The sequence below is a fragment of the Anser cygnoides genome, chromosome 3 (genome assembly GCF_040182565.1).
Source record: "Anser cygnoides isolate HZ-2024a breed goose chromosome 3, Taihu_goose_T2T_genome, whole genome shotgun sequence".
In the NCBI taxonomy this organism is placed as follows: domain Eukaryota; kingdom Metazoa; phylum Chordata; class Aves; order Anseriformes; family Anatidae; genus Anser; species Anser cygnoides.
In genome coordinates this window covers 65,915,698-65,987,786 of record NC_089875.1, presented here as the reverse complement: position 1 = coordinate 65,987,786, position 72,089 = coordinate 65,915,698, and the positions used below count along the sequence as shown (strand labels likewise).

Here is a 72,089-nt window from a genome sequence, read left to right as displayed (position 1 = left end):
TGGTGTGGTCTGGACAGCTGAGGTCTCACCAGAGGAAGAGGAGACAATAAACTCCTACCTTTGACAAATGCAATCTGAAGTTGCATTCCAGGTATATTGCACCTTTGCAATAACACTGTTTATCTATGACAGGTAAAAATAAATTGTTGTAGGTGAGAATTCAGAGACCCTCCTTTGTCTTGCTGGGAGATGTAAGGATCTTAGTGAATTCTTCTCAAATTGGGTTGTAATTTCGTAATATGTGTTGGTCACATTAATATTTTAGGACTTACCTTCAGTTGTGGTTCAGGAACTGAAGTGTACTGTGAAAATATTTTTGCCTGCAGGTGGGGTAAGATGGTAGAATGACAGAGATAGACTGGTAATACTTTCATGAAGTCAGTCAATGTTGTCTTACTTCTTTATATTCCTATAGCGTCCTACACACAACCACCATAAACATGCTGCCTGAATTTGTGGGGGTTTTGATTATTTTTCAGGTTCTCTCTGTCAGTATGGGTAACACAGTAAGGAAAGATACAATCTATCTGGCAGTTAAGGAAGGAATGGCATGCAGCTTGGACTCTACTTTTCAGACAATTCATATGGCAAAGAGTAAGAAATGGACACACACACACACACAAAAAAAAGGAATTTCTACAGAGAAAAGCTCCTCATACAAAGGTTTTTGTCCTCCAGTAGCTCACCAGGCTACTTTTACAGGGGACTTTTTAACAAGAGGTTTCTCTTTTGGAAAAATTCAGGCAATTGTATTCTACCACAGGGAGCAAGTTCAAGAAATAGCTATACTCAACAATCCTCAAGGAATATTTTTCAGAGCACCATCAGGCAGCCTTGTATTGACTACATGGCTGTCTCAGTGGGGCATTTTGTGCATTCAAAATGTAAGTGTAGGGATAATAGTGATAGACATTTTTAAGGCAAACTGTTTACCAGAAACAGCCTATGAGAAAAGCACATAATAGACAAGACTGTCCCTAGGGCAGTTGCTGTGGATTGAAAAAGACTCAGAAGGTTTTATTTTGTTTTGTTTTGTGTTTTTGTTAGTTCTGCTTCTTTACTACCCAGGATGAAACTGAGAGATCCAAACCTCAACTTGTAACTTTTGGACTTTTTGAGATAACACAGGACACCTTCTTCACCTTCAATGAAGGAGATATTTTTGCCAAGTACTTTCTTTCAGATCCTTGTAGTTATTACAGAATTTATCTTACCTATGGCTGTGCTGTTTTAGTTCAACTTGGGTGTTAGGTTCGCGGCTACCTAAATCTGGCAGAAAACAGCTCCGAAGAGGTTGGTAGACACAGGAGCAGAGAAAAAGGGCAATAGATTTTTGCACTCTCAGTGTGAAAACAGAAAGTATTTGACACACTGCCCTGGCATCTGTGTAGTGTCCATAGCTGCAGTTTTGTCCGGGGCATAATGTTTCCATGAATGTGAAAAAGAGGGAGGGAGGAAGAGAGGGAAAAGAGAAATATTCTAAGCAGAGCCTTCTACAGTCGGAAAGAGAAGCAGACATGCCATAAAGGCCTGTTTCAAAAGCAAATTATTAAAATCCACAGAATGCTCCCATTTACAGCAGTCGATGCTGGGCCATGTCCTGAGCACACTGATACAGGGATTTATTCATGAGTGACTTACAAAATCTCAAACATCATGAATTAACTAACCCTACCAATAAATCACCCAGATGGGAGAAGTGGGTATTTATCTGTTTTCTATGATTAGTTGTGTTGTGGATCTGCAGTAATTTCAGGTTTAACCTTACAGAATTGAAACTAGTAATAGTTTAGTCCTTGTCACTAGTGATAAGGGAGGTGGGGCGTGAGTCTTCTTCAATTCAGAACCTGGGCAAAGGCCATGTAAGAGAGAGACATTAAACAGGATTGACGGGGACAGTCTGAAGGGTGTAAATTACAGAGTTCCATTTAAGCCCCTGCATGTTTGCTTTTAATTTTAAACACTTTCTGTTTAGAAAACATGAAGGTTGAGAGACTAGAGGAAAGACACTCAAAGGAGGGATGTAAATTTTTTTCCTCTGCTAAAGTTTCTCTGGAAAAAAAAAATCCTGCAGTAACATGAGGTGAGTCTTCATTTTCAATTTCCTACATTTTCCTTACATTTCCTACATCTTAGTCTTTTATATTAGTATATATTATGATGTTTACCATAAAATAACATATTAGTAGAAAAGTTGCCTCCTGATGTTCTACTAAAGATGCTGGTGTATCTGGTAAGAACCCAATAACCAAAACTCAGCTTCTTTTTCTAGAACCTCACATGTACACTGTTTTATCAGACATACACATTTGCATGTAGAATGGCAAAGATGGGGTACAACTGACTTTCAATGCTACATTCAGATTTTCTTTTGCACTCATGAAATTCGCACAGAGGAAACATTGGTCTTCAGATTGGTGGATTAGACAATTTTGCTTTGGCCATATATTACACTTACCAAGATTTAAGGTAATGTTACTGTGAGCTATTTAACGCCAAGTGATTTACAGTAAATGAAGGGACTACTGAGTTTTCATGCATTTTTAAAATTAAGTTCTTAGCCTTTTCAGTACAGAGAAAGACAATGAACATATAAATTATTCCCCCAGGGAGAGGCATAAACAAAGAAATGGGAATAGAGCATTAATTACAATGGTAATATTAAAAGATAATTAGCATTTGTAAATCAAGGGTGAGGTTTCATGACTGGCTTAGTTCAGTCTATTAACAAACCTGTGCCAAAGCCATGGTCCCTCCTTCACTACCTCCTGTTATGTGTTTCCCAACCTGCCTTTACTGCCAACAGGGATCACACACTAACTTGGATCAGTTAGGTAAGCAAAAAGAAAGTGAGAATAAAAAATATCTTTACTAAACCTCCTCCCTACGTAATGATTTTTGAGAGTGAAGGAAAATCTGCAGAGTTTAAAGAAAAGCATGAAGAGGGAGAAAAATGTTGAACCATTCAGGTAAACTACTTTGGCTGATATAAATCTAACACTGATAGATTCAAGCATATTTGTATCAACTGAAGCTGATAAAAAAAAATAAACAGCTGTTGTTGTCAAATGACTCCTGCAGCTAACTTCCAGTAAGCACTTCCTTTATCAGAGCAGTAATTTCACATGCTTCTACACATGGTGATGTGTTTTAACATCTTTCTTTACCTAACATCACTGCTTTTCCAAACTGATTGAGAAAGCAGCTTTGGATTATTTGACAGTGAAATGAATCTAAGTATAGTAATCTCAGCATGAGTCATCTAGCCTAATACCTAAGTTATTCACCTAGATCCCCAGGTAGTCCTGGTAGAAACCATCATATGAAGGCAGTAGATCCGGGTTTGGAGCAAACAAAAAGATGTGGTTCTTCATGCTACATAGTTGTATAGCAATGTCCTTACTAAGGTTTTAGTCATCCATTTATGGGTTGTGTAGAAGGAAGACCAATAATAGGTACATTTACTCTCAAGTAGTACTGACATTTCTGTGGCTACTTCTATATCCCACATTGATAAAATGTCAAGAAGGCACTATCCAAGATGTACATCTAATTTTTAGATTTGTTTTACACAAATAAAGTAGGTGAGGTGAAGCCCTTGTCTTTTGTCTGTAAGATGCAGAGATCTGCTTTTTTTTTTTTTTTTAATTGGTGATTCTCTCTTGAAAAATAAGTTAATCCTTCTTCCATTTCCAAGCAGTTCACAGGGTCACAGGATCTTGGACTGTTCTTCCTATCTATTTTCCTCATGTTTTCTTGTTAGGCTTTGGGAGATTTTTTTTGCATTGTTTTTGTTTTCTCAGGAGAGTAATTTTCTGTTTCCAAATTTTCCACTTCCAATTGACAAATATTATTTCAACCAGTATTTATTTTTTTATACACAAGCCAGTCTGATGCTCTTGGTTTTCTAGTGGCTAAGCCCTAAGGATTCTAACAGCATGGTTCAAAAGATGTACTTATTTAAATGTGTTCTCCCTCTCCATGAAGTAGAGGGTGTGAGTGTGTGTATATACACCTGCATGCATCTGCAGAAGATTTCTTCTTCAGCTCTTGCAGCAGCAACATGTAAATGCATAATTGTGTTTGAAAACTGGCAAGATTCTAGATTGTGAGGTGACTGAAGTTTTCTCACAGAATCACAGAATGTCTGGAAGGGACCGCTGGAAGTCATCTTGTCCAATCCCTTGCTCAAGAAGGGCCACCTAGAGCAGGTTGCCCAGGACCATTATCTCTGCTATATTTAAAAAAATCATTTATATTCAAAATTCTGCATATTAAAGTCACTTTTTTCTACAGGTTGTCAGAACAGGAAACACCAGCTACTTGAAAGCAATGTCAGAGTCAGGACATGTATTTTTTTTTATGATAGATTTGTCAACAAGTCATAAAATCTAATTTCTAATCCCAATAGACTATATCATGGAAAAGCACTGATTAGCTAACTATATACACATGTGTAGGCAGATGACTGTCAATGAGGGAATGTACTTTAAAGAACACTGCAGGTACATCATGAAGAATATGACATGACTACAGAGGTGAACAAATGTACAGGGGGTCTTAAATCATTAAAAAGAACTCCAACTTCACATAATGGTTCAGGTGTTTTTTGTTCATTCATTTCTTGTGTGTGTGCATGTGTGTTTATTTCATTAGTGCTGGAGGGAATATTTTTGAAAACTGAAGACTGTAACTCCTTGATAAGAGCATACACTCTCCAGACAAAGTGAAAATGTATAAAGCTTGAGGTGTTTCTTTCCCTAGACCTAAACTCCTCCATATCTCTTCTGTTGCTAAGAATGTCAGAATTCTAGCACAGAGACATTAATAGTATACGGTAAATAGGTAAAGTCAGTAAAAGCCTATGCATACGGTTAGTTGACGTCAGCAACAGTTCTCATGCTCAAAGCATGTGCAAATAATGTGTATAGGACTGTGCAGACATCTGGTAGAGAGAAAATTTTTTACTTACATCCAGTACTGAGACAGACAGTAAGATTGCTGTCTTCAGAGCTATAAAAAAGAACTCATATGGTTATGCTGAACATGTGGTTGCTCAAGGAAGATGTTTCTCAAAGACTGCCAGGACAGGGAAAACACAACCAGGATTTCTTTCGTATTTCCATGTTTAGTGGTTCACAATAGTGGAATTCAGGGCCTGCTATCTATTATAATGGAAGGAGAATGTAAGTCATGGCATCATCTGGTTTAAAGACCCATAGCTGTTGTTCTTTTCCATCTAGGATCAGACAAAGCGGCATGAGGCTCCACATAATTAAGAGCAACCATCCCACAGCGGCAAGGAAAGCAGAAGAGATTTCATTGGGAAGCAGGACTGAGTACAGTACTTTAGAGACATGATTGTAAACAGAAGAAGCAAACCAGAGAACGTTTAACAGGAAAATAGTACCCTGACCCTCTCTGGATTAAACGCTATCAATCAAGTTTAAATTTAGCTTCTACATGGTCCCAGATGAGAAGAAGGCAGTCAGGGCAAGGAAAGCTTAACGCCTGAGAATATTTGTATTGCATGGCAAAGAAAACAAGCCTAAAGTCAACAAAGGGCAGCCTGTAAAAACAAATAGGCCTGATGAGAACGGTGCTGCCACCAGAAAGCTCATTAGCAGCCAGAAGCAGAAGAACTGTCTCTCCGCTGTTTTGTTGCCGACTGCCCCCAGCCCAGTGCTACCACAGTGCTTCTGACTCAGCTGCTGCCTCCCTCCTAGTGTATCCCCTGAGCACTTGCCAGTACCCACACAATGCACGCCCTCAGCATGAAAAGTGTTTCCCCAGGGTGGGCTGGGCTGGGCTATAGTGGGAGGCAGGAGTGGAAAAAGTGCAGAAAATATCTAAGCTTTTTTTTCCAAATAATACTAATGTATGTACATTAATATGTACACATAGTAATTGTCTTTATCTTTTCTAAGATAAACCAGCAGAGGGAAAATCTGGGTGTAAAACGATGAGAATAAACACTGCCATGCCCACCAAAAGCACATGGGATTTCAGAAATCATGTGAATTCCAAAACCAATGTCCCATCTGTCATCACCTATTCACTGCAGGGGGAGTCACAGCTGCAGGGCAATGAGACGCTCCATTTCCTCCCGGTGCATGGGAAAACACAGTCACGCATTTGGACAGGGCTGAGATATTTGGTGAGCAGTAAGGAACAAAACACATATTTTTTAGCCTTGAGAGACAAAACATAATTTTCACAAATCTGCATTTAGATTTAGATGTCACCTGAAAATGAGCAGTTTGATGATGTCAGAGTCCATTTATACAGCAGTTTAAGATTTTGCACCTGTGGTTCTCATGCTGGTCACAAAGCTCCATGTCAGAGACCAAGTTCATCTTACCATGTGGTGGAGTGTTATGACTCCCAGGCTACAAAGTCATACCTACAAAGGTTATAAAGGACATCCTACACTGTTTGTTTTTTTTTTGCAGATCCCATTCTGCCCTTTTGTATTCTCTGTTCAGACCACCAAACTGCTGGACAAATGGACAAAAAGACAAAATTTCCTAGGAAGTTCCTCAAATGTACCACCTTTGACCTACCCATCTCTACTGTACTACTTTACTCCTTTCCTCCTCCAAGCCCACTCCCTTACATTAAGCAGTTAACACCTGGGAAGTGTCCAAGTGCCTTAACCACTGGTATATACAAGTACATAAACTCATGACCACACAGAATCTGTTTATTTTTATGAACTTTGTGGTTTTGCCTGTATTAGTAGAAACCAATGTTAGGAAATACATTGCCCAGGTCATATGCATTGACCTAGTCACCACCTATTCCCTAATAAAGAAACTCACTTGATTGTGTTTAATCTGGAATAGGTGACAGAGAGAGACCCTGTGCAGGTGGGAAAATGCTGGTTCAGATATGTCACTTCTAAAATCAGTAGCAAAATTCCAGTCAATTCAGCAGAGAAAATCCAGCTCCGATGCTGAGTTTTCAATTCCCTGCTCGCTACCTATTCTCTCAGGGATCAATGGCAAGATGAAGCTCAAGATAAAGCTTTGGTACTTAAGCACCTGTATGCATATAACACACCAATACACAGCTTTGAGTTGGCTTCATTTTCTTCTGTCATTTATTTGTCTACTTTGATGCATACAAAGCAGAAAGAATATCCATCTAAACTGGAGGACTTATCCACCATATAGACAAATTTACAAATATATTCGAAGACACAGTATAAGAAAAAAAGCAACTAAGACTTGAATCTGACCTCTTGGAAAACACAATTTAAGTGAAATAGTAAGAACTTAGATCACTCTTGTGTATGTTTTCATTTTATGGAAGACGTGAGCTACAGCAGTATAACTAAAATCCTGCAGGTAAGGTGTCTAGCATTTCTGACAATAAAAAAGAAAGTTTAAAAATAAAGAATTTGCAATGATACTGATAAATTTATCACTTTAGGACTTTGATTTCATAAAAGAGCAATCCTGAACTGTTTTTCTTAAGGGTAACATTTACTCTACAGATTCTACATTTAAACAACATTCATCCTGACTCCATTCACATTCCTTTGGGTTTTTGATATTGCTTTCTGTGGCAATAGAAGATATAACAGAATTACATTTTCTTCTGCAAATGGAATGAAGAAAGAAAAAAAAAACAACAGGGACAGGTACCTATTGTGTTGCGTATGTAGATGACTTGGATAGTTTTTGATGACTTTGAATGAGACGACTTGAAAAGAAGAAGAAAATATATACAGTATTTATTCATTCATAAATATATATATATTCTTCAGTGCTTTACAATATTTGCATGCTTTTGCTTCAGGTTTGTAACAGCAGTTCTCTGAAAATGAATCTGAGGCTCTTCCTCTAAAAATATTCAGATAATAAGAAAAAAAAAAAAAAGATGAAGGTAACAGGGAATAAAGGTTGAAGTTCCCTATATTGCCATGAAGAATGTGGGAAAATCAGACAGTACTAGACTGGCACTTTACTTTCTGTGGGTATTTAAAATAAAATCTCCTTTGAAATCCTATGAGAAACATCCTTGTCCTACTATGTCAAATGGAAAGAATGCTGGTAAAAGTCTTCAAAAGGTCACTCTCGTAGTAAAATGTCCACAGGTAAAAAACATTAGGTGTGTCCATACTCTCCTTCCCAGCTTGGCACCATGATAGCAGACCAGTGTTTTCCTTCCAAATAGGTGTTTTCCTGACTTGGCAAATGCAAAGATGAAGAGGAGGAAAGGAAAAGAAACAAAATTATAGGTTGAGGTTATTTCAGGCTCCACACATGCTCATCCTTGATTGCTCAATGGTGGCTGTGAGCAAACAGCTGGCTCACCTCAGACCTAGTGGCATACACCATGACAAATGCCAAAAAGCACTTCTAGCTTTTCAGGGCTTTAACCAACTCCTATGCCATCCCAGTTTGGTGGCAGCTGTTGTATGACATGGCTGGTGGAGGTACCACTTCCCATGGCCTTGGTTTGGAGACTGCCTTCTGCAGTCTTGAATGGGAATGGAGGAGAAAAAGGACAAAAATGGTTGAAAATCATGGATTTTCAGGATCATGGAAAGTCAGGATCTCGTGCTGTTTTACTGGAATTAAGTAGCCTTCAGACAGCCCTGCAAGTTTGGAGGTATGTTTGAAGGGGTGCAGGGTGGGCATACACTGCTGAGACGGTGCAGGGTGGGCATACACTGCCAAGGGGTGCCCCAGGCCAGCCTCAGGAGCAGTGCTGGTGGCCCTGACCTCCCTCTCCATCCTCCTCCCCGTGGGTCCGACGGCCACCCCAGGCAGCCTGACCGCGCCACAGAGCTGGGAGGCTCCAGGAGCGTTTCTTGCATTAGATCCTTGTCACAGGTCAGTTAACTCCCCCAAGCTGTGCTTCCCCTAAAAATACCCTCGTCTCATGGCTTCTGTAGTCACATAACTGCATGTCTCTGTTACTCCTTCCCCAGAGGAATGAGGTATGTTGAGCTGCTGGCAGTTACACTGTATTTAAAGACATTTTTATTTTCTGAATCATATTCAGAATGATGCTTGTTTTAATTATATTTTATGCAGAGTGCTGTCAGATGCATGCATGAAAGCCCATCCATAAATAAACATGTCTTTAAAAGTCCTTATTTATTTTCTTTGAGTCAATCCCTGCTCCTTTCCCGAGGTGCACAAAAGTCGAGATACACTCTCTGAAGCCTGACCACAAAACCCAGACACCACACGACGCAGAACAGCCTCTCCACCCGTCAAACAGCCTGCTCGCTGCTGCCGCGAGGCCTCGGCGGTGCCACCACGACGGGGGACATCCGCTCTGGGGCCTCAGCAGCAGGCACGAGGGGCAGGGTGCAGACCTCAGCCCCGGTCCCGGCGGAGGCCCCGCTCCGAGGCGCTCTGGGAACGTCACCTGCTGCCATGCCGAGGCCAGGGCCAGGGCAGGGGTGGCGGGGTTGGCCTGGCGAGGGGGGATCAAACAGAAACGCCAGGCGTAGGCCTGCCTGTAACAGGCCCCCTTTGAGGTCGATAAAAAAAGCGATTCATTTTCAGCTCCCGGTCTGGCCCCGTGGCCGAGGCGAGTCTGAGAACAGGCCTGTGAACGGCCCTGGCTGGAGGCTGGCCAGCGGAGGCTGCCCCGCCGGCTTTCACAGGACCTTTCGCTGCCGCTGGCGACCCGCGGGCAGCTTGGAGCGCGGCTCGCACCCGGCGGCCTTCGTGGCCCTCCTCCTCCTCCTCCTCCTGCCCCGCAGCCTGTGCCCCCGCAGCCTGTGCCCCCGCAGCCGCGCCGCTGCCAAGCCAGCTGTCTTCTGACAGGAGAAAATAATCCAGGATCAAGGACGGGAAACTGGATCTGCGTACTCAGGCAAGATGGGAAACATGTTTTGCAGCAACCCGCTCTGCCGATGTGCTCCCACTGTCAAGAAGCGGCAGAAAGGAAACAAAAACAGGTACATGTGTAGAGAAGAAAAAGAAAAGTCTCCAAGTGCATTTTTTGTGACATCAGTGTGACCTTGTGGTCCGCTTTCACAGCAGCATTCCCTCACAGCACACACCCAGCTGCCCAGAAAACACTCGGGCACTGAGGAGCGTACGAACAAAATGAAAAACTACCCACAAGAGCCAGGGATCTGCAGCCATGAGCTTCTTGCTCGCACCACTCGCACACCCATGTTTCAATACCCTGCTGCCCCTGAACGATTCCTCACGCTGCTGCTGCAGCCTGCTGCTGCGCCTGGAAGTGTTCTGAGTGACAGAATGTGTTGTGTAGAAGAAGAAAATGGCCTTTGATACGTTTCTCAGGAAGAAGCAATTAAAGAAAAGCAACCCACAAGCCGCCTGAGCCGGCCGGCCCATTAAAAAGCCAGCTACCAGTCAGTCCTGACTGGAGCGATAGCCAAGTGCTGGGAATGAGTGGAACCATCTGGTCCCGCTGCCCTCCACCCCCATCACCCTCCAGGGGGATTTTTAACAGAGATGTGCTCACTGCCACAGTGCTATTTCCCTAGCAACAGCATCAAAGTATTTGTCAACATGTGAGCAACGTGAATGATGGTGCCTTGTCCGAAGGATCTGGATTGCGTGTGTGATTCTTGTTCACAAAAGCCGGTTTCACCACTCGCCTCACAAAGAGCCTGACTGGGAAACCAAGAGCTGGGAGGGAAACTTGCCTGATAGTCAAAAACATATTTTTCTTCTAATTGCATAGGAACTGCCTGGGCCTTTTGGAGCCAGTGGCATCTAAACTAATAAATAGTACAAGTCTAAAGCTGAGGAGAATTAACTACAATTTTCAGAAGTATCTTTTATTTTCAGGTAATAACGAATCTTCCAAGGAGGCGCTGGAAGCCCATTGCGCCCTGCCACCAGATTGTATCAGCCTTCTGAGGGCCTTTCTATTTCCTTAAACTTTTACTGAATTAGGTCTAAGGAAACTGCCTATATCTCCTCATTGTCCTGCTGTCACTAGGTTTAAATGGAAACCTATTCACTGAAATCCCTTTTTTCATCGGCCATTTTTTCCCAGATCAGATCAGATGTCAATACTGTCTTTAATAGAAAGGAGCAAGGTCATGCCTGAACAATGTTGTGTTCTTTTTATGAACAACACAGGTTTCCGCAGCTTACTTTCAACTCTCTCTTGTTCCCACCAAAACAATAAAAATAAAAATTCCTTAGTGCTATCCCTTACGATGCTTTCTCCCCTCCTTTTCCTGCTCTGGTTGATGTCAAAGTGCATATTTTCCCATGACCAACTCATCTTGATGCACATCGTTGTCAATTAACAGTGCAGTTTCTCTCCACAACATTTGAAAAATTGTGGCAGAACCGTTCATAAAAAAGGCACAAATACATGAAACATTTCCATTACCTGGCAGAAAAATGTCACAACACATGAACTTGGCAAGAACTCTTTGCTTCTGTGAGACAGAGCCCAATTCTTCCTCATTCAGTTAGAAAATCAATAGCAGACAGATCGAGAGAAATATAATGGATCTTGAGAGAAAATTGATCAACTAGGTTTCAAGAGAAAACCCTAAAAATCCTTATTCAGCTTCAATCTAATCCAAGTGGTGCCTAAATGTAGAGAAATATTATGTCCTAAAACTATGTACACCTGAAAGCTCTACCATGGGGAATGAACAAAAGTATCTTGCCTGTTGGACAGCCAATTTCTAATTTACATGAAAGCCTGCTTAAGACCCTGAGATGTGTCTTTCCTCTGTCGAGGTCCTCAGAGGTACTCAAACAAAAGCTTCTTCAAGCACCCTCAAAACTGTCTTGTGAACTGACTACCTACAAAAAAGCTCTGGTTTGGGGGTTTGTTTTGTTTTGCATCAATTCCTTTTAATAGCAATTTAGCAATTACATTACACAGCTAGAACATACAAGACCTGAGCTTGGCTTTTTCTCTTCTGAGCCCCACTCCCCCTGAGGCTGTGCTGACTGCCAGACCGTCATTTAAGGGGTGAGAGTATGTGTGTGTGTCTCTCTCTCTGGCTCTCCTGGGTTCATAGGGCAGGAAAAAAAAGCAACTGGGGAGCTCAGATAGCTGATGGGTCCTGCTCCAAGGACCGTGTTTTACATGATAGCTGTTCCATGGCAGAAAGCTTGCCCTCTGCCTGCTTCCCTCTAGTTGTAAGCGTAGAAGGGTTAGCGTGTTAACTTCAGGCTGTTCCCTGCTTTGGCTGCCACAGGGTGGGAGAGCGAGGTGTGACTCATAAGTGTCCTGCACCCTGGGCTCATGCTGTGTGTGTACAGTTCAGGGAGTCTGAGGTGCCACATAGGGTGCCACTTTGTCTTTGGGGGTAGAAAAACTGAAAGTCTGGGCATTATGATGCCTAGATTCTTATGTATGTAAGGCCAGCACACAGGTATTAAGACCTAACTCCAGTGACAGATTAACAGCTGGTGTGAGGAAGGGCAGCCACTGGCATCACCCAGTGTATCACTCCACGTAGCCTTCTCCCCACCACCCTCCAGCTTCATGCAGTCCTGTAGCTTCCACTGAAATCACTGAGAGACAGGATTTATGTGCCTAAATACCTCCTTTTCTGCAAATGTGCCAAAGTCTCTGTGGGTCCTCCAGTACCATGCCAGAAGTTTCTAGTGTCCTTGTAATTTATACTGTAAACTCCCTACGGTGGAGCAGAGGGCTGAGCTGGATGCAGAGAGAGACAGAGAGCAGAGACTGTCAGTAGTATTTCTTGGTAGTCATCAGAGCGCAACATGAGATGTTCCCCATACTGTCCACACTAACATCTGTATACAAGAAACAGAGAGAGTTGTGGCCACAGAGGGAGGCGTGTTTTATGTGGTGTACTTCTGTTTGGAGTCTGCTGTTCTGGATGACTTCAGTGCATTTTCGCAAGTAAACGATCTTCTCGTGTTTGTATTAAAATGTTAATTCATCTTTTTTAAGTTTTAAGCCACAGTTTTAAAGAAATATGAGAAAGACCTTGCCCCCTGCAGATGTGTATCAATCTACAAAAGATGTAATATGGTTTGCGATGCCAGTAGGGCTAGTATAGATTCTTTGATGCTTAAGTATGGGAATTTATGAAGCGCATTTAGTGTTCTCCCTTGTGGTCTGGTGCAAATAATGTCAAAAGGGTTGAAAATGGGTTTTGGATGTGATAAACACGGTACAAAAGGAGAATCAAGTCTTTAGGATCCCTAAATTATATGAACAGATTTCAAAAACAGGGAATTGCTACAGCCAGAAAATACCATAAAATGTTGAAGGAAATTGTAGAAGAAAAGCTGCATATGATGAAGTGACACGACTAGGTAGAATGAGACAAAAAGAGGAAGAGCAACACAAAATAATTCGATGGGTCCAATTTATTTAGACTGAAAAATAAAACAAAGGGATGGCAAAATATAAATTGCACAGTTTTAAAAATATTTTACCTCTTCACATGAGTAGGCAAGGTAGAAGTGATAGAGCAATTAAAAATTTTGCATCACTATCTTTTAACTGAAAAAAAAAATTAAGTAGATAAGTATACCTAAAAAAGAAACTATCTTAAAAATGTGGACATTTTGTAAAACAAAAATAAAGAAACAAAAAAGTACAAACTTTGCTATGGTTAGGATAAAAGCAACGTGAAAAAATCAAGATTTAAATACCTCTAGGACAAAAGTGACTATTTCAGAGAGAAAATATTTTATTTTCTTTACAAAATGAATAGAAAATATATTTTCATGGTTTTAACATTTTGACTATATATAAAGCTGATAGATATTTTCAAACTTCAAAAACAAAACACACTTGTACACAAGCGTCACCCTTCATGCTCCTTCAAAAAGTCCAAAGTCATGCCTTAAAAAAATTAAAAACACCTTTGAAAATAGGTGAATGTAGTGCAAAGTTGTCACTAGATTTTATTAGATCTTGCATTAAGTTCTAAGCTATACAAACGGAGGTGGCAATAATAAAAAAAAGCCATTCTGTCCTATTTGTCTACCTTGCTCTTTTTTTTGCTCTTTGCATTTGTCAGCAGTGTCTATAAACCGTGTACGTGTGCATTTCATGCTTTGTACAAATGCTTCTCCATAGATGAAGCGCAACCATAAATCATACTTTCGGACTAGTTGGCTTGTGCTTCAGAAGATTTTCTTCTGTGAGTCAAGCACTGCAAGATGAAAAACAGATGATTAAAGGTTAATATAAAATTTTATTCTGGGTGCAGAGGATGACCAGAGCTGAAACTAGCCCTGACTCACCCATGAGAAAGATAAAGTGAAGAAGGACAGTGCATACTCCCTCAGGGAAAAGACAGGGCGAAAATGAGGCACCTTTACTAGGAATGAAAATGCTACCAGAGAGGTATAAGTCAAACCAAGAAAGAAATGTGCTCACTCCATGCTTAAGATAATAATTTTTTGTGAGTACTCATGAACTACAGCTGCAGATCCTTCCCTGATCAGAAAAATACGTCTCTAACATCTCCATGCCCTCCTTTTCTGCCAGACCTTTAGCTTCTCTGTGTGCTATACTTTTTTGAATGAATCTCTTTTTGTAGGTGAAGGGCTCCATCACTGTGACATTGTTTCTGCTCTGTTTTTGTTGTATGAACTTATGTCTGAAACCACAAATCTTTGATTAACCTTTGACAAAAACATTTTTTTTTCCTTACCTGGATTTAGACAGTTTTCTGTCAAATGTTACCAGGACTGATCTTTGTAACAATCCTTAACCAAGGCATAGTTTTTCCCTGTTTCAGCTACTGTAATTAATGGTCTCCTAAAGCCATAGTAGATTTTAAAGTGCCCAGAAAACTGTGGTCAGACTGCACTATTTGCTAAGGGGTTTCAACTCTTCTCTTACTTACTTACTTGCTTACTGTCCTTCTGCCCACAGAGTTCAAATCAAATGCTAATTATTTTAATTCAGTTTTGGTTCACTCTGTATTCAACATTTGTCTTAAGTATAATCCAGTTCTCCTACCCCAAATTTGCCACTTTTTTATCATTCACATAGATCAACTTCTATGAAATACCTACAAACTAAAATTAGAAATGTGGCAAACTTTGAGATTTCTTCCCATAAAGCTTTCTCTGAATTTCCCTAGCTGAAGAAGCAGAAGAAGGTGCCTTTGAATCTTTGAAGAAAGATTTCCATTTTGAAAAGGAGGTTGCCAAAAATCTATCCTTTTCAGTTCTCCTGGATTTCTCTAAGTCTCAGGAGTAATAAAAATAAAAAATTAAAAAATCAGGTAAACGTATCGGTGTAAACTTAAGCAGCCCTGTCCTTGTTAACTCCTCCCCTGCTACTGGCACTTTACCTTGTAGAAGCATGGGAATTAGCTTTCAGTTCCACTCTTCCTTTTATTTTTACCCTCCCAAACTTCTTAAATATCAATATGCCTGGTTCATGGTTGTCCTGAAAAATGCTGTTCACCTTTACTACTTTCAGGAGAAAATGCTGTTTGGAAAACAACCACGTATTTCCGTTCTTCCAGGCTGCAGTAAATCTGTATACAATACGATGTGTCTTTCATTTTTTTGTATCTATCTTAACTCTATCCTTTGTACCCTACCTTCTGTCTGCTTGTACAATAATTGCCATCTCCACTTCTAAACCATGACATAATGAAGGCTGCTGTAATCAATTAAACCATGTTCTATTTAACTAGTAAACGGGGATATTTAAGAGATTGATTTCTGAGTCAATCAATACTTCTTAACAATGGACTCTTATATCTCCTAACGTTCATGAAATTATAGTGCTAAATCCTTATTCTTGGTTTCATTGCTCCAGCAGTCTTAAACACATCAACCATATGTGGTTGGAAAACTTTAAAATTAAACATCAGAAGACTAGGGGGAGGAAAGTTTCCTTTTGCCTCTCAAGAAAATGCATTGTTTAATTCATTCAAATATAAATGGAATGCTCATACTAAGCCACTGGGATGTTCCTAATTTCTTAAAGATGTTTCTTCATGTGATGAAGTATCATCTGACCCAATAAACCAACACTAGCCTGAGCTCGTAGGTTCACAAAAAATAAGCATTGCAGCATTGCCCAACAACCTTCCCACTTCCTTTCCTTTTGGTTTTCTGTATGAATGAACCCCTTTCAGGGGAAATGTTAGAATGATATTTTCAGATCTCCAGACAATATAGGATCAAACCACAGAATTAAAGTATTTTCTTTGTCTTAAGATAGCTTTCCTTTCTAAGTATTAAAAAATACTTGGATCAGATCAATTGTTTCCTTTGAATGCAAGTACAAATGGAATGAAGTGTTTAAACATTCAGTTTGCTGGTATTATTTTTAGAGACAAACAGTTTAATCCGATCACTTTTTAAGCTTCATGTTGATTAAAAGGCATATTCTAAAATTAATATTTAGAATATAAAGAGGGTCACAATGTGCTTGGAGATGAGGCAAAAAAGTCAGGTGAACTAATAAAGTAATGTCATTTTGTGTAGGCAGTACAATGCTGAATTCCTTTTTTTTTTAAAAAAAAAAAAAAAGTAACTAAAAAGTATGTTAGCTTAAATTTTCTGTAGAAAGTAGAATGTCCCCCAAGTGGTGAGATGAAAAAGTTAAAATATTTCTTACTGCACTCTACTGGCTGATTCTACTCCCTTATGGCTTCAGTCAGGGGTAACTGTGATTTCAAACAATAACGTTTACATTTAACTTAGCGGGACTTGACAAGCAGCGCTTTCCTAATGATGTGACTGAGTTTAATTGCTTTGCCGCTCCTGTTGTCGTGCAACCCTTGTGTTATTGACCACAGAAATAGGGAATGCTCGACTGAGTCTGGCAGCTTGTATAGCTGTATTTTCTATTGGAGAAAGGTGCATCACTGAGGAAAAAGCCCAGGAGAGACCAAAGGGATACATTTTAGAATTCTGGATTAATGAAAAAGATGCCCGTATAGCTCTGACTCTCAAAGTTGGATCCCTAATTTTTAATCTCATATACTTGTGTTTCAGTAAATTTTTGCCCAATTTAGTTAAATAACATGAAAACAAGCAGGCCTCCAAAATCCAGGCATGTTACATATCTAAATAGATATTTTTGATATCCAAACACTGAGGCCACCCTTCTAACTAATTTGTGCTACTCTATACTTTCAAAATAATCCATCCTACTGTCTACATCCAGTATATCTTTATGTTGACATCGAATTAATAATCACAATTAGCATATTGTTAGAAATGTATCTAAATGTAAAAAATGCTAGAGCTCATTATTTATTAATCATGACTAATATTTTTCTTATTAAAATAAACTGTTGGTGCCTAATTGTGGGCATGAGGAGCCTGGCCACAGCTTTGAAGCCTGGGCTTCAATCCACGCAGAAAGGACAAGAACCACCCCAGTGGAAGAGATGTTTGCTTTTGTTCTTACCTCAGCACTCTATACCCAAGAGTGAATAGGGCTCTCCATAAAGCAAGGGCTCCAGAACAGGGACATAACACCTCCTTTTGTGCCTTGGCAGACCTCAAAAAGTTCAATCATCACCATGCGGCCAAATCTCTCTCCTCCTACCATCCTTCGTCATGCAAGGTGAAAAGACAGCTTGAATGAGCAGAGACATGATGGCCAGAGTTGCTTTCCCTCAGGGAAATCCTTCTGTTATCTCCTGCTGCATCTCTGCTCATGCCTGGGTTGTTCTTTCCCTGGAAGCAGGAGAAGGTGGCCCATCATAAGGAGCTCCTCTTGGCCAGCTTCGAATTGTCTGAGGCCTGAATTGAGACCAAGTTACTTCCTCAGGAAAACATGGTGAAAAGTGGCATCACTACATGGGGATCTGGCAAAAAAAAATATATATATATAAATAAGGGATTCCTCTGCCAGACTTTTGCTAGGTTTGACTGGGTCTCATTCTGTCAGTTTTCTATTTTCACCAGGACCAAATGTAGCTATAAAAGTGGCAGAGGACTGAACAGCATTTAAAATAAGCCAATTTACAGCCCAAGCTTTTGCTGAGATTTTATATTCTGCCATTTACTGAAAATATCTCTGTGTGTGAGATCTTTCCCCTTAAGAACGTATATCCTTCCTGCTTGTTCAGACTCTGATCTTAATCTTGATTGTTTGATGTCATAATCTGTTGTATGGGAATGCAGAGAAATGCCTTCAAAAAACCTCCAGTGCTAATTGGGAGAAGGTGCCTTCTGGGGTTTTTCTGTATGCAATAGTTTCAGGAATTATTGGAAGAAAGCATATTAATCAATTTTGCAGATGACTTGCGGTGGGAAAAGATCATAAACCACTTAAAGGCTGGGAATAATGCAGAACACAGCTTTCATAAAACAAAGAAAGAATCTAACATCACTTGGAACACACTGGATATCCAGATCACTTCCCATAGCTATTCAACAAACATTTCTGAAAACATTTTGAAAACCAATATAGAAGTGAGAATGAGTCAGTGACAAAGAAAGAAATATATTCATGACTCAGTCTTTGGAAGCACTGGGAAGAAACAGAAGTGCTTCAGGATTCAATGTTATGCTCCTAAATTCCAGAAAAGACTATCCAAAATGAGTGTTGCTATGCTCTGTGATTATTTTCAAAAATAAAAATAAAAAGACAATAACAATCATATATCCTGTTCAATGCTATTTTATTACAAGTGCCATTTTCTTTATATGGTAGTGGCAATGAACATCTTTAGGGTACCTTTTAATTTCAAAACCCATAACAAGATTTACTGTCTTCACTTCCTAATTTTTCTTGTAATCTGTGAATCAATTTATATGTTATTAACATGATCTTGTCAGGATGCATAGAGTCAGAAGAATCTGGGATTAAGTAACAGCAGCAACAGGTCTGGTAACATATGCTTTGCGAAACAATTTCAGGCCTCCAGATACCACCATCTGAATGTTTTCCTACTACCTTTTATTTACAAAATATGAAATATTTCATATAACCTTTTTCTGACTTTTTATCATTTTATATCATCTTTTTTTTTTCTATGATAGCTCACATTTCATCAGTTCATAAAGAATCACAGCTTCTGTAATTGCTCTGATTTGACTAGAAAATAAAGCACATCTGCATTTTATGGTATACTTTAGACAAGTCTTTTGATTAGTGCTGCATTATCACCTGGGGAAATAAACACAAGGATGAGAATTAAGTGGTTTCGTCGTATTATGTGGTCCCTAATCAAGCCATTTTAAGATTCTGGTTTAGTTTCCTGGTATATAAAAAGAGAATTAAAAAATGTACCTGCCTTGCAGAGATATTATATGACAGTTAATTTATAGTGCACTATGAACATCTAAAGAAAAATATGTGATTGATGAGTGTTAACTTATTAGCCTATTTATGTCTCACATTCATTTTTATTTCTCTTCTCTAAACTCTCAGTGAAGTAATCTTTTTTTTCTAATACTGAAATAACCAAAGTCAGCTTCTTGCTTCAGTCTTGCAGGGCCCAGAAGATTATTGTCTGGGACTTTGCTGGTCTTTTTACGCACATTGTGTCATACTGGGCGTTCTTTCATCATTTTATTTTTATTAACAGTCAGAGAAAACCTTTGTTTTGTCATACTTATTGCCTTTTCTCAATATTTCTACTATCTCCAAATCATTTATTCACATTTCTTTTCTAACTTTTCATTTGCAATAGTTTTCTGAATATACTGTGTATGGGATCATCAAAAAAAAATAAGTCAATTCTAGCTTAAGCGTTTACAAGACTGAGAGAATTTTTTATTCCTATTGTGTAAGATGGTTCTCTTATAACTTAATTATGGTAAACAAGAAGGATCAGGCCAAATGAAGAAAGATGGAATGTTTTGTTTACTAATGAATTTCACACAGACATAGCAGTTTCTCTGCTGCTGGCTTAAAACAAGGCAGACGCAAGTGGTATGAACAACATTGTCGGCAGCAACATCATTTGCTTAACCTCAATGCATCAAAAAAAAAAAAAAGAGAAAATGTTTTTTGGAATGCAAATATTATTGTGAAATAGGAAAAAAGAAAGAGGAAAGGAAAAAATATAGGTTACACATGGCTTCTTTTAATGGAAATAGTATGATGTCGTTTCTCCCTTTCTTCATGGTTTGAAGTCAGCAATCCCCAGAGAGAAAAATTCTGAAGTTGTAATGAAAAGGGATCATTTCAGAACACATAACAGGCAGTTCCCTCTTCTTTTATGTTCTAGGGAGAGAGAATGTTTCCATTGTATGTGGGTTTTTGATATATGACTTTGAAAAGAATACTCAATCTTTCCATGAAAAGGTTGAATATTCTTCTCTTTGCTTAGTTCTCATTCCTGAATTACATTGAAATCCCACTCTCTGGTTATTCATAACTTGTTAAAGTTTCCCTGTGAGGCTCAAAATTGTAGCACTCAAGTCTAGCAAAGACATTTTTAAAATAAATACCAAGCTAAAATAAATATTGCATTGCAGAATAAACATCTGAGACACAGAGAAGGGAGACTACCCCATACTTCCCTTTTTTTACCCGCATGGTGAGAAAAGAAAAAAATATGCCAGTAAAAGGGTTTGCTGACATTAAACTGTGAGGCCATTTGTTGGTGCAAAGCATTTCAACCTCAAAGACTACTTGGAGGTTGAACTTGAGACATTCACACTATGCAGTAATTGCATTGTTTAACAATTAAACCTTAAGCAGTTCTGTTATTGAGTTACTCTTTCAAAGCCTGACTTGAAAACAAATCCAATTGCCTTATAACAGTCTCTAAAAGAAAACTGGAGCTTCAAGAAACCCGTGCAGTAGATCTTTCATTGTTATTCTTCCTGAGCTGCCAGTGCAGTTTAGAGTTCATCAGTGTGAAGAGTTCCTAAGAATGACCGAACTAAAAATAGATCTCAAATAGCTAAAAGGTGAAGCAAGCAGAGGTGTACGCTTAGAGAAGTGGAGCTATATTGATAACATTTGTGAGTATTAGCTGGATTTTTTAATCCTCTAATGATTAGGCTACTTAGAAATAAATTTTCTTGCTAAAACTTGAAGTCACACATGGCATTCCTCAGCTGCACAATCAGATGCTTGCTTAGCAAGGGCTCTGTTCTTCCATCCTGGAAAGACCAATGGTCTGTTTATCTTACCTGAAATTAGGTTCACAATCATTTACTTCACCTATACTTTCTTAGGCACCCTCAAATCCTTTGTAGAAGAGAAATAGAAAGGGCTTTCCAGTCATTTATTTTGTGTGCCATTTTTAGACTGTGGTGGCTCTCCCTGCAAATTTTTCTTGCTGCTGACAAGGAAAGAAAATTAGGTGATCAGCCCAAACATAGCTAGCTAGTATTTCTGTGCTAATTCATGGCAGAATTGTGTCCTATCAGATCTTGGACTTGGATTTTGAATACTCTTTACAAATTCTTCTCAAGCAATATTTAAATACTACAGGCCTCATAAAAAAAAATCTGTGTAGAGTGTGTACTCAGTGTTTCATGATAGGGAGATGCATTTCATTCAGAAAGAGCAGGGAGCACAGTGAGTCATTGCTGACAAAAGTTCCAGTACATGGAGGATGACTTTTATGAGCATGCTTCTGTTTTAATGGAGGATTTATTGACCTTAGTAGTTTTGTGAGATTTAAATTATCTTTTAAATCAAGTATGCAGGATTTAAAGTTTTAGCTGACATGCCCAGGCAATTTACAATTGCATTAATTGTTTCGGGATTTTCCAGCAATGTTTTGTGGTATTCATTTTCCATTGCTATAGTAAATAAGCCAGTGGCTGTTACTGAGACACCATACGTTCAACTCTCCCAGAAGGACTTTATTCAGAGTGACTTCCTAACTTTTCAATGCATGCTGAAGAACAATATTCACAGTAAGTAAACGGTTTTGTAAATTCCAACTTGAAAATGCAAACATCTACTGTCCCACACACTCTGTGAGAGCTACCACAATGACTCTTTCAGTGCAGGATTCAGCTCTCCTAACCCGGGACACAAAAAGCAAACACCTTGCTGAAGTAAGTCATCTACTCAACATGTATTTTCTGTGGAGAGACACAGGCAAGCCCTTCTTAAAGCAGGTGTTTGAGATAGGTGCACCGAATCACTTTCCTGAGGTGCCAGTGTCACTCCTTCACAAGGAGCAGAGTTAGCAGTCTCAGACAAGACATCTAACTTGAAGTGAAGTCAGATGAATCCCAACACAATGAAGCCCATAATTTATATTTTTTAAGGTGCAAAGTCCTTTAGAGGTTGCATGGAAGACGGTAAACTAGCATTAGGCTTTTCTGAGAAGAGCCCTTTCTAATAGAAAGAGAATGTTTCACAGATGGGTGAGTTTTTCCTTTCTCTTCATTTCCACCATGCAAACTTGAATAGTATATTTTTTTTGGTTCCCAAAATGTGTAGAAAAGTTGAGGAAAGATGGTATAGGCAAAAAGACAGTCTGAGCAAGGAGAGCAGCTCAGAGGTAAGTACCTGGGATTCAGATAGGACTTATATACTGCTGGGAAGTGAGGGTGACAGCAGGATGATAGCATTTCACAGCAGAGAGTGGGAACATCTGGGCTAGCAGAGTGACACTGAGTGACGGGGAGTGACAAGAACCATTCTGGGTGTAACTTGGGCTACCAGCTTAGAGGGCAGAGGTAGGACTTGTGTAGGACTACTGTTTCCCTATATCACTTTACACTTCAACCACAAACACTTGAAATTCATCAATACTACAGGTTTAGCTCATTCCCAGCCAGTAAAATGGGTTGTTTTGGCAAGACTCCACTTAGTCTCATACACTTCAGAGCTAGATTTGTACTTAACATAATGTATTTCCTTGCATGGTTTCTACAACCAATTCATTTTGGTCACTGTGGTTTGGGGATAGACTTGACCAAATTCAAATCTGTGTCACAGCCATTTTCATCACAGAGCAGTTAGAGATTACAGCATTTCCAAATGGCCCACATTCATGACTAAAGTCCAAAAGGCCCATACATGAAAATCTGCAGCAATCAAGTGGTTAAACAGCATTCAACAAAATCGTCTTGAATTTGGATAATGAAAATTTGAATCAACATGCTCTGGTAAGCAATAACCATACACTGAATGCCAGCTGAATATTTAAACTGAAAATGCAAAGCAGAGAAGCATAACAACTCGATTACAAACTTCCTTTCTATAAAGGAAATATTGTTTTAAGTGAGCTGTTCTAATGATCAAGTACACCACAGGAATGTGTCAGCAATTACAGCAATCAACACAGCACGATTTTTTCAACCTCACTTTATCTAGCATCTCCTAAACACTAAGGGGGGCTACGTCCTTTGGACCCAGGCTATATGCATGAAAAAATGCTGGAAGCCAACTTTAAATAATTAGACCCAAAGGAACACGTATACTCACTGTGCGATCTCCTGTGTCAAGCACTCTCAGGCTTGTGTAAGTTTCATGCAACTAGAGGACAGTGTAATCTGCTGAGGAAGACGTAGAGAGAACTGAAATAAATCATACTTTTTGAGATCAGACTTTGAGCTTGTGACTAGATAACAAGAACCCGGTCAGAACTTGTCAGCAGCACGGGCAAAAATTGATGTCTGCTGCTCCAAGCATGAAGGCTTGTGCTGGGCAGGGGCCTGATGGTTCCACCCATGGTCAGAGCTGGCATGGAGAGCTGCAGGAGGAGGCCACGAGGCCCAAGACAGCTACAGCCTCCAAGGGGTGGGAGGGATGAGGGCAGAAAAAGCCAGTGTTAGCTCAGCAGATACTCCAGCCCTGGGCACTTCTTTGAATTCATTTGTCTTCTTAACTACACAGACCAGTGTGATGGAAAGACTGCTGGCAGAATAATTTGAGAAGGGCTGGATGTTCTGCTGTGGGGCTGTGTGTGTCTCTAGGAACACTGGCACAGTACTGTCAGGCTTTGCTTTCACTAGAATTTTAGTTGTATTTTAAAAGCCAAGACTGTCCAATTAACAGATAAATCCAATCTTCCAGTTCCCAAAATCCACCCTTATGCTCCAGTATTAGCTAGAAGAGGTACTCAAATAGTAAATTAATGCATTATGTTTCACTGCGATCAAAATATCAATGAATTGCTGGAGAAGAAGGCAGCTGTGTAGCTAGGCCTCTTACAGTGGTGCCAAAGACAGACTTTACTATGTACCAGTAGAAAAGAAAGGCAAGCACAATTTATATGTATATATACACACATGGAATTGTGTACATCACATTAGCAATATACAACTGTACTCATTCAATTAGACTGAAAAGTTTAGATCTTTGCACCACCAAATGTCTATCTCACATAGAAAAGAATGAGGTTAAAGCACAAATACACACTGCAAATGATCGAAGAAAGAAGGTATTTTATATGCATGCTTACTGACTACAGCAAATCCAGACAGAGGAATACAAAGCTGGGAATCACAGTTCAGATCTGCAAGGGGTGCATCTGTTAGAGAAATATGACCATCGTGTAAGCTATGCAGAAGTTCAAAGCAGACAAGTCAGAGTATAAGCAGTTAGGTGACTCGGGCCCTCAAAGTATTAACTTGTAGGCTACAGTTCCAAGGATGCTAGACCCCTGATTTAGGCATCTAAAGAGACAGATAAATGCCAAACTCTATTTGAGGAACATTTGCACAGTCAGTAAAAAGAGTAGAAAGGAAAGGGGAAGAAAATATTTCCTAGGAACAAAATACTCTGTGGCACCCTGCTACCATGGTGTCCGGTAAATAGCACAGCTTTCTGCCGGGATGAATTCTGAGCACCTGCACACACTGGAGAAGCAAGCCCAGCAGGTCTAATACTATTTTTGGCCTAGAGTGAAGAGCATTTACCACTTTAGCTTTTGTAAACCCAGCTGGAGTGATAGAGAGCATCATTTCTATAAGTTTGGTGACTGCCATCTTCAGCAGCTGCTGAGCAGAAATTACCATCTTTAGCAATTATTTAGTGGGTTTATGGCACATTGTATTGGGAATTTGGAATGAATCACTTGTGACCTAATTAGAACTGGAAGCCAGTTTCAGTTGGGGGTTGTCATGCCATTCCCCATATCTATTCTACATAACCACTTAGGTATTTCCAAACCACATCTGTCTTCACAACTCAATGAAAGGGCTAGCAGTCCACTGACCATGCTTCTGAGTTATCACTTCACTGTAACACAACCTTATCAAAAGGCTGCCTAGGTATTGAAAGCCCGGGGCATTTTAAAATGATAATCAGGATACTTGAGCAACAGTAATCTTAGACTCTGAGTTAACTGAAAAGGTAACAAATTATTTACTCCCTCAAGGTAGGATACAAAAGAAAATGGATGAACTCCACCTAAGGCAACAAGAAAATCCTAGTACAAATGCTGTTATGTAAGTATGCTGCTGTTACTGGAGTCTCACATTTCATGCCTTTATGCAGCTTAACACTGTGCCTTACTTTTGACATGAGAGGATTTTAGCATGTGAACAGGCTTGCAGGTGAGAGAACAAACAGATGGCAGAAGGAGTAGGGATGCCGTTGTAACAACTCTGAACGGTGGCATTCCAGATTTTTACCACAACATTGCTGGAATGCTGGGAGACGTTCCAAATTACCTCACTAGCTCATCACGATTATTATTTTTTTTTTTTTAAGAAAGTCAGGGGAAATGACATTAGCCTGGGGCAGCAGGCAAACAAAGAAAGAGGGAAAGAGACAGAGATAGAGAAAGAAAGAAAGGTAAAGATGCCTCCAAAGAGTTTCTTTACTTTTCAAATGTTTCTCCAAAAGGTATCAAGATGTATTGAGCCCCAAGGCAACAGCCGAAAAGCTCATCTCAGTTGCACTTGGAGAAAGCAGGAATAATAGCAGAGGCTTCAGTCATGATTTACAATGATGTGAGTGAAAACTGAATCTGGCAAACCTCCATCTGCTTAATGAAAAACTTGCCGAGGAAAAAAACACTGAAAAAAAGACTGATAGAAGATTAGCAAGAACTAGCACGAAAGTGAATATTACAGCACTAGTATATCTATCATTGACCACCATCTGATTAGTAACAAATATTTTGTTTCCATTTTTTTTAATTGCACTATTTTCATTTCAACTTTACAAAGCTATGATTATTTGCCAGTTTCTTCTGGATGTCAGAGCACATCAAAATCTTGGACATGGACTTGAAGCCTTCCACTGTTATTCAAGGAAAGTATCCTTGCATGGTGGTGTGACAGAAAATATGAAGATAATAATAGGAAAAGCAGTCCCAAGGGAACACCAATAGCCACTTTGCTTCTCAGCTCCTCATAACTCTATCGGTGTCTACATCCAGCCCAGCATCTCACTTCTGAATTCTCCTTGAATGCAGAGAAAGCATGCAAGGAAATCAGTTATTTGATTATCTCCTCTTTTGTATCATTCCTTCTGAGGCTCGGGCTTCTGCTTGAAAATGCCAAGTAGCAACACTATACCCTCAAAGGCATAGAAATAAGAGCTGAAAACCCCTCCCTTACATCACTTAACATAGTCCCTGCCAAGAAGAATTGCTCCCTACAGTACATTCATAAGTGTTTCCTACTATCCAGCTCCAAATGACTGAAGTGATAGGGCTTCCGTTGTCTCCCTGGGGAGGTTTCACCACAGCCTATTCAAGTATGCTGTTAGGAGAGGGAGAGACAGTGATTTCATTGTGTACCACCTCTCAGGGTTCCTACAAAGGGGCTGGCTCCATGCTGCACCTGGAGCAATCTGAAGTATTCTGATGACGCAGTGGTGAAATTTCCTGTTCACTTGTCATCATGAACCTGATGGGCAACACTGCAGTGAGCCAGAGGACAAGTGAGCCAAATTCCTAGTCAGCTTGGCTGGAAACAGATTCCAAGCAAGGATATGGCCCTCAAGTGAAAACTTGCAACTCAATTTGGCTCCAACCTACATCCCTTGGAAGTCAGTGGACAAGGGAGAAAGGCTTTTAAGTAAGCTCTTTGGGACAGCGACTAGCAGACTGTGTGTTGTGTGGTGATTATCATGAGTAAAAATAGTAATAACAATAATAAAAATTTTCAGAAGTCAATCTATGCAGCTCTTTCAACAAATTAACATGATATATGAGTGGGGCTAGGGCCAGAAAATGCCTAACTCCCTGGTTATGAAAAAGATGGAATTAGTGGGGTATTAGTTGTTTTCAAAGGATTAATGAGTTACACATTTAGGGGAAAGAAAAAAAAAAAAGGCAATTCTTTAGTGGTTATAGAAGGCCTGATTTTGATCTAACTCTTCTCTGCTAGGGTAACTCCACTGAATCCTGTGGGGCTCTTCTTGACTGACAGCCATGCAGCGGAGCAATAGTACCTTCATGTGTAAGCCTTACGTCTTTGGTAGTGTACACAGTGTCTGTAGCAGAGCTTTCTCTGAAATAGTACAGATGTTAGTTGTATGCTGGCACCAGAAATTACCACAGTGGTACAAAATATTTGAAACCACTAACTGGATCATCTTTCCTCTGTGTGATTAAATACAGTCTAAAAATGTTCTTTTTGTAACTTTTTAAAGCTGTTGCTCTTCCCAGGCAGATAAAAAGAATCTTAGACTAACTGCGTGTGTGTGTGTGTGTGTGTTTGTGTTTAATCTAATAGTTTTGTTAGAGAAGCACCTTTAAGCATCACAGCACAGGGAAGCACACGTAACTGAGGGGTTATTTATTTGTACTTCTTCTGGGTATATCAACTTCCCAGAACCTGATAGTGGCTTCTAAAACATCTCTATATTTCCAAGGGCAAATTGTTTAGCATTTTTGAATGCTGCTTCCTAGTGTTGCTAGAACACTAGACTCGTACTAGCTGCAGTCTTCTGAGTTTTCAAGAAGAGTAAGATTTCCAGAAGAGCTTAACTATAGCGTAACGCTGTTTCCTGAGAGGTAAATGAAGAATTTCCCGCAGACTTCAACAGCAGTGGATGCAGGTAAACGCACAGTCTCACTCTCGATGACTTGTCCCCACTGCAATTAACTTCCAGCAAAGCCAACATCACTGCAAGCGTATTGGATGTTTCCAAACTCTTTTGCTCCTTTCATTTGTACATAGGATCTATAAATAAATTCAGGCATTTTGGTTTCAATAAGCTCTATTCATAATGACACTACCCTTAAATAGCAGGAATTCACTTTAGTAATACGATGAATTCTTTTCTGTGTCTTGTTTGCAAGCTGATTAAGTGCAATCACAGTGGCTTAGTTCAGAATTCTTACATTATGGAATACATTAAAAAAATAAAACAAAACACGGTCATCCGTGAAGGACTTCATAAAATGTCCAGGCTGTGAAAGGCAGTCGGCAATCTGTGCAAGTCACGTTCAAAACCTTTGTTTGACAGACTTTCCCAGAAGATTGGCGAAATGTTAAATAGAAATTGTACATGGAATTAGAAAGGGAACAAAATCAGCTGACTTAAGAAAGATCTGAACTCATAGTTCTTCCCACAGCCAACTGTATCATACTTTTTTTTTCCCAGAAACATTATGCCTGATAAAATCTCCCAGGCCCTGAATATTCACTGCTCAGTCATTTATTGTCCTTTTTAATAAACAGGTCAGGGGAGGTATTTGTGAACATAGCATATTTTTTTCTAAAGCCATCAGGCAGCCAATATTTTTCAGTACAATACCCTTCTTGTCTTGGGCATCTTTTCCATTCTGAACAAGGGCGTGAATGTTTCAAGATTAAAAAGACAAGAGACTTATTTATGTTTGTCCCTCTGTTTGTTGTACCATTTCTTTAAATACTCTTTCTTTCCATTCCACCACCCTTACCTTCACTAGCAGTTGCAGCTAGCCAGGCTTCTGAATGAACTATTACAGCTTTATTACAGAATATTAGACCCTGTGAGACCTGCCGCAGTAATAAGGTGACCTTAATGAACAGTTTTCTGCTTGCCTTTCTTTGCAGTGTAATACAGTGCAAAGACATGGGAGCAGTCCCTTGGGTGATATATTTAACACTACCTACATATTGAAGGGACAGAACAAGTGCATACCGCATCCTTAAAAACACCATGAAAATACCAGAATAAAGGTGTGTGGGAAGGCAACAGATTCAAGAAAGCATCCTTCAGTGTGCTAAGGCTGTGTCCAGTTCAGGAAAATAACAAACATCATAAGCTCTGGAAGGTTAAAAGTAAGGAAAAAAAAAAAAAGAAAAAAAAAAGTGGAATTTGAGAAACAAGTTGCAAAAGATGTGAACATGCATAATAAATCCTTTTTCAAACATGTTAGGAACAGGAAGCTTGCCAGATTTGTAGGACAAGAGATGATTTAGTCATAAAGAGTAAAACGACACACTCTTTAAGAAGACACATGCAAAACTCTGTTTCTACTGCAGCATCCTGGGGATATCTCTACACTAGAATCCTTCTCTGCATGAGAAGCAGCAGATGATTTGCTTCAAAGTCGTTCTAAAAATGACCCAGAAGTTCAAGAGAATCGTGTTTTAGCACCTGGTAGGTAGAATTCAGCATTCATCTATGGTGACTTTTATCTATGTCTTCAGTGCCCACTCCATCTAGGACATGGCACTATTACCCCTCACATATAAAAATAGTGTTGTAATAAGCAGATATATGAAACCATAATCTCAGTGCTGAGATATATCAGAACTATGACAGACACAAAAAGAAGGTACAAGGCAACCAGCAGTATGGAGAGGCTTCAATGGGAGAACCCATATAGGCTAGGAGCACTCTTAGACCTGGAAGAAGGGTGACCTGGTGACAAAGGTCATGAAGGAGGGATGGCTGCTGGGAGGCTCTTTGAGAACAGGAACCAGAAAGTATGAAGTGCAGGCACAGCTTTCAAAACAAACAGAAGGAAATATTGTTTCACATTACACATAGCCGGGCCATGGATTTCCTTGCCCAGGATGTTGTGGGAGATCTAAGTTTGTATAGGTTCAGAAATGGTTGGACAAAGTTACTGAAGAAAATTCTATCAAAGGTTATTAAATGCGAAAACATCTCTTCTGCTTTGAGAGCAAACCTTCCTTCTCAGATGGTCTGTATGAGGAGAGGCTGTTCTTTTCCCTGTGTTGTGACAAGCCACCTCAGGGCCAGCTCCTGGTCTGCAGCTTAGATGGGGCAATGGATTTTCAAGGCTCTCTGTCCTCAGAGCAAACTGCAGAATTTCACTTCATAATGTCAGCAACAGGTTGGAGTCTAAACAGAGCTGGGGAGGGGGCTCCCCCTTCTCCCCACCTCCGCTCCGCTGTTTATTTGACGCAGCCCACCTGTGGCACTGGAGGAGATCTGGGAGGCAAACAGCTAGGGGATGGGGGACGGCATTTTTCAGTAGCTTAAAACAGAGAGAGACCAGGATGAATGGAGCTGGAGTCAAATGTTGCCCTGGGGACGTAGGAAGCTTATAGAGATGGTGATATAATGTTGATCTAGTGTTCTCTACAGTGTGAGTAGAATTTTACATAGCTATGGCTAAAAACAGTTAGTTTTTCATTAATTCATTTTTTTTATGTGTAAAAAGCTCCCCAGGGAGCCCTATGGAACAGAATACATATGCCTTTTCAGCCTGTTATGACATCTGAACTTATACAGAGGGCCGTCGCTGGATTTTTCTAAACATGCTTCTTTTTCACCCAGATGAGAACGAGAGAGGCTGGTTCCTGTCAGTTGCTCAGTCTGTCAGATTTTAAGTCAGTCACACCAATCTGGAAGGCTGAGTGGTACATTAAACCTAAACATCAGCCCAGAATTAAAATACCTGAACCAAACACTGAGAACATTAAGGGACCGCTGGGGGCAGGTATCTGTCCTTGCTCTCCTGCCTGGGATGAGGTCAGCTTGTTGCACAGACAGACACACACCCCTCTGCTCCCTAGGAGAGGGAAGATGTGCAGGACATGCTATGTCATCCATACGGTTGGAGAGGCCCAGCATGGAGAAGAGATGACCTTGAGTAGAGAGAGGGTGGCCATATGTAAATTTACATTCCCTTTGTAACCCAAAGGCATTAAGAAAATTAGTATTTGTGTTGCTTTTCTCACACAGCTGGAATTTCCTTTTATATCTCAAACCTGCCAGAGGTGAGGACTTCTGGAAATCCAGCTGAAATGGTGCTTACATGGAACGGAGGGTGGATAGAAACCCGCTGTTGGAAAACCTCCAATGACTGATGCCTTTCTGAGCATTCACTCAACATGAATGATGTAAGAAATACAGAAGGTAAATGCATGATGACATCAGAGCCATCCAAGCTACATAAACACCAAAATAACTGCCCACCACAACAGAGCAGGAAAAAAAGTATCTGAGGTATTTTTCTCCTGTGCTTTCTTCATTAACAGTCTGCATGGCATATGGAAGGCAGAGGTTGCGGATTAGGGTGTGAAATTTGCTGGCTTTCCTTTTACTCCTCCTGCAACCTGTACCTTTCAATTATTGTATCTTGTCATTAATCTAGACTGCACTCCTTTCAGGGCACTCCTTTCACCAAACTATTGGTGCTTGAGTAGAGATTCTTACTTGGCTATATGGCTTCTGGCATTATCACAGAATCACAGAATCGTCTAGGTTGGAAGAGACCTCCAAGATCATCTAGTCCAACCTCAGCCCTAACACTAAGAAGTCCTCCACTAAACCATATCACTAAGGGCTACATCTAAACGTCTTTTAAAGACCTCCAGGGATGGTGACTCCACCACCTCCCTGGGCAGCCCATTCCAATGCCTAACAACCCTTTCGGTAAAGAAGTACTTCCTAACATCCAACCTAAAACTCCCCTGGCACAACTTTAGCCCATTCCCCCTCGTCCTGTCACCAGGCACGTGGGAGAATAGACCAACCCCCACCTCTCTACAGCCTCCTTTAAGGTACCTATAGAGAGCAATGAGGTCTCCCCTGAGCCTCCTCTTCTCGAGGCTAAACAACGCCAGCTCCCTCAGCCGCTCCTCGTAAGACTTGTTCTCCAGACCCCTCACCAGCTTGGTCGCCCTTCTCTGGACTCGCTCGAGCACCTCCATGTCCTTCTTGTAGGAAGGGGCCCAAAACTGAACACAGTACTCAAGGTGCGGCCTCACCAGAGCCGAGTACAGGGGGACAATCACCTCCCTAGCCCTGCTGGCCACACTGCTTCTTATGCAAGCCAGGATGCTGTTGGCCTTCTTGGCCACCTGAGCACACTGCTGGCTCATATTCAGCTGCCTATCAACCAGTACTCCCAGGTCCTTCTCCGCCAGGCAGCTTTCCAGCCACTCACCTCCCAGCCTGTAGCTCTGCTTGGGGTTGTTACGCCCCAGATGCAGGACCCGGCACTTGGCCTTGTTGAACTTCATACAGTTGACCTCAGCCCATCGCTCCAGCCTATCCAGATCCTCCTGCAGAGCCTTCCTTCCCTCAAGCAGATCGACACACGCACCTAACTTGGTGTCATCTGCAAACTTACTGAGGGTGCACTCGATCCCCTCATCCAGGTCATCGATAAAGATACTAAAGAGGACCGGCCCCAGCACTGAGCCCTGGGGGATGATGATGATTATGGGGGATGATTATGATGCCTGGGCATGCAACAGTATAGCAAATGACAGCAAAAATACAGGCAGAAAGATTAATTGTGAAATAGTTTGTTAATTTTTTTTTTGTTTGTTTGTTAATTAAATAATGATCTCAGTGAACCCTGTAGTGGTGAATGTGATTTTATGGGAAAATGCCATCATGGCAATACAGTACTGTATATTAAATGAACTAGTGATAGTAAGAGCACCGTGCTGGAAAGAGATGGAGTATCTTACAATAAGCACTTTTAAGGTCTGATGCTATGCTTGGAGTTGAAAAGCAGTTGTATGTTGCAAGGAAATAAACTGTTACTTTTTCATTCAAGGAATTCACACAAGGGACATGCAGCCAGTGAAGGTGTTTCAGTGGAAGTGGACTTTCTCTAAAAGTGTTTTCATTTACTTGATTTACAAGCATCCTTATTTAATATTCTCTGACATCTAATATTAATAGATTGGCCCTGAGCACAGTAATCAGCTCACTTGCAAAAGGATTCTGCTATATAACCCTAAGGGAAGAAGCTGTTATTTTCAGCAGGTAAACAGAAAACCAGGGCATGAAAAAGGAAGGACACAGAAGTAGAGCCTAAGTGAGTATAGCTAATAATGCAAACATTTGAGTTAAACCAAAGTTTTAAGGGAAGAAACTTTCTACTAGTGCAAATAGCGGTGATGCAGATGGACCGTATCTAATAGTTCTAACCACAGAGAATTATTTTTCTGTATCCATGCATGCCTGCCAGCTTGGCAATGGAAATTTCCTAGATATACATATTAGAAACACAGCATACAGTTCCCCTCCAGCAACACAGTGGAATAAACACAAATCAGACTTTGGACCTGCTTGGTTCGGAAGTTAGGAAGTTGCTTCTGTGATGGATAAGGCACTTTGATTTACAGGCTTTTTCCCTTCTTGAAAATGTAGCAGTGAGCACCACAGAGCACACAGACCATGCATGTTGTCAGCAAGGTAGCACTGTGACAGACAAACAATAACTGAATGTGCTGTTACATTTGCCCTGGTTTCTCCTATACATGTACCCAGAGCTCTCCAAGATGCAAGGTTTTCCACTGTATTGAAAAATACTGTCTTTAGAGATGTTTTGTGCAATTGAAGGAGTGAAAATTAAAGCTTTTGGGGTTAGGCTTCTCCCGTTCTCTGCTTTGGGGGAGTTTGGGGGCATAATAATTTGAACAGTCTAAAAAAAGGAAAATAAAATGTTGCAAACAGTCTTCACGACTTGTCAGTGGAAAGCTGCTGAGCTGTTTTAACTGTGCAAAAAATATACTAATTTTCCAGAAAGAAGGATAAAAGTGTTCTCCTCTTATGGAGAGATATGACTCTTTTACAGCATACCTCCAAAATCCTATCTACTCTATTTAAATGCAGCCCAGGTCACCTCCTACACATGATGGGAGAACAGACAAGTATTTATTATTGTTGTACTTGTTCTTTAAACAGAGGAAATGGTACAAGTTTATCAAGCTTTTTAGCTTTTTTTTTTTTTGGTTAAATGTATATTAGATCAAAAAATCAATCCAGATCTTACTTTAAATGGATGTGTGTGTCTAACTTCTAGCAGTGATGTTAATGGCAAGGCAGATTAGAAAACTGAAAAAGCAGTAGGTGAAGAGGAGTTCATACAAAAAAAAAAAAAGGGGTGGGAAAATATCCAAGCAAGCGGCATCAGCAAGAGAGTTTATAATTGAATTAAATGATGAAAAGAGTAATGGGTCAAGTGATGAAAACAACAATACAGCCTTTCAAGGCAACAGGGATTAGAAAAGCCATCTTCCAACTTGCACAAAATCGGTCCTTCATCCTGCTAACACAAGAGCAATTGTAAATTCTGTTGATTAAGTTTGCATGCAATGAGATATTAGATTTGCTCTAAGATCTGCAGTGCATAGTTTAGCAACTATGCCACAAATGCACAGTGAATATTCTGATTAGTCTTATGCCCATAGGATGTTTATGGAGCACAAGTGTGAGCTGAGGTCATCATACAAAAAGTGCACTAGGGAAATATTAAGATTGTCCAAAAGTCCTTTCATTTTTCCTGACCTTTGTGTGACATTATGATACAGGCTGTCAAATTTAGCATACAGGCCAATAATTGCTGTATAGACATGACAGAAGCAAAGCCATCCCTAGTGTCTGACAGCATCTCTGCCTGAACCCATCCTGCAGCCCTTCCTTCCCCGTCTCACACTCCTTTTTCCCCTTCATTCCTTACAGGTGGAATTGTCCAATTCCTGATTCTCCCATGAAGAATTTTAAGTAGAAATTTTGTCTTAGTATTTTAAATGCTTTTCCATTTTCTAAGTTACTGTACACCTGTTGTCTGGTTTACTTGATAATTCCTTCACATCGTGACAGCCTCGAGAATTAAGTATACTTAGGAGAAAGTATGCAAGAAGAAGGAAAACATGTAAACTTTTTGTGTACATACAGCAGCATTACGTGTTTTAAAATGGCTATAGCTGTGACAGGCCTCTTCCTATGTCTTTTCTTATCAAAAGGCTACTAAGGATCTGGAGAAAGGTTTGAGTTTTGTGATATGATATTGTGCATGTTAATCATTCTATTACTGCAATTTATGGTTAAAAGAGCTGCACAGCAGTTTAGAGCAATAAACCTTTAGTCACTCACTTTGCCTGTTAGCAAGATGGAGTTTACGGTCCAGATCACTGAGCTACTTGCACTGTTTCCTGTTTCTTTTTTTTTTTCCCATCTCCTTGGCACCACTTGTTTTTTTTCCAACAGTTCAAAATCACCCATAAAACATAAGCAATTGCCAGCAGTTTATATATGAGGTAATAGTACTATAATACAATCATTCTGGGCTTGGAAACTGCTCTATTTTTCGCAGAAAACAGCAGGATAGACCTAATTACGCTGCATCAAAAGAAGAAAGTGATACAGAGGTATTAAGAGAAAATATCTTTTCCTAGACCATACTGACATGAAGGCTGGAACTGAATTAAGGAAACCAATAGGCTGATGAATTAAGCAAATGAGCTTCCAACAGAAAGAGGACTGATTTAATTAGTAACAGCTACGGAAGCGGTTACTTTTTGCCTTATGTGTCTGTATGGTAATCCCGTACCAAAATTTTCCTTAACAGGTTTGCAGCACTGTTCCAGAAACGTAGAAGAGGATCTAGCTGTACGGTGACCTCTCTTAAAACAGCACCCCTGTAAGTGTTGTGTCTGCCTGTGACAGTGTTTGTGTACTGACTGCTTCACTGGTGATCAAAAGGCTTGGAGAGATCTCGTGATAAAAACATATTAATTAACTGTACTGCCAAAGTATAATAAAGGATCAGCAGTGATGGTTCAGTTTATATGACCACTTTGTTACATTTTAGCATTAGAGCTAGCTAATATTTGGACTCTGACACGAGAGACACTGCATCATGTTCTTTAAGTGTTATATTAAGTTGAATTGTTAAAATCCTTCACATTTTTTCCTATATCTGTACTGCAGTGGCTGACACAGAGAGCTGCTAAGCCAAAAGAACAAGACATTCCTAAATGAAAAAATAGGAACAGCAAGGAGCACGGGACTGTGTTTGATGCATGAAGGAGCTACAAATACTGACCAGATAAAATTCAGCCTTACTATCTCTTGCTTTGTGCTTCAGATGTTTGAATATGCTAAGAGACTAAAGGCTTCAAGTGCTGCAGCAGGAGTAATCTGGAGAGCAAGAAGCATCGCCCGAGTGCTGGGACTGTCAGCTGTCACATTCCTACCTGGTCTGGCTCTCGGACAGAGCGGTAGCCAGAGGTCTGCGAGTGCCTCCAACACTGTGCACGCCAGCAACAAACTTCCAAAACGTGAACACCACATAGCTTGGGTTTTCTTTTAACATTTTAACATCATCATCATCAATCAACCAGCATCAGAGTGGCTGGTTTTGCCTGTAATTTTAACTTAACTCGGCTGGAAATATAGTACTTGGGAAGTGCTGGTTTTGTTCACTTTTTTTCTGCTTTTCCTCTGAACTCTTGACTGAGTTAACTGTTGCTTAAAGCTGAATAGTATGCAAGGTGGCAGTCAGTGCTTTCTGTAGTCTGAGAAGTAATCCCTCTCACACTGTGTCTCCACAGCTATGCAATGAAAGCGAGCAAGCTTCTCTCTGTGGGCAAATTGATGCAGTTCTTCTCACGTCAATGAAAATCTGGCTGTAAGGAATTGTGTAGCAAGTGTTTCTTATTTTGGATATTTTCTCTTTTTAGACCGCTTGTGACTATTGGTCAGTCAAACACTTCCCGCAATCTGGGAACACTCTGTTATGGAGATACTGATACAAATATCCTTGTCCCAGCTAATGCAATATTAAACGCAGAAGAACTTTACAGTTTTGTGATATGCTTTCAAGTCTGAAAGGAACTCATTTTTATTAAGGAACATGCCAGGGGTCTGGAAAGTGTCATCATATGAGACTTAAAAATATGTTGTACAGCAAATATCTTGACTTTTCAGAGTATGGGTCATTTTGGAGGGTGGCCTGGTGGACGTCTGGTTTTAGGTTTTGCAATCAAGTACCCTTTTTTGTTTTCATTTCTAAAGCTACTTCCAGTTCCATAATGTTTTTGTCAAACCTTCCTGCTTTGTAGAGCTCCAAGTTATGTTACGGGCTCCTGACCCAACTTAGGATACGTGCACAGAGCCAAGTCTGTTCTCTTACATGCAGCTCCAGAAAAGGTCAGCTTTTTCTCATTCACTTATCCCCTTGTCTTTCTATTTCTACATGAATCACTTCATTGGTGGGCTATAATTTATAGCTTCCTGCCTATAATATAAATATAAAAGCTTAATTTGACTGACATGAGTTGTCTGTGTGCAGGGGACACACTTAAAGGTAATCATGTTTTCATTAGTCAGGTTTACAAGCCTGCTCTTGCACCCCTCTGTCTTAAGTTTTACCTTACACAAGAAGATAATAAATGAAAAAAAGAATAGTGTAAGCGAGTATGACAATTAAAATGGGTGGCAAGGGGGAGGGGGATCTCTTCCTTGGTAACCTTTTCCTTTTTTCTTGGAAACTTAATTAACTCCAGATGAATCCTGTAAAACTTCTCCGTAATGAAATAATCTGCAATTTCATAGAATCATAGAATCATTTAGGTTCGAAAAGACCTCTAAGATCATCTGGTCCAACCTTCAACCTAGCACTGCAAAGTCCACCTTTAACATTTGACTACACATATTTTGAGGACCTCCTGGGATGGTGACTCAACCACTTCCCCAGGCAGCCTGTTCCAATGCCTCACAACACTTTCAAAGAAGAAATTTCTCCTAATATCTAACCTAAACCACCCTGGTGCAACTTGAGGTCATTTCCTCTTGTCTTATCACTTAGTGCTTGGGAGAAAAGCATAATCTGCACCTCACTATAGCTTCCTTTAAGGTAATTGTACAGCATGATAAGATCTCCCCTGAGCCTCCTCTTCCCCAGACTAAACAACCCCAGTTCCCTCAGCTGCTCCTCACAGAACTTATGTTCCAGGCCCTTCACCAGCTTCGTTGCCCTTCTCTGGACATGCTCCAGCACCTTGATGTCCTTCTTGTACTGAGTGGCCCAAAACTGAACACAGTACTCGAGGTGCAGCCTCACCAGAGCAGAGTACAGGCACACAGTCACTCCCCTGGTCCTGCTGGCTACACTGTTCCTGATAGAAGCCAGGATGCTGTTGGTCTTCTTGGCCAATTTGTCATTCAGAGTGTTAACTCTTTATGCTTTGGTGAAATAAATAAGAAATAAACACATAGTCAGCCTTGTGGACATGAAATTAAACAAAACAAAACAAAACAAAGCACCCCCCCAAAAAAAAAAAATAATTTCACGATATGGGAGGCAACATGCATTGAAATTTGGGATAGGGGACCAGCAGGAATGCAGCAACATGTCTGGGTAAAACAGGAAACCCTAAATCCAGTAAGCTGCTTTGTAATTTAAGATGCCGTTCTCAGTGTCTATACTGTTAGTAGTGTGTAGTTTCTGAAAGCCAGGATGACACAAAACCAGTGTGGGAAGGAGGGAAGGAGGCCTGCAGTGTGGGATTGTTTGGCTTTAATGAAGGATAGCTGAGAAGTTAATTGTACCCACGCTTATTTCTATGAATGCAGGTAACATGATCCTGTGACATCTACGGACAAGACTCACTCCTCAGCTTCCTGTTGCGCTTGGCACTGGGTGTGTTATTGTTCACAGACTCACAGGAGACGTGAACACTACGGCGGCAGCAGGCAGCCCGGGTTTCCTTCCCAGAGCTTCAGCTTCATAGCACTGATCAGGTCTCTTCCACAAAGCCCACACATGCTTTCCCCAGGAACAACCTTGTGTGATATCCCAGAGCCAGTACGATACAACTTTCTGTTAGCAAAGTAGCTGTGTACCTTGCAATGCAATTCTCTTATTTTAGGTATGAACTGGAAGCTCCAACTCATATAGTGTAAGGAAAAGCAGCCACTGCATTCATCTCCCAAAGTAAATGTACTGGTGTTAGAGCTTGCTGTCTTCTTCAGTGTCACCATAATTTGCATTAGCCCAATAAAGGCAAAGCCTGAGAACCATCACAGAAGGAAACACGAGGGACTACGTCTATCATGAACATACTTTGCCTCATCATTTGTTTTCTTTACGCAACTTAATCCTTAATTAACCTAAAGGTCTCTTTGGCATCATTTTACCTGGTATTTAAACACAACAGGGAGAAAATCATTGTTTTGCATGGATGCTGTCAAAACATCAATTAGAAAAAGGAGGTTCCTTTAATGTATAACCACCTTGACAATAGGAGAGAAATTAGTGCTAATTATAAGCATGCTCTATACACATTCTTTTCTTGAAATACTGTTCCCAAATATCTATTGGAAATCCATCAGCTTCTACAGATAAAATAGACCCACTTTGCCCCCAGATGTTGATGCCATTCCAGTCAGGTTGGTGGTCTTCATTTAAACTGAACGTATTCTGGCTTTTCCCATTACACGTCAGAACTGGAAACCTCCATTAATAGAGGGCGAGCTCAGAAATGCCAGAAACACCTGCATCAGAGCCTGCCTGCTTAGCTACCTGGGTCAGAAAAACACTCCCAAGGTAGACAGAGGTTTGGTTAGTACAGCATGTCTAGCAGCTGCCTTTATTTGAAAGACCCCTAAGCAGAGGACTCTTAAAAAGTTGACTTAAAGCAGTGGAAAGCAAAACTTTTTTCTCTTCTCCAAGAATATTCTCACTGGAATACAGGAGCCAAGTGGTGCGGTCTGTGAATGGCTGCCTCACTATGAATGACCAAAAATTGCTGATTGCACCGTGTTTTGTGCTAGATCATGACACAATTTGTTGATGTTGTTGTTGGAGCTCCTAATAATTTTATCTTTTGATGCTTTTCGAACATGAAAACTGCCCACTGAATTTTCTGCAATTTCTAAAATGTCATAAGCTGAGCAATAGGCACAGAACAACCAGGTTTCCAAAGCCTGACTTTGGCATTTCATATATATTAAAGTAGAATACGCGACTCTTGGATTTCGTGCAAGAGTAACCACTAAAACAGTGGGGACATTCATCCGCTGATATCAGCACTATAATCTTGTGATGCTTTCCTTCATTTTTACTTCTGAAGTTTGAACGAAGAGATTCTCATGAACTATTAGTTGGTTTCAGAGCCCAAGACAACACTAGACACTTTAAAGAAAACATCACAGACCTGGGTGAAATCTTGCACAGAAGCCAGTCAGTAGAAAAGCTCCCAGAATGTAAGTCAACCCAATATTTAGCTTAAGGTCCTAGTTTCAAGTAGCTGTATTCCCACACTCTAGATGAGAGGCCAGTACTGTGGCTCTGAAGACCTTTCTCGACTCCAGATTTTCATTGGTATGGATGAAAGACAATCTTCACACAAGTTAGCTTTCCTAAATTACTGCTCTTGGACGATAATGTTGTGCAATCAGAGCCAAATTAAAAAGGGAAAGAAGACTGTTCTCCAATTGTTTTGCACTGGAAGCAATATCAGAATCTGTTGTGCCTCAGTAAGGTATACTGCTAAAAAAAGGCTACAAAACATCACTGGTCATTTATTTCTGAGTCTTTTATTTCTCTCCATGTATGAAATTTTATAATTCCATTGTAAACAAAAATATACGTCTAAGCAAATACAGTTAATGAGAATTTCAGAGATTTTTTATGCAAGAAGATGTATTTGGAAACTAGTAGATGTACCAAAGCCTATCCGTCCCCTATTCACCTATACATAAATGAATCTGAGGCAAAATTACTTCTGCATTGTATTTTTGTGGTTTAAAAAGCACCTTATTGATTATTTAAAAGCACCTTATTATTGATCAGCACAATATGAGATTGAGATACAAGATGTACATATTTCAGCAAAGATAACATGCATAGTGATAGTACTGAGCATTTAATGAACCCAAGACAAGATGAAACTGAAAAACATCTCAGGAAACTTATCAAGAGAATCTGAGACTGACAGAGTATCTCCAAGAGAGATTCACATCAAACTAGCTTTGGTAATAAACTTTTGTTGGGACATATTTTATATCATACTAGGAAATAGGATTTCTCAGATCAGATTCTATCTTTTCCGTTCTTTAATTCATAGCTCAATTAAAATTCTGTAAGAAGAGCTGAGTACTTTTTTTTTTTTTTTTCCTGAGATCATTCTGAAAAAATCAGGGTAAAGATATTTCAGGTTAGTTTAAAATGGCTCTTAAAATCAATTTCCATCAAACAACAATGTTCAGAGCATTGTTTTGGATTAAGTGGAACATTTTTAACAGAGATCAAAATATTTCCTTTTTTTGAAGGAAAAAAAAAAGAAAAATTTTGAAGACAGTTTTAATGATCTGAAATGTGAATCCTGATTGGAACTAATTTTACAAATCAGATGAATTTTATTGGAACAGGACTGGCAGGATTCTTACCAGAAAAAAAGTTGGTACAATAAATAATAATTCGTCAAAGATTTTGGTTAATCTGAGTGCACATTTTTTTTAATCAGGCAAAATTGTCCACTTTCATCCTGATGGTGATTTCAGACTGTAGTCTCAGTGGACAAGTCCAAAAGCTAAACAGGACTGTTTTTTGGCCAAAGGTAGAATAACTAAGCCACAACAGCAATGTTGGGTTAAGTTAATTTGGAAATTTGGTCTGTTTAGTAATGGTCAGCTATGTGCATTGCTCAGCTCCACTAAACAGTTCATGATTCAGAGGAAATCTGATTCAGTGGCATGCAATGAAAATATCAGATTTCATTCTTTCTTCCACTGAGCAAGTGTAAAGTCAGCATTTATTAGTAGTGCAATCATATCCTTTGTATTTTACCAGATAAGTATTTTCAGCCAATCTTTCTTTAATAGTGTTCTAACTGCTAAAAAATTATAATGTAACAGCATTCAAAAATAGTACTTTTTGCCATCTCCAGCTAGCTGAGATACTCTGCCTCATCCTGGTGGGAGCTGTACTGTCTCATACTCAACCTGTACTCATTTTTGTCAATTCACATCAGGCCCAGAGTAACACATAGGAATGCAGGACAGGGGAGGACATCCTGAGCAGAGTTTGTCCCAGTGCTCTTGTTGGCACCATGTCATATAACACCCTCCATAGATTTGTCAAGCTCCATCTTACAGTAGCTCAGCTGGGCACAAGACCACTCATCCTTTTGGAAATGCCACCTAGCACACTGGCTGTTAAAGTACAGCCAGAAACCCTTCAGAGCTGTCCATCAGTGTAGGTCCCAACTTCCCACCAGAGCATATATATGTGCATATATATATATTTACATGTGGCCCTGATTCTTCATGCCAGCAGATCCAGTACCTGCACTATGGGCAAGCCTACCTAACATATTGCTGAGAGCTCTAGGATGAAAACCCTCCCTTGAAAGCCTCCCTCTGAGGTGCTGGTGGCTGTCCCACTTCTCCTGAAAAGATTCAAAATGAAGGAATAGGAAGTCATCACTCCCAGCATAAGCTGGATTCCTCATCTCCCTGGGCTTGCATGGGTTCATAAAAAACCCTTACACCTCAGGACTTTCTTCCCTTTCAGCTGCGTCTCAGAAGTGAGCCACCACTCTCCAGGAGCATCTCACGTCTTAGGGTTTCAACAGTCCAAAGAGAAGGACAACAAGGGCTCAGTCCTGGGCTTTGATTTTGACTTAATATCCACTGTGATCTCATCCAAAGAACAAAATTAACTGCCTCTGATAGATGTTCCCAATGTTATTTTATGTATCTATCAAAAATACTGTGTTGATCTGAAACCACACCAAGCCAAACACATTCCACTACTGAAGTGGTATCAGATCCAAGAGAAAAATCCCAGGGTATTATAAGGAAACTTTCTACTGATTCAGCCTGTGCTGGCCTGAGCCCTTATTTGGCAATTCTCCTGAATGATGAAAAAGGCAAAAGCAGCATGCATCTTCTCCTGGGAAACAGAAAGCATCTTGTCTGCCACTCATTCAAGCTTTTAAACAATAATTCTCCTTTATAACTGTGTATTGTTTCTGGCAATAATTACGGATATAAAGCCAGATAAGTTTGGTGTAAATTAGCATCACTCTGTGAAGTCACTGGAGCTGTGCCAGTATATACCAGTTGAAGGCATGGCATGCAATGTGATGTCCCTGGAGCTGTGCCAATATATACCAGCTAAAGACACGGCCCATATTTCTGTTCATCAGTATCTTCACACTGTGCTCCTTTATCAACAGCTGCTATGTGTTTCTAAAAACAGAATGCAGAGTCCTGCCTTTCAAGGTCTGTGGAGCACGGGCTGTTTTGTCATTACAAGGATTTTACAGGCTCTTTGAAAAAGAGACACCATATGTGATTACGGGTTCTGGGCCCCTTCCCAGTGCAAATAATAAATAATAACTGTATTGGATCCATGCAGTATCTCTGCATGTCAAAGGTGGTTTCGACCAAGTGATCTGGCATACTTCAAAACTCTGAAAGATGCGGTGAGTTGAAGCTGTTCCCTTAGCTCCTCATACACAGTTATTTGATACACAGGAGGCTCTGACCACTCGCTGCACACACAAAAGACATCTGCAGCTCCCACCTACACCTGAGCTGCATTAGAAGACAGGTGCTCAGGCATAAGGGGTATTTATATTGATTCAATGAATAATGCAATTGCATATGCAAATGCTTGATGAATATCACTGTATATGTATTTGTAGATTTTTGAAGTAACACTTCTTTCCTTTCTTAAAACTAACCCACCAAATTCTAAGCTCCAGGGAAAATTATTAATGTTTGCATTCTGCAGTCACTGTGTTCTGCCCCGTATTCCAATAGAGGACGGGAGCTTCGCTCCTGGGTATTTACCACTTAATGTTGACACAGGTAGTAAAACTTTTTTTCTTTGCCTCATGTAATTTATTCTAGAGTCAGCAACACAGCTAAATCTTGTAGCTGCCACCCCCGTACTATTACTTGAGCTGGACCACCTAAAAGCACTGCTGTTGTGCAAATACTAATGGTGACAATTGCTAAGGATCAGTGTTTCCCAGCAGACAAAACAAGCTTTGTTCTGCTGATACATGCTTGCTTTTTGTTTGGTTGTGGGTTGGTTGTTTTGTGTTTTTTTTTTCTTCCTCTGAAAGAGTGGTAGCAGAAGTGCAGCCTTCCCATTCTGTCTTGGAGCCTGGGACCAGAAGACTGTTGAGTGTGATTTCTTGCCTTATCTAAACCTCTCAGGGATGGTCGCTCGGGAACAGCCAGGCAATGCCACAGCCATTCCCAGACAGGAAAAAGTGGCCCCAGAGGAAAACTTCCAGCAGGTTTCTGCCTAAATGGATCTGACAGCTTTGCTCAGAGAAAGATGTTTGTCCCTGTTTATGGACGTGTCCTTTTCCCCCCGTACAATTCCCAGGATCAGCGGTACTTTATGCTGTGTGCCTGACTGTCTGGGTAGGGAGCTGAGAGTCCCGTGTCCCACAGGCAATGGGGATGGGTGAGAAACAAAACCTCCAAGGCTGCTATTCGCAAAGGGCCTGAGCCTTTTCCATAACATTTCCATTATCCTATTTAAAGTTTAATACCCCAATGGTAGGAGTCTTTGCATTTCTTTCAGTGGAAGCAAGGTCAGCGGCTGCCCTAACCTGCACATGCATATGTATTTTCACATGAACCTTCCTCAGACTGCAAGACCAAAAGTTTCAAAAACATTTTGTGCATATTTAAATTACAAAATGGAAATCAATTGTTAATAAACCACTTTTCTGGATTCATGGATTTATTTTTCAAGTCTTGCTCTATTCTTTTCCCTGTCAGATGTGCTCGGGACTATACTGTTTTCAAAAATGAAATATTCTATGGACTGTTGTTTTGGTTGTCAATATTTGCATTGTGACTACATCCAGCAAAAGTAAATGAATCTTTAGCCAGAGCTTAATTTTAGAGAGCATATATGGTATCTTGTATGAAGATTTTCTTAATCAGTTGGATTGGTCTTGACTTTCAACTCCAGATAAGAAAATAGTCTATTTTATCACAAGATTTTACTGTGTGTGAGCTTTAGTGCCAATCAGGAATGGCTCCCAGTATCTTAGTTATTAAAGTCATATTTGCTGGTGATTATAGCTATTTCCTGCATAAAATGAAGTTTCCACAAATACTTAATAAGTCAAAAGAAGTCACATAAATGGCATGCCTCTGGAAATATGAAATAAATTAATATTTTTCTGAGGCTTGAGTATCTGCGTGCACTGGGTTCAATGTGTGCAGGAGCTTATGTTTATTCCTGATAAAATCTAAAACATCCTGGGTCTAATTAAACTTCCCTAAATACATTGTTCCCATCTTCCAAGATGATGAATAAAAAAAAAAATGCAATTTTCAAAGCTGGAACTAAATACTCTTCCCTGTCCTTTCCCAGTTACAGTGCCTGATGGGAGACTGTCTTTTGTTTCTGATATTTCTCAAGGAGATCCCTTGTTCTCATCTACCATACAAGTCTCAGGACAGCAATATAAACAACCCCCCGGCTGGATACTGGGGAAATGGCAAGGGTCAGAAGGCTCTATGTCTCATCTCCTCTTCCCGCACTGGAAGATACACACAGGGTCCTCGGTTTGGAGCAGCACAAGGCAGGAGCGGGGGGCTCAGCTCAAAGCAGAGACTTCAATCCTGGACTAAAGCAACATGGGCTCAGACCACAAAATTTGGCAGATCTACAGTTGTAGCACCCAATGCTTCTGGGTGGTTTGGTATTCAGGTTTTGGACGTGGATCCCAAGTCTAACAGAAAGTGAAAGGAGACGAGCAGTAAATCAGAAGGGATCTCTGTTTTTCAAACAGACCCCAGCTGATGTCCCCGCTTTCCTGCCCCTTCTGGTCCAGCTAGCAGAGCTCGGCCGCGCACACAGGCACTGCCCTGGCACCACACGCCTACATCAGCAGCCACACACATGCAGATGTTCCAGAAAACTGCTACAGCTGGAAAAAAAATATGTCAAAACCATGATTGTAGCTTTAATGCAGACCCTTATGTATATAAGGCAGGTCCGTATTGTCTTTAATAACCACGTACTTCCTTCATTCCCATGAGACTGCGGGGGCACATTAGGAAGAATATGAGGCATGGAAAAAATACATGGGATTTTGTCTAACTGTGGGCAAAGAGGGCTAAACAGATGGCAAGAGCTAATCTCAGTACTGATGGAAGACAGAGGTAGGATACGAGGACCTTGAAGGACAGGGGCTAATGTGGGTACATATGAGAGAGGAATGAATGAGTCAGTCACTCCTCTTTGGTGTTAAGGAGCCAGCCACTTTCCACCACTAGCTGGGTTTAGAAATCAGTCTTCTGCTGTGATCATAACATATAAACTGTAACTGCTCTTTAAAATCCTGGAATTTTTTAAAATATCTGCTGTTACTTTAGTCAGCGTTTTTGCTGAGATTTTTCCTATAAAATTTTATATAAAACATATATCGTATATAACTTAAATTTTTATACATTCTTGTATAACAGATACCTTTTTATTTACTGTGGGTGTAAATAAGAGAAATAAGGTTATTGTAAAATTATTGATATTGAGTTCAGTCTACATATTTTAGGAACAATCTTTTGAAAGTTCACTAGATTGGTCAGAGATGAAAGGAACTTTAAAAAATGACCAAAAAAAAAAAAAAAAAGAAGAAGAAAGAAAGAAAACAGTGCTTTTTCTTCTCTTTCCCACAGCCTTGTATTTCTGAACTAAGTGCCTGAAGGGCTGAATCCAAAACTCTTTGAAGCTGTGGAGTGTTGTGATGTGGAGCTTTTGTCTGGGTCCTCTGGATGCACCCTGTGCTCCAGGTTTAGATGCCCACCATAGCCACCTACTGCAGAGAGGCTGTATTTGGTGTTTGCAAGAAGCTGATTTGGATCCTGACGGTCCTGTGTCTTTTATGTTAAATTTCTTACGTTGGGACAAAATAAGGTGTCTTTCCCTTGACTTCAATGAATGTGAGTAAAAAGAGTACTTTGGAATAGCCATAGTAACACTCAAGGAAGAAGCAAAATCTAATAATCCTCAGCAGTATTACAGAAAAAAAAATACACAAAGCAGATGAGAGAGACTTGAAGGAAAGCCTGGAATCCACAGTCAAAAAATAAAAGCACAATCCTTGATGCAGACAGAAACAATTATTTGCCTGCAGCTTTCCAACGGAAAGAACCACAAACTTGTGAACAAGGACAGAGCATGATCTATTTAGTTATTAGTGACCACACCCCAACAAGTAATGGGAGAGTTTTATTTATATTGAGCCAGATCCTAGCATCCTAATTCATTTTTAAGTCTGGCAAACTGTCATGAAATTGATCAAAGGTAGCAATTGAAGGACTTGGCCCATTGTAGCTTACAAACAGGCGTCCACCACATAATTCCCTGAGTAAATTTGGCCAAATGGGTTTGGGCAGATGCAAATTAGAATGGAGTTGTGATGGTTTGTTCTCCTTAATGAAAATCTCATTAAAAATCCCAGAGATAAAAATGATTTGCGGCAAACAACATAGTCAAGGCCCCCAGTGTCCACCTGACTCATTACTCACATTTGAGAAGACTTTCTTCCCCATCTAACCAAGCTTTCAGCAAACACTTCTGTACAGAGCAGAGTTTTCCTCTTGCTCCCAGGAGGTCAGTTAAGCTAGATATTGCCCTGAAGGGGTGCGACGTGTTTGTCTTGTGTACCCCAACAAGAAATATAATGGACCTCATCTAGCAGTGTTTGCTCCCACCTTCCAGCATTTTCACAGCTGGTTGCCCGTTCTCCAGCTCATGTACAATATCTTGCACACCACGTATATCACTGCTGGTTGACTAGAAGAGGAAGACAACTCCAAGTGTATTTGTGCACCCAGTCACCCTCCTTAGGGACCTTCTGGAGAGTTCACGGATTGAGGTGTGCTCCTAAAGAAGACTGGCAGGACCCAAAGTCCTTCGGCTACAGATAACACTGATGCTGAGCAGAGTATGATTGGCCTGCTTGCTACTTTTTCCTTGCTGTTTCTTCTGGAAAATATTTGCAGGTAGTTTGCCAGGCCTTGGGTTTCCTCCCATTGAAGGAGAACATGCAGGTGGATTCAACATTTCTGAAATGCACTGTGCAAATGCAGACATCTCCCCATGCAATGGTACGACTAACCTCTGAAAATGGGCATGAAGCAGCTGCCTTCACCTGCCCTCTCTTCCCTCACTGTGAGCCCTTGGGGTTGCTAAAAGATCCAAGACCACAATGCTTAGTCGGTTTCCCTCCTCAGCTGCCAGGGGACTTATCAAACACCCCCTGAAGTTTCTGACAGGCTCACGTTGGCCTCTGTGGGAGCTGGATTGGGCCCACAGGCACGGCTCCAAGTCTATTCCCAGAGAGGCAGTGTTTATGGCCTCTGGTAATTGGGAACTTGGAATCCCCTGCTCATTTCCAAACCTAAGGGCTCCAGCTAGGGCGTACAAAGTGCTTGAGCCATGCCAAGAAGCCAACTGGAATAATTTTCTTCGCGAGAGTTAATTATGTTAAATTGGGTGCCCTGCTCCAAGGGATTCAACCGCAGAGGCGAGTGAGAGAAAAGGAGTCCAGCCAGTTTTACATGAGCGATAGTGAAAACCGTGATTATGTTCGTCTGTGAGAAATGTGGGGCTGGCGAGCAACGCTCGCATGATTTAATCTTTGAGAAAAGGTTGCAAGGACCTGCTGCAACTCTCCCAGAAAGGCTTGGTCTTGTTGCTCCTGGATTTGGAGTGTGTGGCTGCCTGGGCACACAGTTCATTAGGGAGATATGTGTAAGGCAAACAAATCCCACTCCAAGAGCATGTTTATCTCATGGCACAGAATGCCATATGCCCACTGATCAAAGACTGTGGGAACAGATGCTGTTAGCGGAGCAGCAGCTGCACTCAAATCCTGTCCACACCCTTCCTGTTTGTAGTGGCCTACCCGGGGGCTATTATGTTCCCAACAGGGTGATGACTGCCCCGCTCCCACCCCTCCTTCCCCCCGCGGCTGCCGCTCTCCGGGGAGGGTGCACCGGCGCTCGCCTCGCCGTCTGCCTTCGGGTTCTCATTGTTTCATTCGGAGGTGCAGATAGTGGGCTAGACACTCCTTGGCTAGTGCTTTGATAAGGGTCTGGAAATTGTTCTCATGTGTTAGACAGAAGCCTGCCTGAAAGAAGGAACCATACCCAAAATAACAAAACTGACCTCGGAGGTCAGTATTTTCTTTTAAGGAAGGAGCTCGCACCCATCCAGATTGGAAAAGAAAAAGGTCACTGAGGCCAGACTCTGTTTTCTATTGCAGTGGAGTAAGGAGCCAGTAAATTTAGTGATGTTACTGCACATTCCTGTGCTGCAGGTGTTCTGGAGAGTGCATTCCAGCTCTGCACACAAGAAAACCTCTATTTCCCTGTTGTCCTGCAATTCCACTGCAAGTCTGGGTCATTTATGTCAAATTTGGCGTAACTAAATTATCCCTAAATTTAAAGAACAGTAGCGTAGTTTTTCTCGTAACAGTGTAGAAAAATGTGCACTCGTTGTAAAGGGAGATGCCTTGGAAAACAGATGTTGAATAAAAAGATCTGAGTGAGAAGGAAGCGTGTTCCTTTTCAGCCTATCTCATAACCTTTGATCAGTCCATTAGTTTGGGTTGATTCAACCTGTAAAGCACAGCAGACATGACTCCAACTTCCACTCGTGAAAATCCAGAATAATTGCCATAGGCACCAATGGTGCTAATCAGTACAATTAAAGTTTTAAAATGCCTTCTGATTTACATCTGTAACAAAGAGAGAAGTCTTTGGTCTGGCATTGTCAAGTGGTAACATCGGCATTCCAACAGGTGAAGCATTTCCCACCCTGCTTTCTGTGTGAAGCCTAATTAGTTTGGAAGAGTCATCATCTTCAAAAGACCATTTTAAATTCAATGCTGGCAGGTAAAGTTTGTGGTTTACTTTTCCATTGTGCTCACAACAGCAGAACCAACACAACTGGATATAATCTAAGATCACATCCCTCACTCAGGACAAATATGAAGTTATATCAGAACTCAAGAAAAAAGTGAAGATCAGGAGGTTGTTCCAGATTTCCCACTAACTTAACTTCTTGACAAGTCTTTGGTTGCTGTATTGTTTTCTCATACATGTGGGGAAAAAAAAAAAAGAAAAAAAAAAGCAGCAAACAGATTGATGGCAAAAAACAGTCAATTGCATTATATCATATCAAAGAGAATCATAGGATTCTTCAGGTGACCTAGATACGGTTGGCTGATAAATATAAAGCATGCCTTTAGTTTAGGATCTCATTAAGAGAAGAGATGATCTGAACTACTCTTTCAAAAACTGATTTGTTAATTAACTCATTCAGAATTACAGCAGAAAGTGGCAGACTCGCATGTACAACAGGGACTATGTTCTACCACAGGGCACCTATCCTATAATATGCTTGTCCATCTTCCCCCAAAAGATCTAGTCATTGATCACTCTTAGAGACAGGATATAGGATCATATAGAGAGGTTTTTCCATTTCTGATGTCCCCATCATCTTTGCATTACCCTTTTCAGCATTCATCTTCTGTCCTCACATCACACCACCAAGCCCCCTAGATGACTGCTTTTAATGGGAGTGCCAAACACACTGGCATCCATGGCAGTACCAAGAATAATAAGTAGTACTGGGATCTTTTTTTTTTTTTTTTTTTTAAATCTTAAGGTCCCTGCTGTGGTTTAGCCAGGCAAATTAGTAATTATCCCAAGAAGCTCAGACATGGCCTGTTCCCAGTACGCAGCATACTCATGGCCACTGTAGTTTAGAGGTTAGGAAAGTTCAATAGTCACAGACATGGCCAGACTGCATCTCCACCTTCAGGGACAGAGAATGGACTTGGGCACTGTTTAGTTTACTGATATAGATGTAGCCAATGACTTTAAAAAAACAAACAAACAAAAAAACCCTCCATGTTTTCTTGATTAACCTTTCCTTGAAATACTGCAGAGGGAAGCTCCCTGCCTAAAAATCTTAGATTAGGCTCTTGCTTTCCTGGGTGTTTTCCCTCTATTCATTTGTTATTTTCCCTAAGAGTCTATTTGTTCTCCCAGTTATTCTAGCCTATCTGCCTATTTGTGCAAGTAAAATTGTCGTTTCCCATTTCCTCTGTCTCTGTTATTTCCTCTCCCATCATCTTCTTACGCTGTGACCTTTGTGGAAGGTGCTTTCCTTTCTCATCTCAGCCATGCAGATGGGAATGAGGAGGAAGACAGGCTCTGCCCGGTGTTCAATGTTGGATGCTCTCCTGTGCAAGGACTGGCCCATGCTGTAGCCATGTGCTGGAGGTAAGCTATCACAAACAGGGTGGTAAATTGGCAAAGCGTTGAAAAGCAATTCTTTGTAGATATGGAGGGCTGGCAGGCCCATCTGGGTTATGCCGACTTTCTGCACAGCACTGGTCACAGGATTTTAGCCATATCTTGGAGATCAGGTCCAACTTAAAAATCTGAGTTGTTTCTGACAGTTTGAAAATATGTTAGACTTAAAAGGCAGTCAGCATTCAGCCAGGAGGGAACAGGGTTGGGTACTGATTTCTGCTGTTATGATTTGGGCTTTAGTTTTTTCACCCAAAGCCTCTGTAAGGCAAGAAGCCTCTGCCCTGGCCTGTGTGGTTTGCTTTCCTGCATCAGGACACAGCAAAGTATCCCCTAGGCACTAGCATCAGGATGGTGCAAAATATCTCCTAGGGCACCAAAGAGCATACTGTCAGGATGGGATGCCCAAATACAAATGCTTTGAATGCCTTCCCACTGAGGGACAAGGGTACAATCCCCAGGTCTCTTTTCACTGACTGGTAAGACTAAGAGGATCATCTAGGTAAGAAGGCCATTGGATGCAAGGTGACATCTGGTGCAACATACCCCTCTCATTTTGCTCAGAGGAGGAGTGCCACAGGACAGACTGATTCTCTCTGGAGGAAGACCGAAACTTCCCAGAATTAGTCTTGGCCCTGACAGCTGGAATTGGAATAGGATTTCAGATACACTTCCACGTTTTGTGTTTCCCATTAGCTGACCATAGATGGCTTTCTGATCAGAGCACTCAGCACGCATCGCTGAAGGTGTGGAGGAGTGTAACTCCGGCCTTTGGATCACATGCTGTGGGGCAAGAACCTGATTTGTAGGTGTGTGCATCTTTTTCTTGGATATAGCACCAAACAACTCTACTAACTGTGAAATACAATTCAGGGAGCTAAAAGCCACTGAAGTAAAGAAGCAACACAAATATGAATGAAATTGCTGTCCTGAGACTGCCATCCCCCTGCCTAGGCCAGGTCAAGAAAACAACAGGAACGAATATGAATATTTACAATACAACACAATCAAATAATAACACCAAGATATTCTGGAAGACAAGAAGACCATTGTGTGCATGTCTGCATGTGTATGAACATATGGCAAGTAGATGCACATACACACACAACCCATTGCAGAAGGCATGAGGTGCTAGAATGCTGCAAAGTCTGGTGGCAGGGAGAAGTGACATTTTGGTGTGCTTTCTAGTTAATAAATCAAAAAAGTTTCTCAAACACCCAGCGTAAGATAAGAGACATTATATATACACAGCTGTATGTTTCATCCACTGAAAAGCTATTTCTAGCAGAAAGGCAGAGGACAGCATGGTGTACAGGAGCTCCAGATAGATTTTTTTCCATTTTGAATGTTTTGTTGTAGTTTGATTGATTTTTCTTCCATTTTGTTTTATGTGGGGGATTTTTAAAAAATTATTAACAGTAAATTAATTTTACTGAATAACATACAAAACTGGAGAAGTTAATAAGTTTCTTTTTGTCTTGATAGCTATTCTGGGACCAATCTCTCTAAAATATTAAGATTTCCTATGAAGTACTGCCAGTTATTGCATAGATTTCACTTAGGTTTCACATCCAAAGAATGAAGAGTTTGATACAGAAAATGTCTGTTTGTGCCAGGAATTATAGTACTGTTGTCACAGGAGCTGGTGTTGAGAATCTCCAAGACTGAGCTGACATTTGAAGAAATCTCTATGTTGATACAAAATGAAGTAGTGAGGATCACAAGCTACAATGCTCTCCCTGGAAGGAGAAAGTGGGACACTCCCAGAACTCGCCTTCTGCTTATCTGGAGCCTTGACCCCAGCCTGAACCATTTGATCTGCATGCCTGCAACCGCTGGAAATTTATCTGTTCCAGCAGGAATTTGCCTGTGCCTCATGCACCCATCTTATAGTCCACTTACAAACTGGATTACGGGACTAACACTTCAACACTCACAAGTGGAAAACCTGAGAGCAGGTCATGGTCTCCATCACAGGCGAGGTGTAACAGAGTCAAGTGGGAGGTCAAGCAGAACTAGCTAGATGAGGTACAGCATATTTCATGACTCTTCCCAGTCATAGAGAAGCTGAGTGTTGTTAGTGTAAAAGGATCACCAGAAGTGTGTTTAGTAGTTTAATAATCAATAATTTAATTAAATATGTCATTTTACCTTCCTTCTATTCTTCTCAAATTTGCTCTTTACAGTACAGTTTTAGACAAGCAAGGAAATACAATTTGATGTTAATTTATCTTGTACTACCCTGATGGCTGGATAGTATAGGTATTTTTCTGGCACTGACAGCCAGTTGTTTTCTACCTAAGTTTAAAGAAGCAGTCACAGTGTTTCTTTGGCAGAGATGACATACACATACACTGTATGTATGTGTTGTACCAGAAATTACAGAAATGTCCTTTTGCAGAAGATGAAAATGGAGTTCCGTTTTTGGGTTTGAAGCTTGTTAGTATTCTCTTAAGAAAAGTTGCTGTGTTTACAAGAACCTGTGGCTCCTTGGAGTATATTTCCTCTGTTATACGGGTTCAGATTTAGCATTACCATTTATAGGCTTCATTATCTAGATCCTTCATAACATCTGAACTACCAACTTTCTCATTATTTAATATACTTACCCTTCCTTTTACATGTTCTCCAGTGAAACATTGCATAGGTTCACTTTAAGAAAGATGTTCCTCAATCTTGTAATTGCTTATCTGAATTGATTTGTTCAGATCATACATTAGAATCAAAAACAGAACAAAGGAGAAGAAATTAGGATAAAGATCAGTCTCCTAAACTGTGCAACAGGAAGCTCAAAATCTGATAACTTCCTTCACAAGGTAATCTGGAGGATCTCCCCTAGCCAAGTGCACCATAACTAGGGCATTAAATTTAATCTCATTTAATCTCATCACAGTTAGAGCACCTGTAGAAATTCTCTAGTATAAAACAGCTTGTTATTGATTGAACTTGAGCACAATGAAGAAGTGTTATCCTACCAAAGGAGACAGACACCCCAGATATTGCTGGGGCTAGGTTCACAAGAAGAATTTCAGCATTGAAACGCATGCAACTGTAGGCACACCATGCCGTGGTGGGTCCCCCAACATCCAGGCTGGGCACTGGGACATTGACAACAGCGTGGGAGAATCAGATAAATAACAAAGATGGGAAGGATGAGCACCATCCAGCCAGAGTGTGGGACTGCCCCTGCTAAGCAGAAGAACCTGCTTAAAACTTAGTAGGAATCTCAGCTGAACCTGTGAATAGTTGTCAACTCAAAGCATTTACATCCATAAACACCACTGAAATTATGAGCTAATCATAAATCCTTGTGTATCTGACCCGTAAGAACTAAGGTACTCACCACTGTGTGGATATCAATGGAGAAGCCAAGGACTTCTGAGGCCACCAGCTGCCCTCGCAATGTCCCAGGATATTTATACCCCCTCAGAGGAAATACACAGCAGCTGGCACTGCCTGAGCTGGCAGAGAGCACTGGGGAAGGAGCTGTCTCCATCCTCACAGAGGTCTGAAGACACGCTCAGTACCCAGTCAAGGTACTTATTCTGCCAGTGAGGGTGCAGGAAGACATCTGGGTCAGATGAGGATTAATAACCCAGAGGTCAGAAGACTCTTCAAAGTCATCACCCAAGCCCACCAGCATTCAGACCCCATGTTCAAATTCTTACAGCATACTGCAGCCTAAAAGACTGCTCAGGCTAGGGAGACTGGGTGGCACAAACTTCTCAAAAAGCAGTGGCAAGCTGCAGAAAAGAAAGAAAGGGACAAGCTATAAAATTATAATAGAGTTCTCTGAGAGGAGACTTGTCTTTCTTCTAAGAGGAAATATGAGCTGGATGACGTGTGTGTATGTGTGTGTGTGTGTCCAGTACATTATATTCTGGTTCACAATTATTTCCCCTCCCTCCTCTGCCATACTGGGATACTAGTAATTTTCCACGTCTACTGTATGTCAGTCGTAAGTCAGTGCTTAGAATACATTTATTTTTCAAAACTCCTGTTGCATCTGAATGTATTGATTCTTCCCACTGCATCACTACCAAGGATGCCATTATTCTAAGCCCAAACTGATGATTTTCTCTTGGTTATGATTCATAAGCTGCTAGGCTTTTTATAGAGCTCAGTGTTTCTTAAGGCTTGTGCCGGGGCATTTTTCTTCCTTTGAATTTACTCTTTTGGCTAGGTGGCAGCCAGCAAATGCCATTTTTTTCAAGAAGTCAGGAGGAGCTTTCGCGAACAACTTCTCTAACAACTTCTTGAGCAGTTATCTACTGTAGAGAAGAGAGGAGTGAAACAGCATTTGGTTTAGTCTAGTGACACATGGCTTTCTAAATGAGAGGGCTCTGAATAAAATACAAATATCAAAGCCATGTGTCTGCTTGTGGGTGCCACATTCTTTAGGATCACAGTGGCCGTCTTTATGCACGAATGTCGCAGAAACTGCTCGGTTTAATTCCGCGTGAATGATGTGGCAAAATTGTGAAATATGGGGTGGAAAAGCGCCCTCAAAACAGTCAAAGAAACCGCCAGAGTGCTGGAAAGCAGCTATAGGGAAGCCAGTGCTGTCACTTTAAAATGGCGATGGGCCCCGGCGCCTTTGAAATCATTTATCACAGAAGCCGTAACATCTGCCACCATCTTGGATTCATTCGAGAAGTGCGTCTCAGTAGCCATTTTAAAAATGTTTGTTTTCAATTCAAAACGCATAATTAAGAGCAGGCCAGGGTAGAATATATGCCTTCAGCTGCTTTCCTTCACCCTGGTTCAGAACAAGGCTTTTTCACAACTATGCGCTTTGAATTGAAAGCTTTCTTTTCTTTCTTTCCTTCTTCTTCTTTATTTTTTTTTTCCCACTGCAGGGCCTGCTCTTTCTCAAGACTAAACTGAAAGTAAGGCTGCCGATTTCAAGGAGCTTCTTTGATAGGAGCCTGGGTGTCCTGGGGCTGGAGTGGGCAGCCGAGCCTCTCCAGGCCATGGCGCCTGGGCTGCTCCGGCCCACAGGCCACAGCCGAAGAGCTGGGCTAGGCCCTGTGTGTGTTAACCCAGCATCCCGTTTCGTAAACAAGAGGCTTTCAGATGTTTTGTGGTTGTGGAAGGAATTAACAGCCTTGTCACTAGTCCCTGGAGAGGCTACCAAAAAGGTAGTTGTGTCCCTAATACACTGTCCTTCATAAGCTATTTGCATCTTTTTTTCCAGTCTTTCTAGGAGGCGCTTTAGAGGGACAGCGTGAAGACAGCGCTTGTCTGTTTACATTGCCTTTGGTTCAGCCGCCTTTTATCACCATCACTGACACGTTGCAAACAAGCCTGGGGAAAAGACAAGCAAGCGCTCAGGAATGAACAGCTCCAGGCCGGCTGGGGATGGGCCGGACCCAGGGCTCTGGCACTATCTCCTCAACAGACAGGAAGAAAAGCCAGCCGCTGATATGAGGACGATTTAGAAGCTAAGGTAGTGTATGTAGATCTTGGTCCACTCCCTTGAAGCGCAGGGAAGCAAAAGAGGTTTTTGTTTGTTTGTTTGTTTGTTTTGTTGGGAGAAAGAGAAAATTGGCTACGGACCTTTGAATTCAGTTCCTCTGTGAATCTGAACCTGCATTTCCAGATGTCTCAAATTCTCCATCTGAATGTACAGGTCACAGCAGTTGCCTCACCAGCCAGGGTGCTCAGACACCTTGGTGGCTACATATGCACTAGCACACAGCGTGCATATGTACATTGTGTACATTATCACCTTCCCTGAGTTCAAGTGAGTAAGGGGGAGTAGGTGTGTACTCCAGGATGCTTAGCAGATACCTGCCCCACACACCTTGTGCACTGTGGTTCTTATGCTTGAGAAAATCAGGTAAACACATCAGCAAGGAGCTGCAGCATGTTTTAACCACTGATTTTCTGGCTGAGATGATTTCTGAGTGATGGGGGGACTGGGACTTTGTAATGTGTCATGGTGAGCAAGTATGTGCAGCTTACATTAATGAAAACCAGAAATAGATGATCTCAGATTTCAATGACTCTGTGCTTTTAAACATGACATCTTTATTTTAAAACACAATGTGTACAAGGCATTTTTTCTTTCCTGAAGGTGCCTGGCAAAATGTGAATTCAGAGCTAAGCAAAGAAAGGAGACCCCACATCCATCTACAGTGAAATGAAGAAGCAATGAGGTTTTGAAGAACTTATGCTACAAGTTTCTGCAAGAAAGACCTATTTATACACCAACAGATATGTTGGTCCACTAATGATGAAATATATTCACAATTCTGGCAGTGTTTTGATTAAACTGAAAGAAGGAAATAAATTAGAGTACTCTATTACTAATGACAGGGTCGCTGCAAAAGACACCTTTTGTCTGTGGTCACAGTACTGTACAGAGGAGATGGGATGCATCTGTGTTGAAAGTAGAAGTGTCTGCTTAGTGTGTGTGCTCTTGGCATGTGTTTGGGAACAGGCTGCAATTCTGATGTGGGGAAAATGAAAACAGAAAAAGAGGGATACCTGCTGCTACTTGAGCTAGTGCTTCCTAAACACAAAACCAAAGCATGTTTTTAATTTTTTTACTACACCCATCTTTTTGAAGTGTCTTGTAACTGTATGAGGGGGATGTTGCTCTAGATTTCAAGGAGGAGGGTATTTGCTTTCTTTTTCCTTACAAATCTGTTTTTTCACGGGCTTTCTTCTTTGGGCACGCATTCCAGTGTTACAGATGACGCTGAAATTACAGGGGTGAGAAGGCAGCCAGGAATGAGTAACATGCAGCCATACACACAAAACAGAAAACATCCTCTTTGACTAGGTGATAATTAGAAAGACTGCTGTATTGCCATGTACACAAACAAAGCACATCCCCATTGGGAATGCATTTTGCTTCCTCTGATGTGAAAAGAGTAATTTATTTATTTATTTGTTTGTTTGTTTATTGTGGAGGACAGACTTTTTAACTGCTCACTGACCTATTTTTAAACAAAACTTCTGCCTGCACCAACAGCTGCTTCCAGCTAGAAGCATATGACCACTGTCCAAATGGGTCTTGCTGGGATGTTGGAGGGCTGAACTAGTGTCTGATTAGAAATGGTTGATAACTTATCAGTGCTCTGTGTTACTTGACTAAAGCCAATTAAAAGTTGCTTGGAAATGAGCTGCTATCTCCTCATCTTCAGCAGAAACAGACATACTGATAACCCCGTAGCCACAGCTGGTGACTGACAAACTAAGTCAACTTATAAACCACTGACTTTTTCTTCCATTAGAAGGATCATCTTCCCCTAATACACTTCTGCTGTGTGAATCCAGAATGCAAGGTTTTGTCTCTGTATCTGACCAAATCTTTGCTTTTTCTTACCACAGACTGACCATAACTCCATCAGTGTAGAACGATCTACCTAGAAAAGACATATGTCACAGCAAAGACGGTAAAAGAATATTTTATGAGCAATTGTGGTTATACAGTTAACAGATATGAATATGAAACTTTCATATTAAACACATGGCAGGCTGAAAGAGTTTGTGTTGGATGCCTTGCAATAACAAATATGACACATCCATGTGTTTTTATATGGGAAAGGAAGGAATACACTCTCTCAGAAAAGCAAAAACGGAAGGAAAGGAAGGAAGGAAGGAAGGAAGGAAGGAAGGAAGGAAGGAAGGAAGGAAGGAAGGAAGGAAGGAAGGAAGGAAGGAAGGAAGGAAGGAAGGAAGGAAGGAAGGAAGGAAGGAAGGAAGGAAGGAAGGAAGGAAGGAAGGAAGGAAGGAAGGAAGGAAGTGCTGAGGGAAGGGAAGGGAAGGGAAGGGAAGGGAAGGGAAGGGAAGGGAAGGGAAGGGAAGGGAAGGGAAGGGAAGGGAAGGGAAGGGAAGGGAAGGGAAGGGAAGGGAAGGGAAGGGAAGGGAAGGGAAGGGAAGGGAAGGGAAGGGAAGGGAAGGGAAGGGAAGGGAAGGGAAGGGAAGGGAAGGGAAGGGAAGGGAAGGGAAGGGAAGGGAAGGGAAGGGAAGGGAAGGGAAGGGAAGGGAAGGGGAAAAGATATATTTGGTGTCTTTTCTGTGTGCCTTCACTGCCTGAAGAGCTATAATCACACTCAGAGCCAACTCCTCTTGCCAGGATGCTGCACAGTACGGCTGATGGAATTGCCCCTCTCCAGCTGACCCTGGTTACTGTTCCGGTATAAATGGTGGCAAAAATACCACAGCAACACTTAATGTGCCAGGGAAATTATATATAAATTAGGCTAAGAACCATGTTAAACAGTTGCCTTTCTTGCTGTTGGATAATTATTTCCAGTTCTGTGTGATGTCCAGGAGAAGGGAACTACGCGAGTTCAAAGTGTTGCTCACTAGGTGATACAAAGGTTAATTTGGTGGGGACAATATAAGGTCAACGCTGAACCTCAGTTTAAATTTTGTGTTTTTAGTTTTGCTTGCTAAACATTCTACCTTGCATTTTACAGAGAAAAGGACAGAGCCTCATAGAAGTCAACATATCTTTTTAAGGTTGCTGTTACTTGCAGGGGGAAGAAGAGGCCAGATAACATTTGTTTGAAAACACATCAGTTTCAGTATTTGGATGTGATTTTGTATTCAACTAGAACAAAACAAAACAAAACATTATTTTATGAAAAGGTTCGACAGAATTTAAATGCAAATTTTATAAGAGCACAAAATGCTTTCTACCTCCTATATACAATGGTAGCAGTAAGCTAACATTGATTCATTTACGTGTATTCATAACATGTAATTTGCATTTTCCACCAAAAGTTCTATATTATATAAACACAACTCTCAAAAAGGGGCTTTTAAACTATTTGTGTAAGATTCACAAAACATGCTTATACACATGCACAGCTTAAGAACTAAAAATTCCTGCACACAAATTCCCAAATGACTAAAACAGTATTCTGTAAAGCTCTAAATGGCATTACATTTTAACTACATAGCATGTGAAAACACTCAGATAGGAATTCAGTTGGCCTCTTGCAAGGTTTAACAAGAAGAGACGCAATAGTGGTCAGTATAATACAGGTTCTGTATCTTTTAATGCAGATATATTCTGCAGAATTTAGAATTTCTGCAGTGGGCCACATCCAGCCATGATCAGGTCAAGATTCTTCAACAAAACTTTTAATAATCTACCTGAGTGTTATTATTTAGCAGAACTTGTCAGTGCAAGACAGCCTGCAGTGCTGCCAAACTCAGTTCCTACTCCAGTTCCAGGCTGTTTTCAGATTTGTACCATCCTTGGTTGGCATGCAGCTGTGCTGGAGAGGAAGGTGGGTTTTTCCATAAATCAACAGGAACAAAGGAAATAAAGCAGACGGCTTCGTCTTAATTACCCTACACAATATAATAATGATCTTTTTCATTTTCAAGGTGTGTAACAAATTCTTGGCTAAAACATTTGTGTGAAATAGAACTCCTCACAAAATAATGCACCACAGTAGCAATTTTAAGTCATAAAATTCCAAGGTCTTGCTGAAGTTTAAAAAAAAAATGTAGGGGCAAAGCGGTGTCAGTGGGCTGAAATTCCTTTGACAGATGTAAAGGTCTTGATGACAGTTATTTTCCAGGTCTGCAGCTCAGCAATCATGCCTCTGAACGGTTTCCCACGTGAAGTGTTTGAAGAAGCGGTCGACGTGTGACTGATCTCCAAGGCCCACCGCCTGGTCTTCTTTAAGGATGAGGCAGAGGCAGAAGGAAAGGTGATGCTGATAAGGGAATCTGAACCAAATGTTGTCACGTTCTAGAGATGATTAGATGCCCTTGCTGTGACTTATTACACAACCTGAGACTGGAAAGGGAAAACCTGGGATGAAATGTAGCCGCAAGGGGGGGAAGACGCTTTTTCAGCAAAGAGCAAAAGCCAAGAGAGAAACTGTTATTGATGCCTAAGATTGGGTTGGGTGTCAGAGCACTCTCTGTGCTGTGGGATGGATGGGATGCAGCAGTAAATCTCCCCCCTGACTCAGACCTACCATGATCTAAATTTATATCTGCACAAGCTGCTGATAATGTAAAAAAGCTTGGCTTTTATAGAGGACAGGACAATACATTTAAAAGGTAGGTATGGGTTGTTTCAGATTTTGCTTTTTCCTTGTGTACATTAACAAATGAAGCTTTGAAGCCAAATATATATAATAGAATGAATAGACTTAAATTTGAAATCCTTTCTAAACTTCATGTAATTTTTTCTATATTTGCTTAAAGCAAAATTATTGCTTCATGTATTTCAGATGTGCAATACACACCTTAAAGAAAGTGCAGCCTTGCTCCTAAATCTGCATTTTCTTTCAAAAAGTCAGTTACCTGTAGCCATATGCCTAATCTTGGGATTAGATACAGTTTCTATATGCTCTGACATCTATAATGGAATATTTAGCTTAACAGAAAAGACAAAGGAGTCTGGGATTTTGGAGGAGCTCTTTGGTCAAAACACTTTAGTTCACTTGAGAGTATTTTCACATCTGTAAAACACCCTTCTCAAAGCTATCAGAAAGAAAAAAATCTGCTGTTGTGGAAAATACTGATTTGTCACATTAAGCACAGGCTCCAGAGTGCAGTTTTTATATGACGTGTTGTGCACAATCATTGCTGCATGGCTTAATTTTCAGTACAGATGCACAAGTTACATTAAGTTACATTTCTCAAGACTCTTCCATCTAGTCTCTCATTTTTCTCACTGATTTCAGGAAGGGCAGCATCAACCCTTACATCCACCTCCCTGCAGATCGTAGGAGAGGACAGAGCAGAACCTCTTGTTGTGTTACTTACTCTGTAGCTTTGAATAAATATGAGTCAATTCTGTTTTGGAAAAGGAGTGTCATTCTTAATATTAGTCATGGCTTACACAATAATTAAAGTGTCCGCAAGTTTTTCAAAAAATGTTTTATCAAGTGTGAAGACCCTGAAGCAAAGATTTCAGAATTTAATGTGTTATAATTGTGTTTATTGAAGTATGTATAGTTTATAAATGTGCATTGTTGTATCATTGTTCTATCATTGTTGTATCTATAGGGTACTGAAAGAACTGGCGGAGGAGCTGGCCGAGGCGCTTTCCATCATTTATCGGCAGTCCTGGCTATCGGGGGAGGTCCCAGTTGACTGGCGGCTAGCCAATGTGACACCCATCTATAAGAAGGGCCGCAGGGCAGACCCGGGGAACTATAGGCCTGTCAGTTTGACCTCAGTGCCAGGAAAGCTCATGGAGCAGATTATCTTGAGGGTCATCACGTGGCACTTGCAGGGCAAGCAGGCGATCAGGCCCAGTCAGCATGGGTTTATGAAAGGCAGGTCCTGCTTGACGAACCTGATCTCCTTCTATGACCAAGTGACGCGCTTGGTGGATGAGGGAAAGGCTGTGGATGTGGTTTACCTTGACCTCAGTAAGGCTTTTGACACAGTTCCCCACAACATTCTCCTCAAGAAACTGGCTGCTCGGGGCTTGGACTGGCGTACGCTTCGCTGGGTTAGAAACTGGCTGGATAGCCGGGCCCAGAGAGTTGTGGTGAATGGAGTCAAATCTGGTTGGAGGCCGGTCACTAGTGGTGTCCCCCAGGGCTCGGTACTGGGGCTGGTCCTCTTTAATATCTTTATCGATGATCTGGATGAGGGGATCGATTGCACCCTCAGTAAGTTTGCAGATGACACCAAGTTAGGTGCGTGTGTTGATCTGCTCGAGGGCAGGAAGGCTCTGCAGGAGGATCTGGATAGGCTGGAGCGATGGGCTGAGGTCAACTGCATGAAGTTCAACAAGGCCAAGTGCCGGGTCCTGCACCTGGGGCGCAACAACCCCAAGCAGAGCTACAGGCTGGGAGATGAGTGGCTGGAAAGCTGCCTGGCCGAGAGGGACCTGGGAGTATTGGTTGATAGTCGGCTGAATATGAGCCAGCAGTGTGCTCAGGTGGCCAAGAAGGCCAACAGCATCCTGGCCTGCATAAGAAGCAGTGTGGCCAGCAGGTCTAGGGAAGTGATTGTGCCCCTGTACTCGGCTCTGGTGAGGCCGCACCTCGAGTACTGTGTTCAGTTTTGGGCCCCTCGCTACAGGAAGGACATGGACGTGCTCGAGCGAGTCCAGAGAAGGGCGACCAAGCTGGTGAGGGGTCTGGAGAACAAGGCTTACGAGGAGCGGCTGAGGGAGCTGGGCTTGTTCAGCCTGGAGAAGAGGAGGCTCAGGGCGACCTTATCGCTCTCTACAGTTACCTTAAAGGAGGCTGTAAAGAGGTGGGGGTTGGTCTGTTCTCCTACGTGCCTGGTGACAGGACGAGGGGGAATGGGCGAAAGTTGCGACAGGGGAGTTTTAGGTTGGATGTTAGGAAGTACTTCTTTACCGAAAGGGTTATTAAGCATTGGAACGGGCTGCCCAGGGAGGTGGTGGAGTCACCATCCCTGGAGGTCTTTAAAAGACGTTTAGATGTAGAGCTTAGCGATATGGTTTAGTGGAGTACTTAGTGTTAGGTCGGAGGTTGGACTCGATGATCTTGAGGTCTCTTCCAACCTAGAAATCTGTGATACTGTGATACTGTGATCTGTTGATACAGTGGCTCAGTGTGCAAGTGCAAGGGAAATTTGCACACAAAAAATGCAAGTTGTCCTAGTGCAAGGGAAAAGCTGTCAATCTTCTTCTTAACCAAGTACCACACTTCTCTCTAACCTCAATGTCTACCACACACAGCCTAGATTTGTTCAGCTTCTGAATGCCCAAGGCCTAGAAACTGTTCTCCAGCTTAATATTTAATTGTTGAACTCCTGACTGGGGATGGTAGCTAAGATGCCATGCAGAATGACTGATCACTAATGCTAGCTGGTGGTGACACCCTAGCTGTCAAAGAGATCCTATCGAGCCTTTCAGAGTCTTAAAGGAGGATTTGGTTTAAACCTGATTTTATGTCAGATATCCACTGTGACCCTGGGCAAGTCACTCCACCTGCTTTAGTTCCTCGTGTTCAAGACAGGTCTGGTACTACACACATTTGCAAATATGCGGTGAGACATCTGGCTGCTGCTGAAGTTAGAGAGAAATCTGAGGAACAGCCTCGGGCCAGGCAGACCTCACGGGTGACCCCAGCCCACCAGAGGCAGCCTTGGCATCTTTTTGCCCTTCTCTGAGGTGGCTGAATAGATAATTGAAAGTCTGGTTTTTTATCAGGCCTGTGATTGCCTGATAAATCCCAGAGTGGTTATAATGAACAGGAGAAGACCCATAGTCTGGGAAAAATCAAAGTCTGGGCTCTACCCGTTGCTTCATTTTTATGGCTGAAGAGGAACCTTGATGAGACTGAGGTTTTACCACAATGTATATTGTTGGTTTGGGTGTCCCAAGAATGCATGTCACGAGGCAGCCAGGTGGTTAACACTGCTTTGCAAACAGCTGAGGCAAGTGCTGTGTGGAGCTGAGATGATTGGGATCATCTGGAATTTGGGTCTGGAGCATGCCTGTGACAGAGAGGATCTATGGCTCAAAGTTTCCCAGCCCTCTGCCTCAGGATCATGACTCACTGTGTCAAGGAAGAGGTCGTAAGACAGAAAAGGGCAATAAACGGACAAAGAGGAAAAAAAAATCCAAATCCTTTCCCCTTGGTTTCTATCTCTGTCAGTATTTTATCTCAGGACTCTGAAACAAGTATCTTTTTTAAGTTCTTCCTCAAACCTGAGGAATTTTATAAACTATCCACATGTTATCTCTGTACCTTCTTTTGCTCTCATATTGCCTTCCTTTCAAGGGTTTGCCCTCACCTTGCTCCAGGCGTGTTTGTAGCACAGGCACTGAAGACGAAGACAGATGCCTTCAGCACCCCCTTATTTCACCCCTACACTGCCGTTCACCAGGTCCTCAACCCTGCACGACCCTGTCCCTTTGCTGGCAGCCTTGCGGGAGTCTGAGCAGCTCATCCCTGACTTTGAGGCCAAAAGAAGTCAGTGGCACAGTGAGGGAAACCTTAGGGCACTGCCTTTTATTTTATTTCTGTCCCACAAATAAGCAGAAAGCTTTGCAACACAGTGAGGCACCACAGATACTTAGTTTGTAAACTCCTGCCCCATGTTGGTACAGTGCCTGCCCGTCAGGAGGTCCAGCCCATAATAATAACCATACCAAAACCCATATGAATGTTGTAAAACATGTTTGCATGCAGAATGAGTATACTGGGGTTGTAGAAAATGTTACACTGCTTCAAGAGATGAGTTGGACAGCATGTGTAGCTCCTTGTATCATGAGCAGAGAGGAGCTCCTGCCCAGACATCAGGAAGGTCTGCCTGAAGCCTGAGTTCAGCCAGCAGCAGCCAAGAAGGACACAGCAACATATGACAGCAGGACACTGCAAAAGCATGCTTTAAAAATACACACAACAAATACTTTTTTCCCTCTTCACTGCTGCCAGCTCTTCTTGGCATATTGTTTCATCCTGCGCTTTTAAATCAAGGCTTCGGCTTTTCTTTTGCAGGAAAGATGAGTTCAGCATTATTTTTTCCCAAACATGCTATCCAGCTGCCTTTTTGTTATCCTTACACAGTCTTATTTTCACAGTCACAGCATTTATACAATTATACAACACCCTGAGTTAGAAAGGACTCAAGAGGACCATCAACTCAAATTGGAGGTGATACCTTACTAAAGGAGGTATCACCCCCATTTTACAGGTGTGTATGTGAGGCACAGAGTACACTGAGACACAGTCATGCAAGGAGTTTTCTTCAGTTTCACCAGCTCTCTTCAATCTGCTGGAATGGTCTTCCTAAAAGGAATTAGGGATGTTAATCTTCAGAGGCAGTGGGCGTTGAGTTTGAGGGGAGAGGGAGGGAAAAGAAATAAGAGGAGAAGAGGAGAAGAAGGGAAATTGTGGCATAGACTGAACGCTGATTGCTTGTCAGCTTTGCTGAGTGTTAGCTTTTATTTAGAGGAAACTATTGAGGCTGTCAGCCCAGGCTGTCAGAAACTGAAGGAAAAACACAAATGCTTATATACAGGGGGACAAAAACAAACAAACAACAACAACAACAAAAAACACCTAACTCTCTAAATCACTGATGGAATCATCCCACTCTGCATCCTTTATTTTATACCATAAACTGATGCAACACTTATTTTCCCATGAATATCCCTTCAGCAGAGGCCATGGGCAGGGGAAGGGGGAACTTGCTCTCCTCTCTTTGCCTCCTGCAGCATTCCTCTCTTCCTTTCTTCCCCTCCCAGTTTGTGCAACAAGGTCCTGCTGTGTCCTTGCCTTGCTAAATAGTTAGACCCTGCTCTTCCCTTTTGGCTGCTGGTTCAGCCTTCACTTTTGGGGCACACGCTATGCTGCAGCCTGGTTATAAACAGCTAGTTGCAGACTTGTAGAGGAGAGTATTTTAGCTGCTGGGCATGCACGGTGAGACTGTCAGCAGCTCCTCCGACTGCTGCTGAAAGATGAATCTGAGCTGGTTGGCCCCGGTACATCAGATGCCAAGACTGCAGGGAGGAGCTGGGAGAGATGAAAGAAGATCAAAAAGTGGGAGGGAAGACTTGCTGTTTCTGTGGAAACCAGGACTTTAGTCAAACTCAGGTTTTTGCATCGCTGACCCCAAGGCGACCTGCTGACCTCTCCTCCCAGGCTGGCTCCAGCACAGCTGTTTCTCCTGAAGGAAAGGAGCCAGGCTCACCCCCTGCTCCCTGCCTGACAGCGTGTCCAGGCAGACTCCTTCCTGCCAGCATAAAGACAATTAAAAGAGCATCACGGATTGGATTCAGGCCACCTAATACTGAAGAGGTCAATAGGATAGGTACCCCAGAAAGCCCCGGTGTGACAATGCCATCGCAACAAGTAAATAACTGCACATGTGCTGCTCTTTCAAGTTTGCTGACTGCATAGATAAGAATCTTTGGATGTTGCTTGTTTCCCACACACGTGTAAAAAAACTGTAAAGCAAAGATCTGAAGCAACCCATGAGGTTATGAAACCATATTCCAAAAGATGATCACTGATCATTTTCCTATTCAGAAGGACCCCAATTAAAAAAAAAAAAAAAAAAAACAAGCTTTGACAGCATGTAGCATGAAGTTTAAACCAGCATGGAATAGCAAAGAAGCAGAAGCTTTATGGCTAGCTCCTGGCAGGAGGAATTTATTTGAGAGGAAGAAACAATATTTAAAAATCAGTAGAGAAATAATCCAGTGCACAGCCAGGACAAAGCAAGTACAATTATGTGTGCTCATATTAGGAAGAAGCAGTGGTTCCATTGCTAAACTCCTTCCTCAGGCAAGAGATCAAAGCAAATTACACCCATAAGAAGAATTTCTACAATGCCTCACTAATTAAATCGCAGTTGGTTCGTATAATATTGAAATCAAAAAACATGTAAACAAACCTTGAGACAAGATTGAATATTTTCCATGCAGACATGAGCCTGAACAAACTCTATCTTGTGCTGTGCCTGAATTTTGGAGAAGTTTGAATCCAGAGATGGGTCCAATTTTTGTGCTCCAGATACATCTCCACTTAATATTAACAAAAGTCAAGTCCTCAGCAAAGAAAGCACAGAAGCTGGAAGTAACACTCAAAACACAACCAATGACAGATGGAAAAAATGTAAAACAAGTCCAACCTCCCTGATTTTTCAAAACTAAAAAGGACTGGTGTCCCATATATAGAAGCAAGTAAGTGTAAGACATTCAGCAAATTTTATGTTCCTGTAGGTAAGGACAGGAATGAGAATTACAATAACAAAACTAATAGCAATATTTTCTGATATGACTGAGGCTAGTGGCAATGCGGCTGCACAGAACAGCAGCATCCTTCTTTCACCCTCCTTTCTGAGTGAATTCACCTCCCAAAAAGTGGATGAGTGCTGCAAGGTATGTGGTGCTGGGCTGGTCAGAAAGCAACAATAGAATAGCTAGTGCTTACCACAGCTTTTTACAGAAACACTGGTGAACGCCTGTGTGGCTGCTTGACTCTGAGGGAGCTGGATCACAAAAATGAGCCCTGAGTCTGTGACACCTACAAATCTCTTCTGTCTGACAGAGGCAGAGACTGTGGTTTGAATGGGTTATCCCTGCAGCTGCATGTGCTCACCCAAATCAGAAAATGATACCTAAGAACAGGCAGCTGGCTATAGCTTGGCTCTTTTCCATTGCAAATCTGCAGTGGGAACTTGCATCATCTCTGCTGTCCATTAACAGTTTCTTCTCATTGATTTAGGAATTGCCTGTAATGCCTCCATCCATCAAAGACACCTTTGGGAACACTGGGAGCGATTCCCCTCTTCTGTGTCAGAGATCTTACTTCTCTCAAACAATCTTCTGCTCTGTGTATGCCGGTGTTATTCTGGCTATGCCTGATGCAGTAAACACAGTGAGGCCAGGGAAGGGGCCTGAGTGCAGCCCCACATCTGCCTCTATCATCTGGCTGTCAGCAGGCTCCCGGGAGCAGCACCGGCGGCTGCCTCCCAGCCTGCTCCCGGGCATTGCTCAGGCACAGTTTGCAAGTGCCAAGAGCCATTTTGTCACACCAGAGATAGCCCCCTCACCTCCCAGCCCTCCCACTCCCCGTACCAGAGGACCATCCCACCTCATCCCATCTGCCCCATTCCCCCAGCTCCCTGCCCACTAACCCAGTTCTGCACACACACACACAGGCACACACACACACTGCATATTACCACATCCCGCTGCTATTCCTGTTTTTCTCTTTGAATCATAACCCTGGAGCCCTGCATCTCTAGAGAGCCAAGTTCCTCTCAGAAAGGAGATTTACAAAATTAAATTTTCTTTCTCAAGAGCTCATCTGCTTAGTCCCCACCTGCATTCCTAATCCCGCTGGTGACATCAGGGGTAATGGGCAGACATTCGGATTTTGAGTAAAAGGCAGAAGTGATTGATCTCATATTCACTTTCCACATCCACTCCCATCTGCTCCCAAAAGAGAAAAATAAAGGAGGTTTTTAGAAGAGACAATAAGCCAGAAAACTCGCACCCCGAGGAATATGATGGAATGGCAGTATTCCTGAAGTGAACACTTCTGAGCTTCCCGTAACGACAAACCATATCCACAGTTCAAGTACCCTTTGGAAGTATTAACTGTGAGCTGGAACAAGCAGCCAAATGTTCAGCGAGGATGTGGCCTCTTGCCAAGGGCAACGTGGGGGATTCACAAGGGCGATGCTTTCTCCTTCCCCAGGCAGAGCGCCAGGAGAGCACAGATCCCTCCCAGGGAGCCGGGGTGGCCGCAGAGCTGGCCCGGCTTCACAGGCAGCCCAAGAAAATACTCCTGTCCATTAGGTTTCCCCCAAAAAGACATTCCTTTCCCAGCTCACCTGTGCCAAGTGCTTCCCTCTCGGGGCAGCTCAAAACCCCGCTACCTACCACAGACATTTGCAGATGGCTCTTCTACAGACAGCCACTTCTAAGGGGCTTAACCTGTGCAGACTTCTACTTTACTGCGAAAGGACATCACTCATAATTGCACTTTTGGAAAGTCCTTGCACACACGCACACATAAATTGCTACATATGGGGAGGGAGGGGACCAGCTGCAGCCCGAGGACAGGTATATTCAGCACCAGCTTAATGCATATCTCTACTGCATCCCTATGTTTTATGAATAAATCTTTGCAGAAAAATGTCTTGGGAGGAGAAGCCACAGGGCTGTTATAACTTTAACAGACCCCGAGTACTTATCTCAAGCTGAGAGAGTGATTTCATGGCAATAATTTGTTTAAAGTGTTGCTGATTGCTTCCTATTTCTTCCTAGCAAATGACTTTTACACCTTTCTACTGTTGCTTTTATATGAGCTGCTATGGTAATTAGTCAGCAGGAGGCTGTGTAAACATCGTACAGACCCTTTTATCTGACTACTAAGGGCCTTAGAAGACACTCCAGAGACCTGATAAAAATGTTTTCATTCGTTTTTCTCCTTCCTTGGAAAAAAAATATTGTTAGTATGTTGCTTTCAGAGTTTTCTCTGTTCTTACAGAGCACATTCAAGTGTACTTCCAACAGAGCCTGTCTGATCCCTGTAAATATCCTGTTTGGAGGGAACTTCGAGAAAGTACTAAATGAAATTACTGAGAGCTTCTGCATGCAAGGAACTGCTAAATGAAGAATTTCAATGATAAAATTATTGCAAACCAAATTGAAATTTTCAGAAGAACCAGGGGTGATCACACAGTGATTAGGGCTATTCGGAGGGACCTATTTATTTCTGGTTCATCTTTTTATTCTCAAGGTATGAGAACTACCTATTCCTCCTGTTAGGAACAGGTTGAGGCAACGATGTTTGGAGTACAACCAAAGCACTTTTGGTGTTTGACTGAGTCTCCAGCCCAAAGATTTGAGTTCAACCCATGAAAGTTTTCTGCTTTAGCCCAGCTTCAAAGTGTCTGCATTCTCCCTTCTTGTGTCTCTCAGAGATCGGAGCCCTCTCAGATCACCCGTGAAGCCAAACATCATCACACATCATCTCTGTCAGATTAACCAGAGCACATACTGTGGAGTTTATGCTGGTTTTGTGCTTTTTTACCAGTCTTATTCTGGCTATAAGAGGACTTAAAATAGCAGAACCATCACAAACTTTGAGCAGCACAGGAAGATAATACAAGCTCTGGCATAAATCCTGCTGGTACAAAGTCGGGTTGTCAGTGTATTTTAGCACATTTAGGCTGATGATATGAGTTTGTTCTCGAGCAGTGTTTTGTGTCATGTGAACACAGTGGGGCTTTTGGTTTGGTTTTGTGTGTGGTTTGTTTTTGTTTTCGTTTTTTATGGAGGACTGTTAACTCTACTTGGTCAAATCATGTCGTTATTCAATGAAGAAAGACACTCTGAGAGCAGAAACAACAGAATAATAATTAAACCTTATAGAGTGATTAACTCAGTGATTAACTATTGTAGTTAGGTTTGTGATGCAGGTTCCATTTTAATCCTTGATTTTCAGGGGTTTGAGGAACTTGGTAGTTTAGCTATAACTTAAATAAAAAGAATGGTTAAACTTTTACATATTCACCAGCAGATTATCTTCCTTTCCAAGATTTAATGCAATATAGTCTAGTATAAGTAGCATGACATTTAATTCCCCAGTATTCTGAATGAACAAGACATTTCAACTATCTTATGGATGAAAGCACCAAAATGCAAGAAGGGAATTTGTAAGACTTCTACCTGTAGGCAAAATGGGGAAAACATTCTTCAGTGATGCTATCATAGATTCTTTATCATAATTTTCCATTTTGTGTATAATTTGTATAATTATCCCATTTCATGATCTCTGAATTCATATTTACTTTGGGACAAGGTGAATTTGAAAGTAAGCACATCAGTTTACTTCTGAAAGATGCCGTGTCCAATAACCCTGTCCCAGGGGTAAAAGCAGATATACAATGTCGTGATACATCCAATTGTTTTCTTCTACTTTGATATGTTCACACAAAGTTTTCTGAGTTGAGGGTCGTGTTAGTCTTCTGGAACTTTTACTGCCATGCCAGCCCATCTGCTGCTTACCCACCCCTACTGAAACACCATTACTGATGCACAATGACAACCCTTTATAGGAAACCACCATGATATATTATGGGCATTTGGCTATGTTTTCTTTTTTTTTTTTTTTTTTTCCCTCCAATATTTAAAATGTGTTATCAGTATTAGCAGAGAAAAGGACTCCAGTAGGTACTGAATCAAACTCATACTCAATAAAGGCAATAAAGGATGTTAGGAGTACCTTGAATCACAGAGAGTTCTCTCCTCGTTTCCACTTGCACTTCTGGGCAGTGACGTAGCACCCTGGGTTTAAGAGCAGAGCAGGTACTCATCAATAAACTCTGCTGCATCTGTTGAAAGAAGTGCTGTG

The 72,089-nt window shown here is 41.4% G+C and overlaps 2 long non-coding RNA genes across 2 annotated transcripts; one reads left to right on the top strand and one right to left on the bottom strand.

The window, feature by feature from the left end:
* Positions 1-13,773: 13,773 nt before the first annotated feature.
* LOC136790455 (uncharacterized) lies at positions 13,774-55,326 on the bottom strand. Its single transcript, XR_010830394.1, has 3 exons — positions 54,638-55,326; positions 17,347-17,749; positions 13,774-14,113 (listed from the first exon to the last, which is right to left on the bottom strand). It is a non-coding gene; the product is annotated as an uncharacterized lncRNA (long non-coding RNA).
* A 710-nt stretch (positions 55,327-56,036) lies between these two features.
* On the top strand, positions 56,037-57,589 carry LOC106032451 (uncharacterized). The gene is made up of 2 exons (XR_007163842.2): positions 56,037-56,743; positions 57,374-57,589. It is a non-coding gene; the product is annotated as an uncharacterized lncRNA (long non-coding RNA).
* Positions 57,590-72,089: the final 14,500 nt, after the last annotated feature.